Raw genomic sequence first — 72,089 nt, 5'->3', positions numbered from 1 at the left:
GGAATACAGAAAGATGGTACCTACCCTCAATGAGCTTACATTCTGATGGGAGGAGACATCACACAAAAGAAAGCTGAAAAGTGAGGGTGGGAAAAGACAGAAGGAGAGGAATGAGAAAGGGTTGGCTTGGGCACAACTTCTTAAGTGGAAGTTCTGGGACAACCATCCAACCAGATGGAGAGGCTATTTCCAGTGCATGAATTCCAGGGGGGAGTGAAGCTTCAGGATGAAGAGTTAGGCCATGGTAGAGGAATCCAGAAGGTAGCCTGGTGATTGTTTCCCCCCCAGAAATCTGATAGCTGTGGGAAAATAAGTCTTAACTCTTCTGGTTTCACCACGTCATCGTTTAGAGCAAAGAACACTTTATTTTTATATTAGCTTATAGATAGTTTGAAAAGATCATGAGTATGGTTCCAAGAAGGAATACAAGTACTCAAAGAATTGTGGCTTGGACATACAGTGAGTTGTAATTCTTTCCCTTATATCTGATTGTTGTTGGGACAATACATAGGGACTAAGTGGAAGCAGGACCTTGGAGACAGTGGCTCAGTGGGTGGTCTGGACTACAGGTCTCCCTTTATTGATGTCCTCTTATTGACTCTCCATTATTGACCACAAGGACATTGTGGTTTGAAAGGTTTGCTAACTTTGCTGGTCTGGATTAGACAAGGTCGTTAAAATGAATATGATCAGTAGAATCTTGCATTTCTTCTCTAAAGGTAGATGGTTCAACCAGTACTGGGTGCATGGAAATTTCCTGGTACATAACTGGGTCAATTTTATTACATTTTGAGAAATTATCTAAGGGACTGATTCAGAGAATCTTGATAGAGTAGGGATTTGGTCCGTGTCTAGACAACTTAATGTCCTCATTCTCTTAGAAGATTCTGGACTCTGGCTTCAGGGAGAATAGAGGACAGCAGCATGCATGAACATTTTTTATTGACCTACCATGTAATTGGGAGCAGTTTTTTCCCATTGACTACATGGCTAGAAGTCTTTACAATAGTCTTACTCAGTGGTGGTGGGGGCTTTGTGGCACCCATGTCTCAGGTGCTGATTCTTGCTGTATCTTTGAAGTAAATATCTCACTGTAAAAGTTAATCCAATTTCAAGTGATTAAATAAAACCGGGGTGCTAAACACTGGGCTCTGAGAATGAGGATTAAACTGTCAGTGGAGTCTTGAGATGATGACATAGGAGAGAGATTGTGCAATTTCCTCAGTCTTAGAGAACCCTGAGGGAGAGTAACATTTTAACAGGCTTGGTCATGATAGAAATGGGGCTACTTATGAGAAAATTTGTATTGAGACCACAAGAGGGCAGTGTAGCCCACAGGTTTGCAGTCTCACATAGCACCAGCACCCCACTTCTATCTCTCTCTGGGGTGACCAAATGACCTTTAACCTATACTCACATTGATAGGTCTGGGCGTGTGTGTGTGTGTGTGTGTGTGTGTGTGTGTGTGTGTATGTGTGTGTTCTGGGGTATAGGTGGTAGCCATGGCCCAACCAAACATCTGTGATGCAAATTATCCCAGGGTAACCCTGGTATATTGGGGAGTGTATTTTTGTTACTTGCCTCTGTAGTTCCTTACAATTTATACAAAATCAGTCAGTAGTAACACCATTGATTCTTAAACATAAAAGACTTACTAAACACTGAAGACAGAAATAATAAACATACAATTTACTCAATAGAATGAATGAATGAAAAAGCATTTATCAAGAATTTATTGTGTGTAATGCACCATTCCAGTTACAGATGCTGGGGATACAAATAGAAAAGCAACACTATCTCTGCTCTAAGAGGCTTGTCATTCTAGTAGGGAGAGATAACACTTAGGAGGTTTCTGGTTATAAATCAGATGAAAAGGGTCCATGATCTTTGGGGTTTAAGTGGCTGAACAGATGGTTATGTACCTTCTTGAATGTTTTTTCCTATTAATAAAACCATACTGAATCTTATGTTGAACCATTTGACAATGCCAAGGATATTGGGAAAAAAATTTTTTTCTTTCTCTCCCCCTTCCCCAAGTTTTTAGTGTTTGTGGCTGTTGAGGGGATAGGGGCTGCGTTCAGCTGCCGAGAAGGTTCCAGATCACATTTCCACAAGGGTTTTCTTCCATGCTGAAAGCAGGGCTGTTAGAATGGCAGTAGCTGCTAAGCAAAACTACTAGTCTTCTGCTCTCAAGCTGAGAAAGCAAGGACAAGCTCTTATATATTACAGCCACTCTTGACAGGGTGATGAGAAAGTTATGGTCTTCTAGCACATAATTTATCAACATTCCATTTATTCAATGACATGTTGAGTTCCCTCAAGCCAAAGAACCGAAAGGCTCTTCAGGTTGGCTCTCTGGACAATGTAGAAAAGCCCAGATAACTCTTCATTCAATAAATATAGCTCATAGCAAAGCAGATGTGAAATCTGTCTTTCTCCCTCTATTTCTCCCTCTTAAACCAAAGAGGAAAAAAGAGAGCAACCAGACACCCTCGAAAAGTCCCCTCTCTTTTGGGCACCAGAGAACATCAAACTCAGGCAACTCTACCTAGTAACAGAGTTCAGCTCTACTCATCATTGCAGATAAAGAACTTACTCAACTGAACCAACCTTTCTCTATACTAGAAACCTGCAAAGCAATACATTTCTTCCAATGGGCAACTTCCCTGTAAATCAGTTGAAGAGCCTGCTGGTCAGCAGTCAGCTCTCTCAGCTGGAAATAGCTTCTCTTATTACCTCCTGTTTTTTCTCTCTGGTTTCTTGTGACTCCTCCAAGCTTACCTGACTGCTGCTGCTGCTGTTTCCATCTGTCTCTTTCCGTAACTTCTTTGGCTCCTAATGCTTCACATCAGTGTCTCCTCATAAGAAGTGACTCATCTTTCACTTGGGAAAAAATTTCACCTCTCTGTCATATGGTGAGTCCTTATGTAACTGTCCTATAGTTTCCAATTATTTGATGTATGCTTTCTCAATTATAAACTTCAAAATGTTAAAAAACAAACAAAAAACAGTCACATACCAATGAGCTGATGGACTCAAATTCCCTAGTATCATCCCGTCATTGCTTTGCATTCAAAAAAGACCTCTCATTGCTTTCAGTTCTCTATCTGGTCCTCCAAAGAGAATATTTCTTTTCACATTTCATTTGAAAGGGTCTGTTCTTTTACATATGAAAGGGGCTGTTATGGGCTGGTCTTGATTCAGGCCAGTCTTCTGATAATTTAAGTTTGATGGAAGTTCAGGTTGGAAGGAAATAAGACAGTTAACAAAGGAGATTTATTTAGCATTGGGAAGATATTCAACAAGGGCAGGCATTGAGGACATTGCAAATTGATTCATCTTAATGAAACCCTTCTGTCTCTGAGTTATTCATTGAAATCCACCAGTCAAGCTTCAGAGTGAGGCTGGAGCTCTTTGAAATTATGCGACCAGGAAGTCATGTTAGTCTCTTGAGTCAATCAAATCTCAAGGATATTCGTAACATCTTTTCAGGAAAACCTAACTTAACTTGCATGGGGGGAGGGGTTAGAATTTTACTTCTATCACATCATCTATAACTCTTCTTCCTTTCTCAGTCAAATCTTAAGGGAACCCCCCCCCCCCAAACTATACATATTTGTTTCCTCTCTCTCATTCTTTTCTTTACCCTTTGCAATCTGACTTCCAGCTTCTTCACACCACTGAAACTGTCCTCTCTAATCTCATGAATGATCTCTTAATTACCAAATATTATGACTCTTCATCCTTTTAGACCTCTCTGTAGGATTTAACCCTAATGACTACCTTCTCTTCCTGGATACTCTCTCCACTCTGAGTTCTTGGTAGACAACTCTCAACTGGTTCTCCTACTAGCCTTCTGCCCGATCTCCTTTGCCCTCTGACAATGAGGTCCCCTTACCCGCAAGATTGTCCTGTTCTCTGTCTATGCTCTTTTTTCTCCCAGGGACCTGATAAGTTTCCATGGGTTTAATTATCATTGTTACGTTGACAGCTCCCACATTTATATTTCCAGACCTCTCTTCCTCACCTCGAGTCCCAACCTTGTATTGTCAACTGCCCAACTGGGGATTTTGATCTATATAGGTCCCTGACATTTCAAATTAATATGTCCAAAACTAAGCTCACCATCTTTTTTTCCCAAACTCATTCCTGTTGCAAATTTCCCTGTTAAAGGTACACACCATCCTTCTCGTTACCCAAGTTAGTAATCTAAGTGTCATTTTTGCCTCCTCATTCCATTTAATTGACAATCTGATTTTCCATTTTTCTACTTTCTTTTTAAAAGTAATATTTTATTTTCCCTAGCACATGTGTGAAGGGAATTATGATTTCTATAACAATCAATATGATATGTGTAATGAAAATACTATTAGATTTTTCAGAATTGCCTCTCTTGTGAGTCAGACTTGCAATGTGGCTTAAAATGATCAATCAAACTTTGACAAGGCTCACAATCACTGCCTGGGTACCTGAAGTGAAGCGAACCAAAGACTGTAGAACCTCTTTCTGTCACAGAATTCTGATCCTGTGACCCACTAAGTAGTGACCCCTAAAGACTTGAACAATGCTGTTCCTTCAGAACTTCAGGACACGGTACCTTAGTGATCTTGGGATTTGTGAACTGGTCATGGAAAACCTCTCTGGCTCTAGAAACAATTGTTTGTAACTCACCCTCCCCCATCCCTTCCCAATAGTGATTTATGTATATAATCTCTGTCTTCACTTCAGCAAGGTGGAATTCTGATTGGGAGAATTTCCCATTTGTAAATCTGCTTCTTATTATGAAACTAATTAATGGCTACCTGATTACTGGCACTTTGTCTCTGGCTTGTTATTTCATCATTCCCGGGTTAGAGACTGGCTCAGTAAAATCCTGTTAACACATGTAAAGACAATTTTTAACATTCATTTAAAAAAATTGAGTTCCATTTCTCCCTCCCTCTCTCACCTTCCCCCTCCCTGGCATGCTAAGAAATTTGATATAGGTTATACATGTTCAATCATGCAAAACATTTCTACCAATATGATTTTCCTAAGCATAAGTCTGATCATGTTATTTCCCTACTCAATATACGATTGTGACTCCAAATTACCACGAGAATCATCTATATCTTCCATCTGATATTTTAAACCCTTCCCTGCCTGACACGAACTGATCTTTTCAGCCTTTTTATACATTATTGATGTTCAGCAGTGTTTGACGCTATGTGAGTTTTCTTGGTCAAGATACTGGAGTGGTTTGACATTTCTTTCTTCAGTTTGTCCCCATTTTACAGAGGAGGAGCTGAGACAAAGAAGGGTGAAGAGACTTGCCTGGGGTCACACAGTAAGTGTCTGAGGCCAGATTTGAACTCAGGTCCTCCTGACTCCAGGCCCAGTGTTCTATCCGTTGCACCACCCAGCTGTCCAAGTATTATACACGATTTCCCTTCATACACCCCCCCATGCACACGCACACACACACACGCACACACCACACACACATGCACACATGCACATGCACACATACTGCACACACACGCACACGCACACACACATGCTATAGGCTAGCCAAATAGTCTCCTTATCGTTGCTTGCATATTATATTCCACTGCCCTCCACCCTATCTTTGACCCTGCTGTCCATCATCCCTATAATGCACCCTCTCTTCACCTCTGTTTCTCAAAATTCCCTGATTTCCTTCAAGGCATAAATCAAATGCTACTTTTTTATGAGGCTTATAATTTTCCATCCAACTCGTAGCGTTTTCTCCTCAAAATCACCTTGTATCTGATTTATGTATATTTTGCATATATATTTATGAGTGTAACTGGGTTTTGTGCATTCCCAGTTTACCTACAATGGGGGCATCCATGTGGGAGAGGGCAGGATCTGCTTTTGAGGGGAAGACATCTTATGTTCTCCTGCCACAAGAGTGTGAACAGTCTTTCCTTTAGCTCTGTAACTGGACCAGGCTGTGTCTTTAAAACTGCCAGACTGGCCAAGCCTTGCTCTCTCTTTCCAGCAGTGTCCAGGGGTAAAGGTTCTGTTCTCCCAAGCACAGATGGTATGAACTAAGCTGGGTGGGAAGAGAATGGCTACTCACTCTCCCTTCCCTTTCCCTCTCCCCCTAGTTTTGGGTCCTGTGGTTCTGAGAAACAGGCTCTGGATTTTGGGTAGCTTCATGTGTCATTTTCATTTTTAGCCACTGGCCGTGAAGTCTTTGGACCTGGGAGCTCATGCTGTGATGATGTTGGCAGCAGGATTCCAGGTTGTATGATGCAGCCAATCTAGTAGGGATGCCCTAACAAGTCAGGGTGCCAGGACACAATCCCAGGGAGGGTTTAGACTTGATGGGACTGTACAATATAGGAACATACTTAAACTGTGAACTAAATCCACACCTGATGGAGGCAGTGAAAGGGGAAATTATGCCCCCTTTCTTGTTGGGGGAGGGGGAATTTTTGTTCTTGCTATACCTTTAAACTGGGGTGTATGAAACCCCTAAATTGGAGCAACACAATTGTTGGGAGCTTAAGCCAATGAAAGATAAACTGGACGTCTTCTAAACTCTTTAAGAGTACTGGAAACTCTGGAGGTACGTGCGTGTGAAATGTAACATAACCTGGTCTTCATGCAATGGGGGCTAGGGTAGTTACTCTTTGCTACATATATTTGTATGTGTTTGGACACACACACATGTACATATGTATATACTCATAGATATATACACCTATATACACATATACATACGTACACACAATATACACAAGCACACACATACATACACACACATACAATGATGTGCGGCCCTGCTGAGTTGATGCTTATCAGGGACTCTGTGGAACTATGGACCTTCCCCAGATTCTGTCCTTTTTCTAGTCATTATGATTTGCTACATTCATAAGAAACCATAATGTCAACTTAGGGGAAGTAAATTTCCCATTCTGATACTCACTGGCTCATTAAAAGCCCATCCTGGCAGCTGGTGTCATAGCAGATAGAACGCTGGGTCTGGAGTCAGGAAGGCCTGATTTCAAACCTGGTCTCAGTCACTTCCTAGCTGTGTAACTCTGGACAAATCATTTCATCTCTGTTTGCCTCAGTTTTCTCAACTGTACAATGGGAATAATAGTGCCCACCTCTTATCATTGTTGTGAGAATCTACAAAGACGTAGGAGTTGCTATTTAAATGCTTCTTTTCCTTCCCATCCTGGGACTAATGATCATTATAGTAAAAGTTATAACTCATATGTGAGTCTCCCCACAGAGGAAAGTAAGAAATACCAAATTCACCATATAAATCAAGTATGACACAGGGCATTTACTTGCTTAGAAAGTAGCACTGAACTTAGAAGTATCAGTTCACACTAACAGAACAATTTTTTAAAGGCAATCTAGGTTAAGTGACTTGCCCAGGGTCACTCAGCTAGTAAGCATCAGAGGTCAGATTTGAACATAAGCCCTCCTGACTCCAGGGCTAGTGCTTTATTTATGTTATCACCTAGCTGTCCCTTAACAGAACAATTTGAACAAAATTCAGTAACTTAACTTCTAATTATGGTCACACTTGGTTGGGAGGCTAATATTTTAAGTCTCATCAAAAAATAAAATAATTGTGTACTACTGCTAATTAAGCATTTCCCATTTCATTTCCTCACTAGGCATAGTCTAGTTAAGCAATCAAGCCAGATCTTTGTAGTAACTTTTGCCTCTGTTCTAGTCTCATCCCCCAGATGTCAGCCTGTCCCTGCTTCTGCTTCACCCCCCACCTTGTTGCCACCAATGCCGCTCACACCTCCCATTCCTTCTTTAACTTTTGGAATTTACCACGTTGCTGACTGGACTCCTCCATCTCAGGAGGTCATCTGTTTGGTCATCTCTTTGGGGAAGGAAATACAAAAGAGGAAGCCTTGGCTAATCTGAACATGGACTCATGGTTGCCATGTGGCCAGGGAGAGGAATGGGGCCAGCTTCCTGGGGCAGCTCAAAGCAATCATTATGTTTGGAAGGCAAAGAAAAGAGAACCGTGGGGAGTGGGGTGGGGTGTTACTGCTTTTGCATATTCATGGAGTTCCAGCACAGCAGTCAGTTAAAGGACTCTCAGTGATCAATCACACTTGCCTGGAACCACCCCAACCTGTTCCCATTGGAAGAAGGCAGAGTATAGCTGTGTTTGCTTTGTACAGATCCATAACATACTCTTCCCATACTCAGTAAATGGATATAGGAATACCATTCCAGTATTTAAGAAACCAAGTGGGGTGCATTTTTTGCACGTGGGGCCGTGTCCCCTCTATGGGAAAGCTCCCTGGCATTCTGGAAATGTGCAAACATTGTCCTTTCAAGCATCCTCTTGAGCTGGTGTTTTGCATTAAAGAATCTCAGAATGGTCCACATCACATGAATCTTATACAATCTCAAATTAATAAGTGACAGTCACAATTACCTCCCAAATTCAGAGGTTTTGCAAATTTAGCAATCAAAAAAGACTGGTGTTTTTCTTAGTAAGTCTTTTCCTTGGCTCAAGTAAATAGAAATAAAGAGGAAAAGAACTAGAATAAAATAGCAAAAGAGAGAAGAAAATCAGAGCTTCCTATCTCAGAGAAAGGAATATGGGTCTCACTGAGTTCCCAGAACATGTGGGGCTATACTCACAGGGACTTGGGGCTGAGTGAAAGTCATCCCTCCACCCTATTCTCAGGTGAGAAATCAAAATGTCCCCGGAGGAAAATTCATCCCTGAATCCCTTCAGCACAAAGGCTAACTGGGTAAAATCAGATGTAGGTCACATCGACACTTCTCTAGGGACCCACGGACCACTGGAATTCCATACAAAATTACCTCTTGGTCAGTATTCCAAAGGACATCTGGAATTTCTCCAAAGGATCCCTGCAATAGCGCAATGCAGTCTAAATGGAGTTGGAAGCTCACCCTGCTACAGGGCAGGCAGACGCTGTTTAAAAACAAACTCCCACTCCCCTCAAAAACCAGGATCAGACAGCCCTGAAAAGGTGCCAGCCTCCTGAAGGGGAACCAAGCAGTCATAGTTCATTGAAATTGGCCCCTCAGAGCCCTATGTAAACTAAGATTATAGAGAGGTAGCCATAGCTATAGAGAAAAATAGGTTTTTCTCTCCCAGCCAGTAAGCAATTTGAGGGTGGAGCTGTTTTTCATTTTTCTTTTGTGTTTCTGAATTTGGTGCCTGACACCTAGCAGGCATATCATAAGTGCTTGTTGAGTGACTGATATGAGTTTAAGTACTGGTTTCAGACTATGACAATACCTAAGACACTGAACATGAGTCTCAGTTTCTTTACCTTTAAAATAGAAATAATAGTTATCTCACGGAATTATTGTGAGGAGACTACTTATAAACAATGAGTGATAATAACTAGTGCCTATGTGCCAGGTACTGCTTACAATTATTATGTCATTTAATCCTCCCAACAAACCTGAGAGGTAGGTGTTATTATTAATATCTCTATTTTATAGATGGAGAAACTGAGGCAAGTGACTTGCCCAGGGTCACCCAGCTAATATGTGTCTGAAACTCAGATCTTCTTGACTCCGGACTTGGTTCTCTATTCATTGTACTGCATAGTGTGCACACCAGGCTCAAAGTGAGGAAGGAAGACTTGGGTTTAATTTCTGCCTCTAACAAATCACAACTGTGTGACCCTGGACAAGTCACTTAACTTCTCATTACTGTGAGGCAATTACACAATGTATGTGTATATATGTATGTACACCTACATATATAGTATGTAATGTACACACGTGTGTGTGTGTGTGTGTGTGTGTGTGTGTGTCCTAACTGGCCTGGAGTTAGGAAGACTCATTCTCATGAGTTCAAATCTGGCCTCAGACACTTGCTAGCTGTGAGATTCTGGGCAAGTCACTTCATCCTGTTTGCCTCAGTTTTCTCATTTCTTAAATGAGCTGGAGAAGGAAATAGCAAACCACTCTAGTATCTTCGCTAAGAAAACCTCAAGTAGGGTTATGAAGAGTCAGATATGACTGACAGTAATTAAACAATATATGTATGTATTTATATGTTATATGTTTACAAATATATATATAAACACACATATGTAATTATGCAGAGCACGTTCACTGTAGAACAATTGCTTAATCTACTTTGGTAGAGTGACTTTCTTTGCTGGGAGTTCCCAATCCCAGTGAAGTAATAGATTCAGACTCTTTGCCACCTTTCTCCTTCTCTCAAGAGTATGGTATGCAAATATGAGCTATTTTTAGATTAGAGATTCATGTAAATTAGTTTGGAGAGAGGTGTTTCTAAGGATTTGATGCATTGTACAGGGAGTGTGGCTCAAAAGAAAATGAATGTGAGCTCAAGTGAAGAATATATTATATTCGATGAGAAATCCATGGAACCGAGTTGTCCTAGCCCTGCCCTCTCATAACATTCTGAATTATGATGCTGCCATTCGGATATGCGTTATTACCTCTCTTTACTATCAAAGATGCTGTGCACAGTGTTTAATTCAGAAGTTGTTTTTCTCCTTCTGCATGTTTTTAGGAGTCAAGGAATGGACTACAAACTCCATGCCCCTGAGGAATAAACCATCTCAGTCCAAGATCTTTTTTCTCTTCTGATGTGGAAATTACTGGGAGGAGTGACTGGTGCCTCCTCTAGTTCTCTCAACCAAGGAAATCTGACATAGTGGGTATTTTTGTTGCATAGCATGTGACCCTTTTGTCCTTCCAGACCCCCAGTAGATGTAATTATCTCTTCTCCTGTATTAAGATTGATTGCATTCCTAGCATGCCCCAGATAAGCTGGAGAGGAGGATGTCAAAGAGTCTGAGATTGGCAGAGTGTGAGCACTGCTTTATCATAGATCTCAGATATGTCCTCAAGCACATTTCACATCTCTTTTTGACTGACATGAGAGATTAGACCAAAATTCCTATGAAAAACTCTGATACATTAACTCGAGTGGGGCTGGGGTTCCTTATGGAAGGAAGAGAGGAGTACAGAATGTAATTTAGAGTAAATTATCATTTTCTCAGTATCTCAGGGAAAAAATATGCAGATTCCCCAAGAATAACCCCTTTAAAAGAATCTCTTTTTTTTTTGAACAGCTTTCTAAGACCATGAACTGTAGAGTAGATGCCAATCTGTATTGGTAGAGGAGGTGTTCCTTATGCCAATAAAATCACAGGTCCCGTTCTAGGTAGATATAGATAAATAGAATTACACACGGATAGATGATTAATAATTGATAGAATCACACATAGATGATAGAATCATACAGACTGAAAGGATCAGATAGATAGGTAGATGAATGGATAGATGGATGGGTAGATAGATAGAATAATTGGAGTCAAGAGTTCTGTACCTGAATCTCAGATCCTACATAGGATAACAGGTAACATTTATATATCACTTTACAGTTTGCAAAGTGCTTTATAAATATTATTTCATTTTATCCTCACAACAACTCTGTAAGGTAGGTACTATTTTTGCCCCTATCTTATTGATGAGAAAACTGAGGCAGACAATGGTTAAGTGACTTGCCTAGGGTTGCATAGCATCTTCCTAACTCCATCCAGATCAAGAACTTTAATCACTGTGCACCCTAGTTCTGGGATGTGAAAGACCCCAGAGTCAAGACTCCTTCTGATCCCTAGGTTTGTATTTGTTTGTTTTTTCCCTTGAAAGTACCCAGAAATGCTGCTAGACGTGGTGGAGACCATAGCCAAGTGTCATAGCCACATGCCTAGTTCAGGGGTCCTGCAGAGTGACTCACCCAGTAAACATGCTACATCCCATGAGGAGCTATGTTTGTGAATCACAAGAGGGGACTTATAATGTTGAGAGGGACAACATTCTTTACCATATGTACTTTCTACATCTGTGCCTCCTGATGTGGGAACTCTATGGATCGCTGCTTCACCCTCTGACACTGTGTATTTGTGAAGGGATTTTGTAAGCTATAGCTTTAGAAATCCAGATCCACAGAGTGCCTTGAATTTGAGGGAGTGGTTCCCTTGAGGACCCAACCTGTGAATACAAGTCAGAGGAAGGGGGTGGAAGGTAGCACCAAACAAACACTACATCATTATTTATTGATGTGTCCTATCCCGTTAGTAGACTCTGAACTACTAGCTGCAACTACTACTGCAGGGGTCTGTAACAGGAGAAAAGCATCAGATGTTTTACTATCATGTATTTTGTACTTTTTGTTGAATTTATGACAAAAGTGTTAATTATAGTTATGCATGTTTGTTTGTTTCTGTGGGAATTAACTGTCATGCCAGAAGATCATAGGACTAGAGCTTAGTGTAACAAGACAAGTTCAGGGTAGAGGTGGAGGGGTTTGCTAGAGATGAAGGGGCTCAAGAGCTGAATCTAATTTGGTGAATCTATAAATACTTCATGACACAGAACAGTTCTCAATATAATGAGGTTATGCTGCCTTTCAGAGAGAGAGAGAGAGAGAGAGAGAGAGAGAGAGAGAGAGAGAGAGAGAGAGAGAGAGAGAGAGAGAGAGAGAGAAAGACAGAGAGAGAGAGATAGAAAGAGAGAGAGAGAGAGAGAGAGAGATAGAGAGAGAGAGAGAGAGAGAGAGAGAGAGAGAGAGAGAGAGAGAGAGAGAGAGAGAGAGAGAGCAAAGCTGAGGGACAGAATGTTGCTCAATCTCTGAAAACCAGAGAGATTGGTGCTTCCAAACAGCAGGTTGGAGAGCACATGCATGAAGAACATGTCTCAATGTCTGGAGACTTCCTTTTAAATAATTAGTTGCCTGTAACACCATCAGATGGCCAAGTAGTATAAGATTCAAGTTATTCTTCTTCTTGTTCCATCTCTGGTCTGCCATTTTTTCCCAATCACACCACTTACTTTTATAATTCTTTTTCACTTCTAATACAATATTCGTCAATTTTATTGATTATGCAGTCCACTCATGCCCCAGATGTGTCTTTCCATTGTCCTTTGTAATAGCTACAATTTTGAGATTGCCCTTTGTAACATCTACAATCTTGATTCTTTTGAAATTATAGTGTTCCATGATTTGAAACCTAATAGCCTCATGGGAAATATTATCCCTGAATGACATGAGTAGAAGAATTCATTTTTTTTTCCTTCCATCTCCCCACTACCTCTCCCCCCACTCCCAGCCTACTCCTTTTCTAAACTTCCCCTTTCTCTTGAGGAAAGCATTATTCTTCTAGTCACTCAGGTTCTCAACCTCAGAGTCATTTTCAACTCCATACTCTCATCCCATATATCCAGCCAGCTGACAAACCTTGTTTTCATCTCCACAAACAGCTTTGGTATACTTTCCCTTCTCTCCACTCTTGTAGTCATCACCCCAGTTCAGGCTCTCAACCCCTCTTGTCTGGTCTATTGCAATAACTTCCTAATTGGTGGCAATGCCTCAAGTCTCTCCCTTTTTCAATTCTTATCCATACTGCTAGCCCAGTTATGTTCTTATGTATCACAAGACTGATCACATCATGCCCCCTGTTCAAAAAAAGCTTCAGTGCCTCCCTGTGGTGTTGAGGATAAAAATACATACTCCCCTGGCACTCAAAGGGCTTCCCATGCTGGCTCTGGCTTCCCCTTCTCAGCTTATTATACAATACTCCTCTGTGTACCTTTTGTTCCACTTGGGCTGTCCTACTTACAAATCTTTATAACGAACATTAGATCTATCTTTATGCCTTTCACAGGCTGCTTCCCATGCTTCACCCAAGAGGTGGAGACCTCTTCGAATACCTGTCTCCCTTCAAAGCTCAGATCCTACATGAGGCTTTTTCTTTTCTCCCCAGCGACCAGTGTCTCTGGAAATTACCTGGTATTTCATTTGTATATCCTTTCTGTTTGTTTATATATGTATATGCTTCCCTACATGATAAACTGTAAACTCGCTGAGGGCAAGAACTGATTAATTTTTTGTCTCTATCCCCAGCCTCTCACAGTACCTGGAACCCTCTAGATCCTTAATCAATGCTTTGTTGCTTAATTAATTGATTGAAAAAACTAAGAGGACAATTGTGTCTGAAAAAAGAGACAGAAAGGAGGAAGAAAAAAACACTTATAATGGGTTAAACTATATTTTCACTAGATGTTAATGCCTATTTTTCCTACCACAATTCTTATATTTATTATTGCTTTCTTACCCTTATATTATTTCCCATATATTTTACCTATACTTCAGTATCTGTATAGTCTCCCCCAATAAAGTATAATCTTCTTGAGGACAGAAACTGTTTTGTTTTTGTATGACCAGAATTTAGAATAGTGCCAGACACACACTAAGACCTTTATAAAATGCTTATTATTGGCTGATAGACCCCCCTGACCAATAGTTGCTTATTTAAGTCAATATGAGAAAACAAAAATCATCTGAATATTATTAGATTTAAAAATATCTCTAATAAGTAATCCTACCCTTTTGAGTACACAATATCATTTGATTTTTAAACTAGCCTGTGAGATATGTAGGGTGAATATTATTATTTCTAGTCTAAGGGTTCAGAAACCAAGTCTCAGAAAAATTAAATGGCTTGCCCAAAGAATCAAGGAGTCTATCACTGAATATTTTATCTGAAAGGAATATTAGAATTTATCTAGATCACTCTCCCTACTGTATAGATTAGTGAAATGAATAAAAGAGAAGGGATTACCAAAGATATAAAAAAAGGGGGGAAAGGACCTATTTGTACAAAAATATTTATAGCAACTCTTTTTGTAGTAAGAATTGGAAATCAAAGGGATGCCCATCAATCGGGGAATTGGCTAAACAAACTGTGTCATATAATTTTGATGGTATGTAATTCTGCTATAAGAAATGATAAGAAGGTGATTTCAGAAAAACCTGGAAAGACTTACCTGAACTGATGCAAAGTGAAGTGAACATTGTACATAGTAACAGCAATCTTGTATGATGAAGAATTGTGAATGGCTTAGTTCTTCTCAGCAATACAATGATCTAAGAAAATCCCAAAGGACTAATGATGAAGCACACGATCTGCCTCCAGAGAAAGAACTGATATTGTTTGAATACAGACTGAAGCATGCTATTTTTCACTTTCTTCCATTTTTTATTTTATTCTAGTCTTCTTATAAAAATGACGAATATGGAAATGTTTTATGTAATTGCACATGTATAACACTTCTGAGTGCTAACTGTCTCAGAGGAAAAGGAGGGAGGAACAGAATTTGGAACTCAAAACTAAAAAAAAACCCCAATGTTAAAAATTGTTTTAACATGTAATTGGGGGAAAATAAAATGTATTTTAAAAAGAGGAGGGATTAGAATCTAGATCTTGGGATTCCATTTTGGTGTTCTTTCCTTGCTTCCTGTCATTAGAATTATATTTTTATATTCAGGGAATCGAAATATACCTGACACATTGTGACTGAGGTTATTGGCTATGTCTTGTATATGTGAACAGGGCCTCTCCTTGAGGAAGAGAATGGAAACCTTCCTTTTCTAGGGAAGAGCCACGATGAAGTGGAAGGGTGGAGACTTGGGGAGATGTTGGAGCATGAAGATGGTCTATAGCTGGTACCACCGTGGCTTTGATTGGCTGCAGTTGCTGAGCTTCAAAACTGCCTTAGCCAGTCTCCCTCCCACTATTCCCTTGGTGGATGTCTGATCTTGGTTTGACTACTTCGCAAAGAAGTTCCAACGAGAGATAATGTTGTAAGAGGTTTTTGGTCTCTCCTCTGAGGCAGCAAGTGGCCCCATGAAAGTGAACCTCAGTCCTTTGTCTTGCTTCTTGTTTTAGGTGATGGAGATTTAATCTAGAAGCTCCAACCTTGTGAGTTTCCAAAGACCAGAAGTGTGAGCCTCCAGGAATTTAAGATTATAGGAGTCTGGCTTTGTGGGTTTTTTTGTTGTGTTCTTGGTTTTTTACAACTAGCCTTACATTGATGTCCCAAGCAACCAGAAGTTCTCCTATGAGTGACATTTGGAACCCAGCCCAGTGGTAGCTGAGATACGAATTCATTTAGCAGCAGTGCTGCTTTTGGATCTAAACCTGGTGAGACAGATGCTGTCGAACCCATTTTCCTCGGAGACCAAAGTGGTGTAGGGGAGAGTATGCCTTGGAGGTTGTTGAGTTGGGGGGAGGGAGAAAATGTTTAGATTTTGTAATTACATATCTTTGAAATAACAATCCCTTTGTATATGCTAATTGATGTTAGGTTATTAAATGGAACTGTACACTATTCAGTTATTGACAACTAATGGTGAGGGCAACATAACTGTTGGGGTCTCGAATTGATAGGTTTAGTGACAGGAAACCCCAGACCCCTCAGGGGTACTCCTAGGACCCTTAGATATAGCAGCACTCAGTCTGGGAGAGCGAAGCCAGGGCATACTCTCTCTAGCTAGTTATGCCTGACAGCTTTTTATGTCCAGTCAAAAAGTCAACAAGTATTTATTAAGCACTTACTGTATTCCAGACTTGGTGTTAAAGGTACCTCTGTAAAACCTTCTCTTTTAGAAGATTATAGTCTACAAAAGTTTTGCTCCCCCCAAAACAGTCATACAAATTATAGTGGCCCTAATGTTTAATTCAGCTAGGACAGTTAAAAACCAGTGGAGCTATCTCATAGCCAAAGACTGTAACTTCCCCATAGCCTCTTGAATCACCTGTTTGAGTTTGACTTGGAGGAATCTATTGCTGGGTCTTTCTTTACTAGGCTTAAAGAAATGACTCAGGACTCTGCATTTCTGGAATAGTCAACATACTTTCTTACTTTAAATTATTTTTCTTTTTTTCGACGGAAAAATGGGGTTGGGCATGTGCAAAAGCAGTCTCATAGCCATGTTCTTCATTTGAGGAAGCTGAGGAAGGCTGACCAATTTAGTCTCACAATAGGATTGAGAAAATGAAGGACAAATTGAGGGTGATGCTGAAATGAATGACAAATAGGGAGGTGTGTGTAATAAAATGGTGAGAAATGAAAGTACAAAATTTGGAGCCTGAGAAGGTACAGCTAGTTGTGTTCATGGTTAAGGTGTGATTGGAATATTGATACACACATGTATATGTATATATATATAATGTACACAAATATGTATATATATATTTGCCATTGTTGAAGAAATGACTCACTACATTACATTTTTTGGCTTAGCCAACACACTTTATTCTTCTACAAATGGGAGAACAGGGTATTGTACATACATATAAACACATACATGTATATACCTACACACATAGATACATAATATGTATGTATATATGTCTGTATAGACACACAAACATACACATATACATCTATGCCCATTCACACTTCTGGTGTACTTGGGGTAGAGTGTACCCCAAGTTTATGAATGAATTTTTTTCTCCTTTTATTTATATATTATTTCATTAAATGTCCTTTATTGAATTAATCATGACCTCTGGTTGACACATATTGGCAGGGTTCTGTGAACTATGTTTTTCAATAGATATGTTGTTGTGGTTCAGTCATTTCAGTCATGACTTACCCCATTTGGGGTTTTATTGACACAGATACTAGAGTGGTTTGCCATTAACTTCTCCACCTCATTTTACATATGAGAAACTGAGGCAAACAAGGTTAAGTGACTTGGCCAGGATCACACAGCTAGTAAGTATCTGACTCCTGATTTGAACTCGGGAATATGAGTCTTCCTGACTCCAGGCCCAGCACTCTATCTGATCCACTTAGCTCCTGCAGCATACATAGTAAATGTTTAATAAATGTTTGTTAAAGTGAATTTGTGCATTTGATTACACTGAAAAGTGTATTTTAAAACTGCTTTCAGTTCAATATAGAACATATTTCTCTTTGTCAATAAAATAGTAAACCTCCCTGAAAAGCTTCCCTGGTCTTTTTTCCCTTTCCTTTATTTCGGCAAAGGGTAGGTGTTTTGTGCCCACACAAGAATGATCTGTTTTCTCATCACTTTTTTCTCTTGGGCTTAGGTAGCCAAGCCTGCCTCCCCTCTCTTACATGACCTAACAAGGCTCATCACCCAAATGGTGTCAGCACCACTGTCCTAACAGTCTCCACAATCTCCTACTCACTTTAATTATTTGTTTTTTTTCTTCCAGATTTAGTCTCCTGACTGTTCAACAAAGTGATGCATTAAGATCTTATATAGCAGGGATTCTTCATTTGTGGTACACATACAGATTTAAGGAGTTCTATGAACTTGAATTCGAAAAAAATTACATCTTTACTTCTTTTTTTATAATGTATAATTTATTTTTATTTTTATCACAACAAAAATGATTTTTATTTTTGTCATATATTAATTTTCTCATTTTCTCATTAAATATCTTTTTTTGGTGGTAACCCTATGTATTCCATTTTATCAACTTAAAAACATGCTTCTGAGAAAGAATCCATAGACTTTACCAGATTGTGGAAGGGTTCATGATACCAAAAAAAAAAAAAAAAAGAAACTTTCATATAGCTTCTATTTTTGTGATTTAAAAAAATGTCATGTGAATGACTACAGTGAACCACTTGGACAGAAAGATCCTGCTTTTTCAAGTGCCTTTGTTTGTTCCTTGTGCTAATTCCAAAAGCTTATCCTGTGATCATTTTTTAGCAACTACCCACATCCCTGAGGACAGATAAGGCAAAGACAATTGTCCTTCTCTTAATGGGTTTCCTTCAAGTCTTTGGCTTCCTGTAACTGTTTCTGTCATTCACCATGGAGGAGTTTTAGGCTAAACAGAATTAACAAAATGAATACTGGGTTGGTTCTCCCCCAAAACCCTCATGTTATCATTTCTTTGTGACAAGTCTCCATTTCTGTGGATGAAATACCTCCCTCAGAGAAGTGTTTGCCATGTCTTTGCCTCTGTTGGGTGGTACCAGTTCAAACTCAGTGCTTGATGGGGACTTGGAAACATCTTGGCTGCAAGAACTCTATTTGAGACGCACAGCTGGGGGACGGGGGAAGGGCAGAGCTGAGCCAAGATAGTGTAGTAAAGTGAGCATTTTTGCTGAGCACTCCCCAAATTCCCCTTAAAAACTTTAGAAAGTATGTCAAATTAAATTCTAAATAGGATAACCAACAAAAGGTTGCAGTAAATCATTTTACTACCCCAGGACACCTTAGGAGGACAGAGAGGTCTGTGGACATTGTGATGGGGGATGATTGGGAGCACAGCATGACAGAAGTGACACCAGCTGTGGGCTTTGGAGGTGGCCATGGCGGCAGTAGCAGTAACAAACACTGGGAAGTGCTCAATACCCAGAGATGGTAAGGAGATTGAACATCTGGTCAGAAAGAGATTATAGGAGACAACTATACTAGAACAGGGTTCAGGACTCCATGGTCTATTACCCAGTTCTAAGCCACGATTCCAGGGCAGAGAAGAGTGCTTATGGTTGCAAAGGAATAGGGACTCCACACTGGTATGGGGCAGAGTTCCACAGTGGTCCAAGGAGCAGTAGCTCTACCTGGGTAATGACTAGAGCACAGACCAGGAGAACAGTGACCAGATCCTTCCCCAGATCATAGCACCTTAGAGGCACCGAAAACTTACAGGTCCCTAGTTATAGCCATGAAAACAGCGACCATGCTTAGGACAGTCACAATCCCCTAGTCTCAGAGGTAATCAGAGTTAAACTCTAATATCAAGCCCAAAGTCAAGAAACAGGCTGGGAAAAGGAGCAAGCAATAAAAAAGAACCTGACCATAAAGAGCTATTATGGTGACAGAAAAGCTTAAGACAAACTCAAAAGAAGAAAATTATTTGAAAGCATCTATAAGCAAAATCTCAAAGAAAAAATGCATATTGGATACAAGCCCAATAAGAATTTCCAGAAGACATAAAGAGATTAAAAAAGAAAAAAAATAACAAATCAAATAATAGTGGCAGAGGAAAAATTGGGAAAAAATTGAGAGGAATGCAAGAAAATTATGAAAATTTGGCAAAAGAGGTGCAAGATATACTGAAGAAAATAACTCTTTAAAAATTAGAATTGAGAAAATGGTAAAAGAGGCACAAAACTTCCTGAAGAAAATAATTCTTTGAAAATTAGAATTTGGCTAGTGGAAGCTAATGACTCCACGAAACAAGAAACAATAACACAAAGTAAAAATTGTGAAAAAAAATAGAAGAAAATGTAAAATATCTCATTGGAAAAACAACTGACCTGGGAAATAGATCGAGGGAAGATAATTGAAGAATTATTGGACCACCTGAAAGGCACAATTTAAAAAAGAGTGTAGACATTGTAATATAAAGAAAAACTTTCCAGATATTTTAGAATTAGAAGGCAAAATAGAAGTGGAAAGAACCCATTGATACCCTCCTGGAAGAGATTCCCTAATTGAAAACTCCCAGGAATATTATAATCAAATCCAGATCAAGAGGAAAATATTGCAAGCAGCCAGAAAAAACCATTTAAATATTGTAGAACCACAATCAGGATCACACAGGATTTACTAACTTCCATATTAAAGGAGAGAAGAACTTGGAATATGATATTCCAGAAAGCAAAGGAGCTAGGGTTACAATGAAGAATAATCTACGCAGAAAAACTGAGTATAATCTTAAAGCTGAAAAAAAAGGATATTTAATGAAATAGTGCACTTCCAAACATTTATGATGAAAAGACCAGAGCCGAAAAGAAAATTTGACATTCAAACACAAGACTTGAGAAAATCATAAAAAGTAAATCATGTAAAGACTTCCTCCCAAGTGGAATGGGCAGATGAGAACAATTTGTTCCAACAACCATGAAAGCTTCTGAAGCAGGCACTGTGGAGCTCTTAGAGCTTGGTCAAGCATCAAAGATGCCAAGGTCATCTGCTGTATCCCAGGCCACTGCCTGACTTTTATCTTCCACTGGACTTCAATGACTCTGGAAGAGAGAGTGAGGCTGAGAACTTTGTGCAACTCTGCCTCCCTTAAATCCAATTCATTCACAAGTGGACACCATCCATTCATAATGTCATTGGTTTTCTTCATAAAAGGATGAACAACCACCACCATCACCACCACCACAACATAGTAACAGAAATATTGTAATGATAATCAACTGTGAAAGACTCAGCTACTTTGATCAATACAATGATGCATGACAGTTCCAAAGGACTCATGATGAAAAATGCTATCCACATCCAGGGAGAGAATTGATTACTCAGTGCAGATTGAAGCATTTTTTCCACTTCATTTTTCTTGTGTTTTTTTTCCTTTTGCAACATGACTAATATGGAAAAACGTTTTGCATGACTTCATATATATAATGGGCATTATATTTCTTGCTTTCTCAGTGGTTGAGGGAGAGGTGGAGGGAGGGAAAGAATTTGGAATTGAATTGGATCTAATTGAAATTGAAAATAAAAATTAAAAAAGTTTTAAATGTTTCCTTCCTTCCTTCCTTCCTTCCTTCCTTCCTTCCTTCCTTCTTTCTTTCCTTCCTTCCTTCCTTCCTTCCTCCCTTCCTTCCTTCATCTATATATCTAGTCAGAGACTCCTGAGCTCCAGCCTATCACTACTTTGCTTTTGGACATTTTGAACTGGATGTGCAATAGGTATTTCAAACTCAGCATGTCCTGTGAGCTAAATTACCCCCAGGGTCCCTTCTAAGCTACTGACTGTCCACCAGTGGTGGCACCTGCGACAGCACAGTAGCCATTTGCAGCATCATTTGGGTGCTGAGACACACTAGAACCTGCTGCCAATGCAGCCGCTGGGTCTCACTGAACCAATGCCTGAACTGAGCCTCTTGGAGCCTCATCCACCTACTGGCATCCACCCACCCAGGAATCTGCTCATAGTATTTAGGAACCTACTCATCCCATTAAGTCCCCTCCCATGCACCAGCGTCACCCCACTTCCAGTCATTTGGAAGGCAGCTCTCAAAGCCCCAATGTCACTGAAAGTCACTTGGAGCCTTGTCCATCTGCCTGTGTTGATGTCATCTCCAGTTTAGATGTAGCTTTGACCTTAGCATGGAACCCAGTCCACACAGTGTGGCTAAGACAGGACATCTCTAGGTACCCTAGCCACCCTGGGTCTTTGGGCTTGGACCCTAGAGAAAGTCCCCAGTAACTGCCTCTATCTATTTCCTTCTGCCACCTTTGCTGGGCCCCAAGGAAACTTAGAGGGTGTGGACTCTGCAGCTGCCCTAACCTGTGTCTTCTAGGATGGACAGAAGTGGAAAAAGATTCCTTCCTAGAAAAGACTAGGCTTGAATTTAGGAATCCTTCCTGGACTGCTGGATGTCTCACAGAATTCCCCTACAATAGAGTTAGGGGCTCTCCTTTTCCTCCTTGGACAGGAATTAGTTTTCACTAAAAGGAGACAAAGCTATCTCTAGGAATAGATAAGCATTATCTTCCCTGATGCAATTTTTTGGCCACCTAAAGACATAAAAAGTCCAAGTCAAGTGACTTCTAGACCTCTTTAACTCGGTGGCTACCTGAGACCATGTGAATCACTCACTATACCTTGCTGATCTGCTGGTCAGACATGTTTCCATCAGAAGGTAAGGGAACTGCAACTAAGAGTCATTGTATCCTTGTGGCATATCCTTGGTGTGTTGGGGCAAAATCAACCTACTTTTTAACTGATCAGTGAGTTACTTGGGCTTCATTTTGTTCAGAAACTGAATTTGAACCAAAAGAGTATTGAAAATGGGCCAACTTCTAACATTTGGAATAGTCAGCAAATTGGGAAGAGATGGTTTCATGGCTTACAACAAATTTGGATGGTGGAGTTACTGGACATTCAGACACCTCCAGGTGGTGCCAAGTGCTCGAGCTTTTTTGGTCATGTATGAGAAATATTGACTTCCATTAATACAAAGCAGTAGGTCTAGTGAGTGCTAGAGGAGGCTGACAGAGAGGATATTGGGTGTTAGGTCAAGTAGACCCTGACCATCCTGCAGGTCTGCAGTCTGTTGGACTGCCAGTGAAACTAGAGAGTGTGTACTGAGTAAGTAGAGATGAATTTCAGTTTTTAAAGCTTTTAAAGACCGTAACCCAGGGATAATCAATAGAGCTGGTGAAGGAAGCTCTCTTGAAGGAGGTAGGGACTAACAATTTGCAGTCAGAAACAGAAACACAGTACCAGGGATGGAATAAGATCTCTGACTCAGGGATCTCATAGCATCCTGCCAAAAGCAGAAACAGCACAGGAGAATGACAGTAAGAATGAGGAAGACTTGGGGACTATGACCCCAGAGAAGACAGCTCGCTCTTTCCTTCTTACTATACCCCAGAGTATGATTTCCTCCACTGGGTGGTGGGGTATGTATGGAGCAACTTTTAGTACAATGGAAATTTCTAGAGTTGGGAAAGAAGGGGAAGATTCCATTGAAGATCATGGCAGAGACAACATGGAATAGAACTAGTGCCTACCAGTGTTTCCCCATGATGGGTTAGGCCTAGGCTTCCCTGTGAAGACTGGGAAAACCAAACAGCCCCCGGCATCCCTTTGACTCATGTGTCTCTTGATCCTGACCAGACGAGTTTTCTGTACAAAAAGGATATATCTACCAAAGCTGCAGCTAAAGGCGCCTGTATCCTTGGTGCACAGGACACAGTCAACCTGCTTTCTATTAACTGTTCAGTGACAATGATTTTGTCCTCAAACTGAACTTGAACAAGAGTGGGGCATTAGGCCAACCTCTTACACATGTGAACATCATGTGTTGATCATGCACATATCCCACTGCCTGATCACATGTACATCATGTCAATGTATCACAAATGTATAATCTATTGATGCTGCACATGTTACATGTTGATTATGTGCATATTACCATTAAAATAACCAAGAAAAATGATGTAATAGGTATTTTGGATGTATTGGATACTCCAGGTGAATTTTTTGAAAAAGTTAAATTGTTTGAACTTACATAGGAAAAGAAATAGCTGTCATGGAAAATTATGATTAATAAAAGACTATTAAAGAAGTAATGGTAGAACACAGTGGTGATTTATAAACAGCTCAGAAGAAAATAAAACTACCTTCTAGCACATAAAATAGTCCAGCTTCAAATGATAGATTTCTAGTGGCCATCTTCCCTGCCACAGTATTAAACTTCATTATTTTAAATAATTTATATTAGTAAAAATGAGTTTGCTAACCAGCAGCCAACTCAATACCTTATGGGATGGGGAAAACCCATAAAAACACACCATATCATACACCGAACTGAAACAAGCTCCGTAGACAGCATTGGACCAGTCTTTCTCCATCAATACTGATTAAGCCAAGCTTCTTGTATCATTGAGCGTGGTCTTCTAGCTGGAGAACTCGTCCTTCCTTTTTTTCTTTCTTAAGTGAACAACTTTCTATGAGTCAGTGTTGAGTTGTCATGTTCCATTAGCAGCAAATCTTCAATCCAAATTACGCAAAACGGTACATATAGACATAGACTCTCTCTCTCTCTCTCTCTCTCTCTCTCTCTCTCTCTCTCTCTCTCTCTCTCTCTCTCTCTCTCTCTCTCTCTCTCTCTCTCTCTCTCTCTCTCTCTCTCTCCAGGTACAGAGTGACTCATTCCCACGGAGAGTCCAAGAAAGATGATTCACATGGCAATTTCAATACCTTTAAGGATTCTGTCAAAGCTGCCTTTAGTCAGTGTCTGAGTCTCACACATGGTGGGAAGTTCATTTTCCCTTTGTTCTCAAATAAATTTGCTTTCTTGATTCATATAAGTCCTCCTTCTGTCTGCTGGGTTCGGGTACCCATCACTTTTCTGCCACTACATGCTGAAAACAATGATGACGTGATGTATTCCCTAAGGAGGCAATACACAGCAGTGATGGTGTTAGCTACAGCAGGAGATGTCGGCATCTCTCATGTTAAGCTCTGCCTAAGAAGCTGGACCTGAAAAAGAAAGAAATCCATCCATGAGAGAATATCACAGATCATGGCGGCAAGCCTGATGGACCCTTGTTCTGTAGCTTGTTTTTGTATACTTAGATGCAGAAAGGAAAGGAAAGAAAAGTCCCCAGGTCAGACTTCGGTTTTTGATAAGCACTACTGGGAATGTTTGCAAGTAGTCTTCTAGAACACACTCTTCCCTATCTAACCAGACAGGAATTACATGGATCTGTGCTTTTCTTCCTTAGTCAAGTAAAAGTCCTGAACATGACAATGAATAGACTGACAACATTCACTGACTGGATGTGACACACATACACACTCATTCTGTGGAGGAACTGAATCTATTCTGGACATCTGAAGTTGCTTTCCTTCATGGGTTGAAAGGCAAATGAATTTAAATGAAGAAGAATTGGAAGGGGTATCATTAAGCTAGTCTTCAAGAGAGGCTATTCTGGGCAATTTCACGTCAGAAACTGAACAGGGAAAGAACTGTTCTATGATCTAAGGGGAAATAATTATGGGGAGATAGATGGCACCTACCAATTGAAGATAGATTAGAGAATTATGAGCTCCTCGATTATTTGTCACCTAGCTTTTGACTCTGAAAATCTGAGACAATAATCAATAGAATGATTTTTTTTAAACACAGTGTCTATTAGGGAAGAATTATAAGCTAAATGGGATTGTTTGAACCTGCCTGGATTTCATAGGTAAGTTGTTGATCATTTCCTATTGACTTGCTTATCTGATTAGCACAAAAAATGGGATCAGGAGAGGAAAATAGTCAAGCTCATTTAAGGACCAGGTGATATTGCAAAAGAGTTTATTCAGTGGTTTTCTGGTTCCCATTGATGTCCCTATGTCCTTCCCTGTTTTTACATACTTAGATGCAAAAAGAAAAGGAAAGAAAAGACCCTAGGTCAGATTTCAATTTTTGATGAGCATTCCTGAGAATGTTTGCAAGTGGTCTCCTAGAATACACTCTTCTCTAATCAGAGAATTTCAATATCTCTCTTTCTGAACTTTTCTTTTAACTCCACTCCCACCTCAACCCTGTGCCTTTAAATCTTTCTAGTCAATAAGGAAACTAAGATTAAGTCACTTTTAGTGTGAATTAGTTAAACGAATACCTTTCTGAAGAGTTTGTATTTTTTCAGGGAAAAGAACGTTGAAATTTCATATACTGAGGCACCAGGGAAGGGGAGAGTTTTTGGCGAAAAGTTGAAGCAGATGCCACTTAATTCAATGCTGCTTAAATCACGTCATATAGGCAACTGTCTAATAACAACTGATTATATTAATATGGTACTTTAATTTTTGCAAAGTGTTTTATTTTTCTTATTTAAAATTCAACCTGTGCACAAGGTCAGCTTGGTGGCACTGAGTACTTGGTTGGAACCTGGCTTGGTGGCAACAAGCTCTTAGTTGGAGTTTGGCTTGGTGGCAATGAATTCTTAGTTGGAGTCCCCTTTTAAGGCTAGATGATCAATTACTGTCATGCGATGTTACGGTGGAGATTCTCTTAAGGTATTGGCTGGACTAATATGGCTACTAAAGTCCTTTCCAACACTCATACTCTATGGTTTTAAAACACTGGACACACTCTTCTCTAGAACTTTCTCTGGACTCACTTTATCATGTCCCAATTCACTCCAGTCTTGAAATTCACACATCTGAAATATCCTCCTCCACTCTGGTCTCAGGACTCTGAGTAGCTGGCTCCTTCCAAAGCTCCATTTCTCGAGGGTGCCCTTGTCTCATTCCTTGGACACTTGGAACTTTTTTACTTTCCTATGGGTGCCCTATGGCGGATACCTTTGTTTCCATCCCTCTCCCCTTTCACATATTGTCTTCTTCCACTAGAATATAAACTCTTTGAGAACTTTTCTATTTGTGTTTATATCCCACTGCTTAGCATAGTGCCTGGCACATAGTAAGTACTTAACAATGCATGTTGACTTGGATTGAGTCTGAAAACTTTGCTTAGATTTTCTGATAGTTACTTATTAGCTGTGTGGCCTTGGGCAGGTCACTTAATAAGATGGATAGCCCTCAGTAGCTTCATCTGTAAGATGGAAAAATAATAGTTGTACCATCTATCTCACATGGTCATTGTGCTGATCAAGTGAGAATGTGCCCAACTACCATCTTTGTCATCTGGCGAGACTACTCGGAGGAACCACAGTCAGACTTTTAAGAAGACAAACAGTTGGAGAATGTCAATACTTCTTCTTAGGAAAGAAATCAGAACCTAAAGTTTTTAGAAGCAACCAGGAGGCAAAACCAGGAAAGATGCTAGTTCTGTCTTTTGTATCTTTTCCTTATTACATTCATTAGAATGGGCAGTTACACTGAATTTAAAGTATACTCCGATTCCTAAGACATTGTACAATTGCAGCATTTTACATATTGAAAGAAACATTAGTAGATATTTCTCTACCAATATTGGATTCCTACTGCACACCAGGCTAGTTACACTCCCATAATTCCAGGCTAGTGGCCAGAGTTTCTTAGATATGTAACTGCAGAGAGAGAGAGATCATGAGTGATTGGGTACTGGGTGAGCAGTGGCTAGAATGTTAGCACTGGGGAAAAGGGCCCAAAAAATGGGAGGCTAGTGCTAATGCTTCTGTTTCCTCCTGTAATTGGAAAATTAATGATTAAAAAAAATTCTCCAGAATTCTCATTGTATTTTCCAGTAAGGTGAAGGATAATTCTATTATTTTTTTCATCTTCCCAAACCCATAACATGCATATTGAATTTTTAGCACTTTTCGGTGGAAAATTTTGGCAAATTCAGACGAGAGCCATCTTTTACCCTGGTTCATTCCTAACTACACATCTAACTTGAAATAGGTTTTATTAATGGTCTCCCCAAAATAGCTAGATGGAGGAAGGAAGACAAGTCCCAGGGTCTCTAAAATCTGAAGAAAAATATCCTAATGCAAAGATGAAAGATTCCTGCATAGTTTTGTGCTGAGAATGCAACCAGAAACAGGCTTGAGTTTAGCATCTCTTGAGTTATAGCATCTCTTGAACTACCAATTTATTAGTTTTACTCTGAAAAAACCTCCTATCTTGACTTTGCTTGAGAAAACATTCTTACACAAATAACATGAGCACAGAATTTTAGAGCTAGAACCACCTTTGGAGATGAACTAGTCCAAAATCCTCCTTTCATTTCTACATGAAGAAATTGAAGTCTAGAGGACTGTAAGTGGACCAAGATTATGGATGTAGCTTAGCAGAGGGATAGGGGGAAATGGAGGTGCGGTAGAACTATAACTAGAACCCGTGTCCCTGCTTCCTTGTCCAAAGTCTATTCCACTATACCATGGGTTAAGAAGAATTCATTTCAGAAGATGAAAAAAGTGAGAAGAAAAAATAAAAACTCAGAAAGATATTTATTTACCTGTCATTTTTAAAAAGAAAAAATATAAAGTGATAGAGGGATACTAACATCCTGAACAAGACAGAATCTACATGTGTCTTCCATTTACTGTGGGGAAGAGGGCTTCATTCAAAGGGGAGTAATATAAAGGCGAGTTTTGGTCACACGGAAAATTTCAGATTTGACAGAACCATATATAGTGATTGGAACACTTATATGCTCATAACCCCTTGATGGCTGAGCCCATTTCATTTTGTCTTTGATTGAGGGACTGTAGTGAGACCACCATTTCACTCAGGCTGATAAGCAACAACCTTTGGAATATACCTTAGAGACTTCCATCTGTCCTTTTCTGTGTTATTTTCTGGGCCTTCGCTTTCATAGGAAGCCAGGTAAAGAGCTGAAATTAGAAAGAAAAGGGATATTAGCAAGGTAGGCTGTGTTCATTGTTGACGTTCAATTATCCAGCTGCCCCATCATGAATATAGGTATCACTCCCTTCTGATTATGTAATGACCAAGTGTAGCAAAAAACTCTTTCAGAACAGAGTTCATTAAAATGCTTAGGAGAGAATTTATGCTTCATGCATATGCAAAGACATCAAAGAATCTGGGTAGAGGGAGAGAGAAGCATCATTTCTTGATATGCCAATTTTTTTAAACTAATAGACAAGTAACATTACTGGATTGATTTTTCAATCTTGTAGATTTCTTCATTCATTCCTCACTCTACATTGTCCAGACATCTCTTTTAGAGACAAGTCAAAAGCACCAGCTGACCTGAATAACACCAATTCCAAAGCTGCTGCTCACTGAACAGAAAAGCTAAACTAGAATAAACTCTTGGTCATCCTGGAGATGACAGATGGAACAGATAATCAGAGGGTAGGAGGAAGGAACAAACAAGTGCTGCCATTTTGATAATTCCAAGAGGAATGCCAAAGAGATTTTCAACTGAACATGATGCTCACCATCCTCACTGAAGACTGGAACAGTGAGCAGATACTGCAACGTCTTCCGCTCTCTCTCAAAAGGACATTCTACTTGTTTCCATATCATAAATTCACTCACTTGTTTGGCCAGCTCCCAGAATTTCTGAAAGGGAAAGGAAGAAACAAATCAAATGTGAAAGGACTTCACTAATCTAAACAAGGGGGAAAGAATTCCTAGCTAAAGTACTTTATCAGTGTGTTACCATTCTTTCTTCACTTCAGAATTGTGTTGTGAGGTCTCCCATTGACTGCTATGCATCACCATAAAAGTTCTATCTTTACCCATCAAGAATTCTGTAAGAATTAAGTTGCTGAATGGTAGGACATTCATTATATTGATTTTATCACTTTGTGCTTCTACAGTGCTTGACTTTCCTTCCCATCTCCTTCAAGACAAACCCTCATTATTTATGTAGTCCTACAGAAAAAGTCTAATCTCTCTTGTGATAGACCTTCCCATATTTGGGAAAAGCTGTAATACACACTGTATATACACAAACACATCTTCAAAGTGTTGAGATAAAATGAAGTAGTCAACAACAAATGTATATCAAAGAAAAGTTAGCCTTCCTTTTTATGACTCAGAAGGCATGGAAAGAGCCTTGGTGTTATTATTTCTTGGGGCATCATTGTGAACATGGATATGACTTTATAGGAGAGACACATAAGTGAAGGCTGATAGGGTGGTACATTACCCTGCTTTTTAGTAAATTATTTTTTGTATTACTAGGTAGCAAGGTGATGTCATGGATTAAGCACTTTATACTTAGTGGTAACTCAATTAGGAGCATGAAATTAAACAAAAAAAAAAACCACTTAGGGAGGTAGTTGGATTGCTGGAGACAGTGATGGACCTAGATTTAGGAAGACCTGAGTTCAAATCCTATCTGAGACTCTTACTAGCTGAGCGACCCTGAGCAAGTCATTGAACTTCTGTCTCAAGTTTCTCCTCTGTAAAATGGGGATAATAATAGTACCTATCTCCCAGATATGTTATGTTATGAGAATAAAATGAGAGAATATTTGTAAAGTGCTTTGTAAACCTTGAAGTGTTATATAATTACTATTTGTAATAATAAATGAATATTTAATCCACTCACCTCAAAATTAATATGACCATTTGGAAGGCGATTTGCACAGCCCTCATTGAGGAAGTAGATATCTTTGATAAAGAGACTGAAGAAAGGGATGACAATCTAAAGGAAACACAAGGTTCTGGTTTTTCTTATGCAAAGAAAAGTGTCCAATGATGAAAAGAGACCAAAGGTCTGAATGAAGAGTGATTATGGAACAATATTAACAATTAAGCGATGTCACAGGCTATTAACGGATAGAGACTTTCATTCAGCTGAGGCAGTTTCCTTCTTGAAGGACCCCAATAGATTTGTAGTGAAAGAGACACGTCAGTAATTCCATTTTCCAATTAAGAGCTACCAAGGAATCTCTAAGCAAAGTGATTGGGAACTTTGGGGGTGGGAATAGACTGGGGTCAAGGGAGAAATGATTGAAACATTCTATTGGGAATAAAAAAGAAACATCTGATGGATTTATTCCCAACTCTATAGATGAAACATAGAACAAAATCTCACACAAATCTAGCTATGTTTCACCTTCTTTATTATGCATCGTAATTTAATTGTTTTTAATTTAATGTTATCAGTTTTTAATTTAATTTTTAAATTTTAATTAATTTTAATTTTATTTAATTGTTTTCAGTTCTGGGTCCAGGAGACACACTGTTTTAACATGAGCAAGTTATGGAAACTCTATCTTCCTCCATCTCCAAAAGCCTTTGCCCACTGAAAAGGTAAAACACTGGAATACCCCAGAATTCCCAGAGCCAGCTGCTGCTTTCTAGTGAGAAAATGTGATATTCATCTCACAAGTCTGGCACCAGCCTCCTCACATGGGAAATCATACAAGCACCATTGCACGGCAATATGCTGGGAGAAGTATGTGATAGAGGAGAGAGAAGGAACCTTGAGTCTCATGCCCCTTTCCATCGTGGGGGTCTTCTTCCTATACCCCATGTGCCACATGACTAGTGTCTTCCTACTCCCTACGAAGACAGAAAGACATCTGATAATTGATTATACTCTCAAGCAGGGGTCAGCAAACTATAAGCCAAGGGCCACGTCCAGTAACCATTCTGAGCTTTCTGACCATACAAAAACAGACAGCCTGCAGGCCATAGTTTGCTGACCACTTCTCTTATGAGTTAGTTATCTTAAACAGAGGTTGTTGTTCTAAGGATTTTCTTTCTAATTGTGGAATGACATCTCCATCATTAGTAGAAGCCTTTCAGATATCAGAAAGCTGGTGAGGAGTTCAATTACGAATATTCAGATTTGGGATAACTGCCATCATATTTGGAGCTAAAATAATACAATGAGTAAATAATTACTGAATTTTTATTCTATTTGGTCATGAAAAAATCAGGGAGACTTTATTAAGACATATAGACATCGTTTAGAGTGGATAGTGGATAGAGTGGATAGAGTATCAAACCTGGAGTCAGGAAGACTCCTCTTTCCCAGTTCAAATTCAGCCTCAGACACTTACTAGCTCTGTGACCCTGGGGGCAAGTCACTTTACCCTGCTTGCCTCAGTTCCTTGGTCTGTAAAATAAGCCAGAGAAGGAAATGGCAAACCACTCCAGTGTCTCTGCCAAGGAAACCCCAAATGGGTCACAAAGAGTTGGACACGACTGAAATGACTGATCAATACAACAACAAAACTGTTGGTATAAATTCTATTTTAATATGTTATTGCAGACTTTTGGATAACATTTTACTATTCAGTAGACTATATTATAATACTATCATTATAATATTGTACGTATTATAATACTATTACTGTAATACCATATATAACACTATTATAATACTATACACATTAAATACTATTAGTATAATACTGTAAATGACTGTGTTGACTGATCAATAATTCTCTTTTGTTGCTTATTCTTTCCCTGGTTACCTATCAAGACCATATATATTTTTATATATACAGATATATTTGTTTGCATATATTTGCATATATATACACTCATATACACAAATACATATACACATATATTATATATACATATATTTGCATGTATACATATGCATATATATTTATATGCACAAATATACATATTATATACCTATACACATATATTTGTATGTATGTATACATATGCATACATATATAAATACATATATATGCTCCTCTTTTCCTACTATTTTTGTACATGATTTATGTAATCTAGTAATTTTTCTATGAATGTTTGATAGAATTCACTTGTAAGTTCATCTGGTCTTTGGGTTTTATCTTTGAGAGTTCATTTGTGGCTTGCTCAATTAATTTTTCTGAAACTGAGTTATTAAAATAAAAAAGTTAATCTAGATGTTCATCTACTTCAAAGTTTTGTTGGCATATAATTGGGCAAATTAGTTTTTGAGAATTTCCTTTTATTTTGCTGTCTTCTGTTGAAAATTCTTTCTCAATTTAGTTGTCTTTTCTTTCTCTTTTAATCAGACGACATAGTTACCTATTTTATTATTTTTTCAAAACCAGTTTCTAGTTTAATTGATCAATTCAATTTCTTGCTTCCAGTTTTGTCAATCTCTTCTTTGATATTCAGAAAGGTTATTTTAAAATGATTTATTTTTGTTGTGATGTTTCCTAATTTTTTTTGAAGATAATTTGCCTTAACAAGCAACAGTGGCTATATGCTAGGCACTAGGAAATACAATAATACAAAAAGTCTCTCTTTCCAAAGAGAAAGATAAGATTTGGGCTAGCCTCTTCTATGTTCACACATGGTTCTTCTGGGAACTCGGGGAAACAGATGGGTCAAGAAAAGGAGAATGGGGCAGTATATCAAGGACTTTAATGCAGCTGTCAGGCTATGGTTTACCAAGTTAACTATTAACAGAAGAACTTCTGACTCATGATCAATTCATGGTCTTATTTACTGTCCCCTGTCCTCTAATTGCATCTTTCTCTCCTTGGGTATTAAAGGATGAATGGACTAGGGCTCCTCTGGTGTGCCACAAAAGAAAAATGAGAAGCCCCAATAAAAGGATCGAAATTAGTTTTCATTTAGGAATAAAACATGTGGTCTGTTACAGACAAGCCTCTTGGATCAGTCTTTTTTTGCCACCTACCTTCTCTCTGCTGCTGTGAGCAGTCAAAGACCTTTGTGCTGCTGCTCGGAGAGCTGTTCGGTAATTATAAAAATTACTTGAAGGGTCCATCTGATGCTGTCCAAAGAAGAGAAGTAGCATTATTACTCAGCATCTTCTGGCAACAAATATTTTGTCTAGAAATGACAATCATGAAAATAGCAAGCTAATTTCTGTGAAGGCACTCAGATTAGGGGTAGGGTTTATTTTTAATGTAGAGGATAGATAGTAAAGCAAAATTCTTTTCAGATGTATGAAACACATTTTACTATTTGTAGGAATTGAGAATCTTTAATGTCAACTACTCTAAATTCATAGAAAGTTAACATTTGGACCAAAAAAGGGTGGGAAATGGCAATTGTTGGAGGGACTGTGGGAAGCAGGCCAAGTAATGGATTGTTGGTGGAATAATTCTGGTAAAAGTCATTCAGGAAAAGCAATTTGGAACATGCACAAAAAGTCACTAAAATATGTACAGCCCAGCAAAACCAGTACTAGTCCTGTGCTCCCAAAGATCAAAGAAAAAGGTGCAAAAATATTTATAGCAGCTTTTTGTTAATTACTATAAAAACTGGAAATGAAAAGGCTGCCAATTAATTGGAGAATGGTTGAACAAATTATGACACGTGAATGTAATGAATCCTATAGAACTGTAAGAAATTATGAGTTTCAGAGAAACCTGGGAAGATCTGCACAAACTGAAATGGAATTATATGATCAAAAATCAAGGATTTATATGACCAAAACAAAATTATAAAGAAAGTTAACATTTGGAAGTAAATCTATCACTGGTAATTACCTGATTAAAAAACATTAGAGAAATTTACTGACTAATTTTCAACTAAAGCAATGGGTCTTAACTTGGGGTCCATGAACTTAAAAAATATTCATGACTAGTTTGAGATAATCAGTTTCCTTTGTATTCCTAAGTATCTTATTTTGTGCATTACTCTGAGAGGAGGTGCATAGGCTTCATCAGACTGCCAGAGGGGCACAAAAAAGGTTAAGAATCCTTGATCTAAAGGATAATTAGCTTGTGAGGATGGTTAGAGAAATGTAATGATGCCACATTCCGTCAGCTTCTGCAGAGAACCTGCTATTGGCATTTGGTAAAATAAAATTACTAATAAATCATTGAAGCAACAATGAAAGGAGACATAGTAAAGAAAAGGCTTGTAAATATGAAGCAATCACTTAAGTAATTTTAACCATATTTCCTAATCTTGAGGTTTTGGGAATTGACTCATTCATCATCATCTCTTAGAATAATCCCAGGTAGTTTCAGAAAGATGAGAAAATGCCTGGATAAAGAAGCACCTACTTCCTTTGTGTAATTTCATGTGGTTATCAATCCATGAAGGGCAACTGCACCAGAGTGGGTAGAAAACTGCTCTTGGATCCAGGAAGTCCTGGATTCAACTTGTACCATTGGCCCATACTGGCTGTGTGACCTTGGGAAAGACAATGAACCTCTTGGTGTCTGAGCACTAGGGCTATAAATTGAAGAAAAGGTATTGAATCTGCATTGGTAGAAAAGGTTTCCTCACATGAGAATTTCTTATATCATGAAATCCCAGGTCCAATCCCTGGCCCTATCCTTAGCTATTCATAACAAGAACAGCTCCTAGTATTTGAGTAGAGATGGAGTAGGTAAGTGGATGGATTACTGGTGTGCAAGTCAAGAAGGCCTGGGTTCAAGTCCTGCACTGGTCAAGTCTCTTAACATTTTAGTGTTCCTGGACAACTCTCTAATACCTCAAGTAGCAGAGAAGCTGCCAAGGTGCACCAGGAAAGGAGTTTCCCTAAGCTTGGAGCTCCCTGAATCAAATTATAGGTCAGGAGAGAGAGGGAAAGATGGAGAGAACAGAAGAGTGAGAGAAAGATATGGAGAGTCAGAGAAACAGGGAAAGAGATACACAGAGAGAGTCAGAGAGGGAGAGAGAAAGGCAAGGAGAGAGAGAGAGACAGAGAAAGGTAAGGAGAGAGAGAGAAAGAGAGAGCTAGAGAGTGAGAGAGAGTAAGAAAGAGACAGAGAAAGAGAGACAGAGACAGAGAGAGAGGGAGAGAGAGAAAGAGAGAGACACACAGAGAGAAAGGCAAGGAGAGAGAGAGAGAGACAGACAGAGAGAGATAGAGAGAGAGAAAAGTAAGGAGAGAGAGAGAGAAAGAGAGAAAGAGAGAGAGTGAGAGAGTGAGAGACAGAGAAAAAGAGACAGAGACAGAGAGAGGGACAGAGAGATAAAGAGAGAGAAAGGCAAGGAGAGGGAGAGAGAAAGAGAGAGTGAGAGAGACAGAGAGAGAGAGGTACAATATGATATTACTGGAATGAAGCATAGCTCTTGGAGTTCAGAAATTTGGGTTTGAATACCAATTCATCTGTACTTTGCAGATCTTTGGTCAAGACTGCTGAGTTTGTTTCCTATCTATAAAATGTGTATGTGCGTGCGTGTGTGTGTGTGTGTGTGTGTAGGTTTTAAGTGCTATAAAAACCTGATTCATTATTACAGAATACTGCTTTGAGGTTTAATTTATTATTAATAATAATATTGATAATAATAATAATTACTAATACATTTATTGAAAGTTAAGTGACTGCCTTTTTCTTTCAAAGTCCTTCAATCCTGCAAAGTCCCTCTCCTTCTGCTATACCAAGGTTTACACCTATGACTATAATGCTACTGTCAGGGGATGATTAAAGGGAAATCTGCCCATTCATGATCAAGCCATGGCCTTGTTTATGGCTCCCATCTCCTCTAACTGTGACTCTCTTTGCCCTGGGTCTTAAAGGATGATAGTTCTAGGTCTCTTTGGTGGTCCAGAGCTAATCTATCCATGAAGCATGGAGAAGCGATTTCCCTCTGTGGGAGCCAAAGGATGCTGGGATCCCTTTGGAGTATCAAGTATGTTTACCTCAAGAATGTCAAACTTGGCAGTCTTCACTTTGGCCCAGGTTTTCTTTAGCCGGGAGACGGGGCTCATGTTCATGCCAGCTTTCCATGTAAAATTAAAAGAGAAAAAGGTAGATCAAATACAGAAGTCTATTTGAAATTCTGATTCTAAAAATGTGCTTGTTATCAACAATGTTTCTGCAAATGCTTATAGACTGTAAACTCTAGTTTACATGCCATGCCTTCGATTCCTCAAAAATCCCCACCTTCTGCCTACTTTATTCTGTGCATAACAGGAGTTCAATCTTGTCTTAATAAATTAAATGCAAATGTCTTTAGAATTAAACAGGAAAATTGCTCCCAATGGCTCAAATGATTTCAGGCCTCGGATAGTCATACTTTAAGAAAGAGAGACAGGTTCTCTGGTACCATGCTAGGTGGTGCAGGCTGAGCCTGGAGTCAGGAAGACCTGAGTACTAATACGGCCTCAGACACTTCTGAGCTATGTGACCCTGGGTGCTTCAGTTTGCTTGTCTGTAAAGTGGCAATAATAATAGAAGGGTTGTTGTGAGAATCAAGTGAGATCTTATTTGTAAAGCATTTAGCACAGTGCTTGGCTTAGGCCTTCTATCCCCTATAGGGCAACTGTGGAACTCTAACATTTTCTTCCTCTAAGTTAGGGGCTCTTAAGCTGGGGTCTGTGAACTTGGGATTTTGTCATATTTTAATAATGTTTCAATTATTCAAATGATATTTCAATGTAACTGACTTATTTTATAATCCTATATATTTTATTTCACACATTTGAAAACATTATTCTGGGTAGGGGTCCATAGGTTTTACCAGACTGGCATGCAAAAAAAGTTTAAATGTGACTTGGAGTGATTGTACAGCTCATTTCCATTTAAATGTCCAGACAAAGTGGCAAGGAAATTTGTCAGGATTTTTTGTTACTACATATCAGAGACTTTTTTAAGTGGGGGAGGGGAGGAGAAAGAAAAGGTCCAAATTATAGACATATTTCCATTTTATCAGTCTTCTAGTCTCATTTATCTAGGTCAGTCCAGTCTATACATCTTCAAAAATGATTTGTACTCTGTTTCAGTCCCATACCCTCTACCTGATACACAGTCTTTCCAAACCCTTGGTAAGAAGTGGTTTCACTGCCTTTAATTATGCAAAATCAGTCAGTTGGTACGGGAAGAGGGAAGGAAGAAAAAGAAAAAGAAATCTACACAATAGCTTTATTACATATTTAAAAAGAATAGCAAGCTGTTCATAATGTGCAGTTTCATGTGCAATCATCTTTTTATTATACTATGTTATGAAAGTGCTTGTTTTATTCTGTAAATGAAAAATAAATTATTATTTTTTTTAAAAGTCAGTCAACAAGCATCTATTAAGCATCTACTGTGTGACAGATGTCTTGAGCACACAAAGAAAGGTCAGTACAATCTGCTCTCAAGGAGCCCAAAGGCTAACAAGGGAGCAAAGCTCTTGCATCAATGGAGCAAGGCTGGTGGGGGATGATGGTAAGAGATCATGCCAAAATATTCTTACAAAAATAATGAGTAAAAACTAATGAGGAACCTTAAAGCAATGCCTTTAGAAGTATGTTGCCTCCTTCCTCTTTCCTTCCCAATCACACTGCCAGCAACCTGCGGACTGCTGAGTCCCAAGACCGGCCAACACTGATTAGGTGCCCCAGGTGTCTTGCAAATAAACCTGCCTCTACGTGAATTTAAATGATGTTTTATAGATACCTTCTCTTGAGGATTCCATTCTGGAACATAAAATAAGCTGCTAGATTTAGAAAACCCTCATCTTTTGCTCATTTTTTGTTGACAATTGTTTTCCATCAGTCCCATCATGAGGGAAATGGCAAGATCCCTCCTGGACATACTCACATATTATTGCCATTAAGGAGTTAAAGTTGCCAATGTTGAAACACTCTCGGGCTACATCAATGAAATATTCAATCATTCTTGCTCGGTGCTTCTTTTTCACAGGCTGAAAAACAATGGCAGTAGAATGAGACCTACCAGAGGAAACCAAGACAACAACTGCAGAAAAGACCTGCCAGAGGATGGATGGAGAGCCAACATAAAGACTACTGAGCAGGTCTAACAGAGCATGGATGGAAAGCCAACACAAGGACTACTGAGCAAGTCTATCAGAGCATGGATGGAAAGCCAACACAAAGACTACTGAGCAGGTCTACCAGAGGATGGATGGAAAACCAACACAAAGACTACTGAGCAGGTCTACCAGAGCATGGATGGAAATCCAACACAAGGACTACTGAGCAGGTCTACCAGAGCATGGATGGAAAGCCAACACAAAGACTACTGAGCAGGTCTACCAGAGGATGGATGGAAAGCCAACACAAGGACTACTGAGCAGGTCTACCAGAGCATGGATGGAAAGCCAACACAAAGACTACTGAGCAGGTCTACCAGAGGATGGATGGAAAGCCAACACAAGGGCTACTGAGCAGGTCTACCAGAGGATGGATGGAAAGCCAACACAAAGACTACTGAGCAGGTCTACCAGAGGATGGATGGAAAGCCAACACAAGGACTACTGAGCAGGTCTACCAGAGGATGGATGGAATGCCAACACAAAGGCTACTGAGCAGGTCTACCAGAGGATGGATGGAAAGCCAACACAAGGACTACTGAGAAGGTCAGTGAGACTAGCATCTAGAGTACAAGACAGAATCTATTCTCTCACCATGCAGATTTCAGTGGCAACCAAGTAGCTGAGTCGATTAAACCACTCCACATAAGCTTCAAGGTTTCTCGTCTTTTTTGGCTCATCATAACAACTCTGAAGAAACCCAAGAAAAAGAACAGAAGTTATTACAACTAATTATCAGACAAAAGAAAAGACTAAAATCAGAAAACTCGGAGGAAGTCATACAATAGCATGTTGCCTCTGCTCAAGGGTGTGCTGGTAAAAGTTTAACAACTGGATCTCTAGGTGAGAAAGAAAAGCATACATGACACTTTTTGAGTTTAATCTACATCATTAAGGTTTTCCCCACCATTTTCTTATGTCTAGACCATTAACAAAACAATAAGTCCGTCTTGATTTGTAATGTTTGGTGATTTCTAAGTCATAAATGCTTGCCATAAAAACTTAACAATCGACTCTGCTCTTGCAAGGGTACATCTTTGCTTCTGCCTCAGGGATCACTTAAGATCCTATGTCATAAGGGTTGCTAGAGGTCTTGATCTATTTGCTTACTCCAGTGTATTCATTCAGGTGCCCTTTCTCCCAGATCCCAGACTGAGTGACTTGGGGCTAGACAGAGTCATTCTTTCATTGAAGTCTTAAGCCTTAAACTTAAGGAGTTAGAGCCAATGTGTTCTAGCATGATCCTGATCTTCAGAGGGAAGACAACAAAATGGCAACACCACAATGAGGGGGGTTGAAAAGACTAGAATGCTGTCTCCTAAAATTAAGCATCAAAATGGCAGCTTATGTAAGTTCAAATCCCACCAAGCATTTAGTATCTATGTGAGTAAATGACTTAACTTTTCTCATTTGTAAAATGAGAATAAGATCTGTAGTATCATCCTTGCAGGCTTGGGTCACTCCTACCTATTCCTAATCTCCACCATTTTGGAAGTCAGGTGAAGTCAATGGATGTCTCAGACTAACGTTGCTGACTAATTGAAGGAAATGCTCAATTTTAATTAGAAGTTAGCCAATAAAAAGATGTAATTATTTTTCCCATCCAAGTTCATGAATTCTTCAAGAAACCCCATTCTAGGGTCTCTTCTAGTTCTGAATATATGATCATATCAATCCAAAGATAATCAATAAACACTTATTGTACCCCTCAGTACCTAGCACAATGATAAAGCACAAAACCAGTCCCTGTTGTGAGTCAAAGACTCGCATTCAAATGGGGGAAAATAAAATGCAAATGGAAAATCAAATCCAAGAATCTCTGCCCAGGCCCTCCCCAGTTGTTAGTATTCTCACCCACCTTAAATTTGCTTATCTGTGTAGATGTTGTTATATCTTCCTGAGGGCAATGAGCATTTCATTTTTAATCTGTTTCCCCAGTACCTAATATAATGTTTAGCAAACAGCAGGCTCTCAATAGATTCTTGCAGACTGTCTTTGGGTTCATCAGCTCATGTAGTAGAGAATTCAAAGAAGCCTGAGAGGCCATCTAATCCGACCTTCTTATTTTACGCAGAAAGAAACTAAGGCTCCCAGATGTTAAATGACTTTGCCCAAGGTGAGAAGGCCAGTGGGTGATCCAGGTTGTCTGCCTCCAAAACACATGCTCTTTTCCACTGTCCCATGATGCTTCTCACTGTCATCACTATGAAAATCTCAACATCCTCTCCATCCCTGGCACTCAATCAAAAGTGAAGCAGCTTCTTATATACCCAGTGCCTTGAATATGGGAGACGATGAATACATGGGGTGTCCCAAAAGTTTTAATGCAGTTTTAATGGCTTAAAGTTATTAAAGGGGGTGGAGGTGGTTGTCCATATTTTATACTATTAAACTTTAATAGATTAAGCCTGCACTATGACTTTTGGGACATCCTGTGTAAAATGTTACTGAATTGAGCACATGGCAAGCTGGGTGGGTGTGAGGGAGACATGAAGATATGGAATTTGTGATCTCTAAGTTGTAAAAAAAAAAGCCTTCACCAAATAATCATTAGAGACCACACTGCACTTAGCTCAAAAGCAAAATTCCAAATCAGGTTAATTTGTTTTCTCTTTGACAAGTCCTCTGTTAGATTTTCATTGAAGAATTTGATCTTTAGCTTCTACACTGAGGGGAATCTTCAGGACGGGAAACAGCTGCTGTTCCTGCTCCCACAGGACACTGATTTCTAGGAGAGTGCAAAATGTCCACACTATCTGAAGGGCAAAAATGTGTCTTGTAGATATCCAATGGGGTTACTTTTAGAGTGAGAGGTATTTGAAAGTATATGTCTGCTGACTTCACCCTGATAAGAAAGAGACCTTTTATCAAGGAGAACTAACCGCATCTTAGGGGGAGAAAAAAATTCCTTTTCAACCAGGTGAATGTTCCTATCCTATCCCTTTAACTGGATCAAAAGGGGATCATCTGTTTTCTAACAATAGCTGCTAAAACCATGACATTCACCTCCATCAAAATCAAGTACCAAAATCTAAAGTTCTAATCCCCAAAGTTTCTCAGGAAGCAGAAAGAGACAAAAAGACAAAAACAAAAAGAAAAACAAACAAAAAACAAAATGAAAAAACCATGATGGGCCAAGACACTGGGGAGGAGCTCCCACTGCCACAAATTAAAAACAAAGCAAATCTTGTGCATTAAATTTATTCACACAAAACTGTGTTTTGGTAGAAGTTTCTAGAAGTCCCAAGAATTGGCTCCCACTTCTGTTTTATAGGGTTTGGTACAGTAGGTTCACAGATGCAAATTTAGCTTCTAGAAGAGTCATTGAAATGGTCTTTTACCTTGTTATTATCCAAAGGGTCCTTCTGCAAAAATGCCTGGACAAATTCTTCTGGTCCTATATAATTGAGCCTCTCCTGAAAATTTTAAGAACAAAACAAACTATGGTGAATCAGCAATTTGTCCAATTATATAATTAAATAGGAGAGGCAATGTATCTTAGCGGAGAGAGGGCTGGTCTTGGAATCAGGATGACTTGGGGTGAAGGCCTATCGTTGGCACATATGGATGAGCGATTCATTTAGGCCCTCCCTCACATCCTCGTCCCATGCCTTGAACAATTTTCTAAGATCACAGTGTGGGTGGAGATTTAGTTCAGTAGAGAGAGTTTCCTCACTTGGAAGTTCCCTATAACAATACCATGTCTGGTCTAAAAATAAAATCATTGACTTTTGGCAACTATACTGTTTTTCAAGATGCCCTTAGAGAAAAGTTCTTCCTCAATTATTTTTACATATTACTCAGAAAGGAAGCGGTTCTCCTCGGTGAATTCTTTGCCCTAGGCTGAGAGGGAAGCTTTCTAGGTCTAATAGTTTACCATAACACTAGCCTAGGCGACCAGTGACATTTAGGACTAGCAACCAGGACATGCTCATCTTCCTCCCCAAACCAGAGACTTTGCTGATCACAGTAGTTCTGAGGGAGCCAAAAGAAGGCAAGACAAAGAGAAAATGAATTTTTTCTTTCTAGGGAAGCAGTCTACATGGCTGGGATTAGAGCAAGAGGTAGGATTAAAGAAGGAAATGGGATTCCTTTGCAGTTCCTCATGGATTAGGAGTTTAAGTGAAATCTCAGAATGACTTATGTGCTTATTCTTGATCACAAATAGAAAAGTTAAATACAACAGATTTTTTGGCCTGGCTACCCTTTTGGATTATTCACGTCTCAGGTTCTCACCATTGCTACAAATAATCAAAAGTTTGCTGGAAGGCATAATGCTTTAGTAAAAAAAAATCTTGTGGCTGTCCCATTAGACTGTCAGTCCCTCACTTCCTGTGTGGCACGTAGTAGGCACTTAATAATACTTTTTGACTGACTAGATGTAAAGCCAAGTGAAAGCAGCAACCTTACCAGTTCTATGTGAGTCAACTGCTGTGCCAATGTATAAGGATCACTGCAGATGGTAATTATATCTCTTTGTATTGACTGAGGTTTGGACTTGAGAACCGTAAGCCGATCTGTGGACGTTGCATTAATTTTTGCCAGGACCTCCTCATATTGGCCAAGAGTAGTGAGCTTTCGGATCAGACCCTGTATCATTTGCTGAACAGTCTTCCTGTATGTCTGCCATAACACAAAAGAAGAGATGTTACTGTGAAGGGTTTCAGTTTTTTTAAACATCATATAAAATCTACATGGCTGTCTGCAACATCCATAGTACAGGTTTGTTCAAATCATCAGAACCTATTTGGTTCTGCTGTCTGGTGGCCTTAACTCAAATTGAAGGCGCCAGGAACATGGCAGAAGGAACTCAGTCTTATCTATCATCAACCCTGGGCCCTGAGTCTACAATGAGACCTGTCAGGGAATAGTTCAGTGCAGACTCCCTAGGTTATCCCAGGTGTGGAAGACATAACACATGGAACAGGTAAATTCAATTCATTCCTTAGTATGCTCTAGGGAACCAGTAATGTTTGCTAGACCATCTCACCAAATGCTGCTTCTCATCACCTTCTCATCACCGTGACTATCAATAGTTTTACCATAACACTAGCCTAAGGTGACCAGTGACATGTAGGACTAGCAACCAGGACATGCTCATCTTCCTCCCCAAACCAGAGACTTCGCTGATCACAGCAGTTCCGAGGGAGCCAAAAGAAGGCAAGACAAAGAGAAAATGAATTTTTTTTTTTATACCCTAGCCCGAGATGCACAAGACAATTTTCTTCTCAATATGGAAGTAAAATTTGTTTTCACATCAAAAGAACCAATTTAATCTAATAATTTTCACCACTGTTCATTCAAAAAATATTCACTGAGTGTTACCTATGTAAATTATTTTGCAAATGTCTCTGAAGAGTCACTGGCGAGCCCTGCAGTGCTACCATACTTATCTGAGAAAACTTCTCAATTATTAGTATTTGTTTAGAAGTTTCCCTTCAGACAGGGCCTTCTTGGGTCATGGATAGGCTGGGTGTGTTCAAGGGCAATCTCATCTTTTTTCTTGGGGAAGGACAATTGCTAACTTCTTTAGGAGATGATTTCACTCACCACCAGTCCTCTCAAGCCTTCTCTAGCTCCTACTCCAGCCCCTGTTCACATGCAGAAATAGCTTTCTAGGACCACCAGATGGAATGACAATTAGAATCTGGACAACCTGCCCACTGCAACTTCTCAGCAGGTCGTTAGCTGAGCATCCCAGGGGATGGGCAATGATCAGTTCAAAGAAAAGGGCTGGACTCAATTAGGAATAACTCCTACTGCTTCCTTCAGTTCTTATGAATGGTAAACACATCCTAAAAGGAACTCGTAGTATTAGGTACAGGATCTTTCAACTATGTGGAAAGGTTAGGGGGAGAGTAAAGTCAAAGCAGGGTAAAATAAAGATCTAAGATGGAAAAGAATGCTAATGTGCTGCTTAGAGAGAAATAGAATATAAATGAAGAGCATTGTGAAACACATGGAGAAAGTCATCAAAGACCATTCAGAGAACAAAGAATCAGAGAGCATTTATATTTCCATTCCTGAATAATTACTGTTCCTACAGAGCCTAACTCACTGTTAATGTTTTTCTATGTTCATTTTTTAAACTGTCAAACATTTACTTTCCTTTTCCCCAAGATTTTAAATATTGGCAATAGTAATTAACTGGTAAATAAAGTCAGATCACAATATAAAGATAACTTCTATATAGCTCCCAACATTAGATTTAATTCATATTTTGTTTACAAGGTACCTCCTTGAGGGAAGAACACAATAAGCCCAATTATATAGGCTTATCCTAGTAAAATTTGTAGAGCTTGACTTTATTGGAGTTAACCTGGAGATGCTGTCAAAATGCCCCCCATCACTGATGAGCAAAAAGTCCTATCTCAGATCAGACCACCTTCTAATGATTGATACATAGAATGTTAGAGCTGAAAGAGACTGTGAAGCCATCTGGTCACAGCTCTCATTTTATAATGAAGAAAAATGATGTCCTGAGAGTTAAAGGCACATCCTTAGGATCACACAGTTAGTGGCAAGGATAGTACAAGGACAAAGCCAGGCCACTGTTTTTATTTACTTTAAGGTAACACAGAGAGAAAATAATGAGACTATAAAATGATAATTTGATAGAGGCAGGCATTAACAGTCCTCTGCCCAATTCACCTTTGCCCCTACCTATGATCCAGCTCTAATCAATAGTAGACAAGAGCAGTAGAACACTAGAATAAGAATCAGCAAAAACCATCAAACTCAATAATCCAGTTCATGGTGGATAAACCAAAAATAGAAATTCCTCTGTGAAGAATTTTAGTAAAAATTATGTTGCGGTTTGGGGAAAAAATAGGTTTAGATCAGTTTTTTATACCACATACCACAATGGTTTCCAAATGGATACTTAAATTAAATATGAAAATTTGTATGATTTTTAAAAATTGGAGAAAAACAAAAGGAGATATTGACAAAGATGATAAGAAACATATATTGTCAGTGTTAGAGGCACTGTGGGAAGTCAGAAATCAGATGTGATCAAAATGGTTGTTGGTTTTGCTAAAGTTTTTCTTTTTCTTTTTTAATCTGTTACAAATTTTGGGAAATGAAATTCCCTCAATTTCTCTGCCCCCTTTGTTCTATCACTGACCACACCTTGTTCAATCCTGAATCACTCCCAACATTTATCAATTCCACTCCTATTTAAGTTCTGTTGAAGGGAGCTGCACCTTTTACCTTTCTTTGAATCATCAGCACTTAGGCAAGACAGTACTGGCACAAAATAATAAGTACTTAATAAATGGTTTTTTTTATTTTTGTTTTTTTTTGCTGACTGACAGCCTTCTAGTGCTCTAGGATAATATTTAATACTATAAGTTATAAAGAAGATGCCAACTTGTAATGGCAGAAAGAATTTTCTTACTAGGGAGTGCCCTTTGCCAATGAAATCTCAGGTTCAGTCCCCACACCTCAACCAGTCTTCTTCCACTGGATATACAAAGCATAACTCTGACACACTTCAAGTCTTGCTCAAAATAAAGCAAGAACAAACATTCTAGAGCCATAAAGTCTGGACCCAAGGGTGATATAGTAAATATTTAACATCCGGCTAGGGGGTGGGGAATGTATACATTGCACTATTAAATTGCATTGTTAATATTTCTCTATCACTTTCTTAAGTCTACACAATCAAGAAAACAATAAATCAAGCCCTGACTTCTGAGGAGTAAATGCTCCTACTGAAATATTGGCTCCAGCACACCCCGCTTTACACCTTATAGCTCATCTAGTTCACTGTGCTCATTGGGCACAATTTCCCACAGAGTCCTTATGTCTCTGATCTTGCTGGACTAAATGAACAGATTGGGGTCACCAACCTCCTCGCCACTGGCTATTCGATGTGTGAGGTCTTTAAAATTCCTCATCATTCTTTCATCTCGAAAATCATATGGAAATGTCTCAGTCCATTCTGTCAAGAGCTGAAGAATTTTGGGGGCGATTTTTCGAATTTGGCTCTAGAAAGAAAAAAGAAAAACTATATCATTACTGGCTGCCACCAGAGAAGGCTCCCACGGAATAATCGCATAAATATAAAATTCTGTTGACCGGGAACGTAGGTGAGAGGAAGCTAAAATTAGAGGCTGAGTCTATGTTTCCATGGTTCCCTTTGCTATATCACCATCAAATGAGTAATCAAATTAAGGCATACACCAGAAGCAATCTAAGGTATTCTTTTTCTTCTCATGGTCTGTGGTTGATGCGGAGTCATGATAAGGTCCGATGCGGTAGAATGAACACTGGACTTTGAGTTTAAATACCTGAAATGTGTTTTAGATCTGCCATTTAGTAGCTGTAGGACTGGGCAAGACAGCTTTCTCATCTGTGAAACAGGACAAACATTTCACTAGCTACCTCATGAGGTCATTTGCAAAGAAAGTACTTTGCTAATTACATTAGATACTATTTTAATAATTTTAATTAATTAGAGAATCTAGGTGGAGCAGTAGATAGTGCTGGATTTGAAACCAGGAAAATCAGAGTTCAAATCCAGTCTCAGACCCTTACTAGCTGTGTGATCCTGGGTAAATCACGTAACCTCTGTTGACCTCAGTTTCCTCATCTGTAAAATGGGGATAGTAATAGTTACCTACCTCCAAGGGTTGTTGTGAGGATCGAATGAGACAATATTTGCTTTTAGTGGATCCTCTACTTGGCTCAAGAACTATTACCATAAAGTTCAGAAGGGCCAAGCTATGAAATAACAGGATATGGAGACAAAACTAAGTTAATATTTCCAGATTTCATCCTTACCTTGTCCAAGCTGGGATCACTTAACCTCTGGTGCTCAATGCACAAATGGCAAACCTTGGCCATTAGTTCAAATGGATGCATGAACAAACGAGAACTGAGTAGAAAGGTAAATATATATGTTCTCTGTGGGTAAAGAAAAAGGTAAATATAAATGAATATAAATCCTAGGTTCACATTCCTGCCAAAATATGGATCTCTTTCCCCATGATGAATTCATCATCAGCTCAGTATTAATTTTACATAACAATTACATTGTATTTTATAATATAATACATAATATAATTATAACATTATATTGTATTTTAATGTAAATGTATAATATAATAATTATAGTAATAATATAACAAACGTAATATAATAATATATGTATGTATTTTTAACTGTAGAGTCAAAGATGTAATAAGAGGTACTGTGCAGAATGCAATTAAGTCTTCCATTACAGCTAAATTAGCTCTCAACACACCATAAGACCTGTGCTTAAACATTTAATTTTCTTTCCCTAGATATACTTAGGTGAGTTCAGGCTATTGCCCCAATAGGATATGAGCTCCTTGAGAACAAGAACATTTTTTTTTGTCATTGTAGCCCCAGTACTTGGTAAACAGTAGGTGATTAATAAATGCATGATTGACTGCTTCCTCATCATCTTTAAAAAGGAGGGGAAGTTGAGATCCAGCTTGGCTCCTAAGGTTACCCAGCAGATATTTGTACTTGATCTCAAAGATCGGTAAGAATGCGCAAAGTGACTTCTCATCCATTTCTCCAAAGTCACCAAAATTTGTCTCAAAGAAAAATTCAACCCAAGATGTACCAAAACCTTTTTCTATAACCATATGATATGTTAATTCCTCATAAACTTAAGAAAAAACAACACACTTTCAGCACACTGAAAGGAATGTTTGAGCCAGACCATTTAAAAGCAGACATTTCAAGTAATCCATTTGTTTGCTCAAGAACTGAGTTTGATTGAGTATAATATACCACTATATGCTTTACTGTAAACTTTTTGTCTCCTGAGAAGCCAGTAATGAGGCAAGGACTGTTTGTTACAGATTTTTTTCAGAATTTCTGTGAACCAAGAAACCCCACAGAGTTTCACTTTTTCCCCCAAGCAGCTCATAAACAATTAAGGAATTGAACAAGAATTCCCTCTTACTTTTGATTATAAGTAATCATGTGGTATTATTTCTGAAAAGACCTTATAAGAAGTCAGATACATGCATAGCTTTGTAATAGTCATTATGCACACAAAAAAGGAAGACTATTCTTTTCACTGAATCTTTTGTCAGGGATTATCACATTACCACATTATCACAAAGGCATTGAAAATAATCAAGATGTCCAATTGGTGTGGGTGGGTGTTTTTTATGAGAACTTCTCAGCCCTGCCTCTCCTTGGTTAAACACCCCCTCCCACCACACACAAAGAGTTGCTCAGCAAGTCATTTTCCAGGTCATAATTCTAAAAAATGAGAGGACCAGAAGAAAAGCTGGATGATGGTCAAATATCCATTTGATTTCCAATGAGATATGACTTCAGTCTGAACCTTTTAAATGCTAAAACCCGCCATCTTTTCATATGACTCATTCTGCCTCTGTCTCCAAGCGGACACATATCTATTATATTACACACGTAAGTGTTTTAACACTAGGACTTTCTGAACAGAAATGATTAAAGGGTAACAACTAAATGGTAATAATCCAATGGTGATAATCTAATGATTAAAGGACAGTAATCCTATGGAGTCACTGAATGTAGAGGTAAGGAGAGAGAGACAAGCTTGGAATTAAGATCCCACCTATCTCTAACACACATTGGTGGTGCGACCCAGGGGCAAGCCATTTAATTTCTCAGTGTCCTAGGCAGATCTCTAAGATGCTTTGTGCATGGATAGGGCTTTCTAACTTCAGGTTCTCTATAACAATGACATCATAGGTCTAGCCCCCCAAATCCTATGATAGAGAATGTACAAGGACCAATCACATAGGTGCATGGGTCAGGAAAAGCCTACATATGCAAGACAAAAGAACTAACGTTCTTTAATAGGCTTTTTAGTAAGATAACCAAATTAGATATAAAGTGATGTCTGTAGAAATTTTGCTGTATGTTAAAAAAATGAGGAAAAAGACAGCTTCAACGTCATGATAAAACTTGAATGAATTGCTATAGGATGAAAGGAGCAAAACCAGAAAACTTCATGTGATAACATTAATATTATAAAAATTAGCCATCTTGAAAGACTTAAGAATATTATATGATCAGCCATGATTCCAGAGGACTGATAAACAACATTATCCACTTCATAACAGTGAGATAAAGGGAATTAATATGCAGAATAAGACTATATTTTTAGACACGACCCATGGGGGAAATACGTTCTGCTTTATTGTAATTTTGTGAGTCAAGAGTTATTTGTTTCTTTCTTGTAGGTAAAGGGAGGTGAGAGAGATAAAAAGGAATATTTTTGAATAATTAAAAAATGAAATAATAGTAAAATAACTCAGTCTATATATATATATTCCTGCTCATTTTAGCTTCAGTTACTGAATCAGATTATCAGAAGTGAATGTGGGTTCTTAATTGGCATATTCTCAGTCATTAGGATCCAAGTTCTATGACATCTGTGCCCCATCTTCGGGGGAGAGGTGGAAGGGGAAGGTGCATTCAGATACTTACATCAGGATAATAGTCTATACTGGGTACTAAGTGCTGGATGAGGGCTTCCAGAGATCCTGATAGCAAGTTGTTGTCATGGTAATACAATCCTTCACAGCTATCTTCTTTGGACTGATACAGGGGCCGGTTATATCCATTGCTGTCAAACATCCCGGCAAAAGGAGGGGTCTGAGGCATGTTTTCCTGAGGGCAAATAGAGAAAAGAGAGAAAAACAACTGTCAGTAATGTGCAATAAAGGGAAAACAACACTTGCTACTGACTGAATAATAGGAGGGACAGAGAAAGCATTTTCCAAAGATGGATTCTAAGTTTGATAAGGGTTTGGAACAAGGAAGGTAACACATTTTTCTCTAGTTTATTAACAACAAATAAACCTACATATAAATGCACTTGCTAACTTAAGCTCCCTAAATTAAATACTAGAAAATGTTTATTTAATCCAGTGGAACAAATGCCAATCTGAATGTATATTCCCAGCCGTGAAGTTCGATTCTAAAAAAAAAAAAAAAAAATCAATTAAAATGATTCTCTCAGCTTCTATTTGCTTGGGCAAATTAGTTGGTAAAAAAAGGCTAAGTTGAGAAAATGAATTTGTTCGTGCCTGCAGTGGGGCAGATGCTATATGTCTAGCAGCAAAAAGATTTAATGCCTCTGGTCTTCATTGGAAGACCAGATGCTGCTGATTTTCTCTCCTTTGTGTCAAATCCTACTGGGAAGAAACTCTTTTTAAAGCCACAGTCCTCAGTCAACACCGGTCTATGAAGGCATCTTATTTTAGGAACGAGTAGTAATGTGACATCTTTGAGATAAGTAGCTTCTCTCCATCTGTGTGCCTGGAAATTCACAAAGCACTTTTCTGAGTGAGTTCGGGGCGAATTAGGGCTATTAAGTTATTAGTTAGATTCCTAGGACATAATGCCCTGCCCAAACAGAGTACAGACTCCCTGCTCCTGGCAGCAGGCCTGGACAATGGAGACATTCAAAACTGCACAAGACCAGGCGATTGAGTAGGTAAACAATGCCGGGAAAGCTGTCTTCCAGAACTGAGCCAGGCTGGGCCCAGGAGTGTGGAGGGGGGTGGAAAGGAGGTGTGGAAAGAGGGAGTGCTGCTCCAGTGATAATACAACCTGTACTAATGCCTCCTTTCAAGACGCCAAAATATATTTGCATCAAAATGGAGAAAAGTCAAGAGACTTTGTCTGAAAATTCACTCCTTGCATCTGTTCAAGCTGAGTTTGATTCCCCACAGAGAAGAAAATGAGGACTGAGCATAGAATGATGAGACCACGTGCCATAGGAGGGCAAGGCCAGGCAGCAAAGGGAGTCTTTTCTGTGGCCCAACTGGCAGATAACAATGTCCATTAGGATTCTCTTTCACAAAAATAAAGCAAGAGCAAAAAGAGAGACCAAAAATTAAGCTCTTTGTCCTTCTCAACCATCCACCATCTAGGGCTAGGGAGGAACTCAACAGGAGATAATCAGCTACCGACAGGAGGCAAGCCATCGCTGAGAATTTCCCCACATGGAGGAGGCATGGTCTGGGTCATCATTGTTGGGACAGCTGGGGATGATTCTAACAGCTGAAGGATTGGAGACCGTAAGGAATTCAAAGCACACAAATGCCACCCTGAGCGCCGCCCTGAGCCCAAAGGTTCTTAACCTTTTTGTGTGTCAGGAACCTCCCTTTGGCACTCTGGTGAGGCCCATAGGGCCCTTTTCAAAATAATGTTTTAAATGGATAAAATAAAGCACAAAGGATAACAAAGGAAATTCAAGGTTAGGGAAAATAAAGATGCAAATATTTTCCGATTCAAGCGCACAGACTCTGAAATCTACCTCCAGACCCTTTGGAGGGGAGGGGTGGGTGGGTCTGGGGAACCTCACTTAAATGGACTATATGTGTAGTCTCCACTACTACCCACTTAAATAACTTCATTCTGAATAGTATATAATATCAAGAACCAGAATTCTCTTTTCTGTTCAAATTACCAGGTGTATATAGGGGGCTACGGATACTTAGTATTTACTGACGACCGAAGGAGTCTAAATATTTCAGCACATTCTGTGCTTTCAAGGAAAACCAGTTCAGATGAATCAATCTGAAAGCATTTAATAAATACCTATTATACCCCAGACACTATCCTAAGACCTGCACATACAGACAAAAAATGATACAGTCCCAACCTTTAACTTCTGTTGGAGGAGACAATTTGTACACACACACCTTAAAGCAGAGGGGTCAAATATTCAGCCCCCCTGAAACACTCCCTCCCAAATAAGATTAAAATGTAATTGAGAAATAATTAATAAATATGTTTAATTTCATAAATAAATATTTCATGAACAAATTAAACACAACTGAACATATATAATATTATTGTGTGGTTTTCTAGGTCACTATGTAGCTGGCAGGGATCCTTCTGTATGGTTTGGTGGATGCTGTTTCTATCTGAGTTTGAAACCAATGCTATATGCACTATATAAATACTATTATTATCGATATTACCATAAATTACATACGATCACATATGATATAATGCAACATAATATTATATAATTATACAGACTATGCGATCATATATTATTAACACATGCTATTTGTTAATATTACTAGCTATCATTAAAATAAAATATATACAAGATAGTTTCGGTGAAAATTCTGGCAGGTGGGGGCTGGGGCCGGAGTGGGGTGGATCAGGAGATGCCTCATGCGCAAGGAGGTATTTGCCTTGAGCTTTGAAGGAAAGTACAGATTCAAGGAAGCAGAGGTGAGAAGGAGAAAAAGGATAATAACTATGCATTGAATCAAGTGATTGAATCCTGTGGTCCTTTCTGTCCTCTCTTTTAGAAATAATTTGGAAAAAATACTGCCTTTATCCTGAGAAACTCAAAGCCCAGGCAACTGGCTGTATCCTTACTTAGGAAGGGATAACCAGAAGACTTAGGAAAGGTGACAAGAGATCTCAGTTTCTTCCCAACAGTCCCTGGTAGAATCTCCTCTTATCTATATTTGACTTCTGATGATTTTAAGCCTTAAATGTTGTTGAGAATCAGCTGTCTATAGAGGTGGATTACTGAATTGAAGAGATCTTAGTGGCCCTCTAGTCTAACCCATACACAACGTGCTAAGTTGGCCTATGTTCCAAGACTTCCAAGGAGGTCTATTGTCTCTAGGTCATCCTGGGCTTCCCAATATGACTCAGCTGCCTTCTCACCCTGGAATATCCCTCTATTGAGTTGGCCCCCTTCATCCACTGGTGAGTTTCTTCTGGAAGTGTTTCCTGTGTATGCCAGTCCTATGGTCCTGTTTTCTTCCCATCAAGGTCTTTCAAAGTTTTGTATGACTATTTCTTGCACTTAACTGCATTATAGTGTTCTATTACATTAATGTGCCACAGATTATTTCATATTTCTTCTATTGTTGGAGACTTAGGTAGGTTCTAGTCCTTTTACAGGTTTTGGATATTCCCAAAGTTTTAGTGGAGTTTTGTGTGTGTGTGTGTGTGTGTGTGTGTGTGTGTGTGTGTGTGTGTTTGTCCTTCGTTGTTGCCATCAGAGAAATAATGACATGACTTGCACCTGACTTTATTTTGAGTGAGGGAGGGCTGTGCAGGTCACCAGCCTCACTTCTCCTCCAGAGCCATCTGAATCCAGTGATCAAATATTCATCAGGGTGACTGGAGATGACCCAGAATGAGGCAGTTGGGGTTAAGTGATTTGTCCAAGATCACACAGCTAGTGAGTGTCAAGTGTCTGAGGTGAGATTTGAACTCAGGTCCTCCTGACTCCTGCACTGGTGCTCTATCCACTGTGCCACCTAGCTGCCCTTAACTCTTTGGGACCCCATTTGGGGTTTTCTTAGCAGAGACTATGGAGTGGCTTGCGACTTCCTTCTCCAGCTCATTTTATAGATGTAGAAACTGAGGCAAGCAGGGTTAAGTGACTTGTCTAGGGTCACATAGCTAGGAAGTGTCTGAGGCCAGATTTGAACTCATGAAGTTAAGTCTTCTTGACTTTGGGCCTGGCACTCTATCTACTGTACCACCTAGCTGCCCCCTTAAAAGTATAGGTTTAAAAGAAATGACTAGGCATAACGTTGCTTTAACTTACAGTTCATATTAATTTCTGGGTATCAAAATAAATCAAGAACCAAAATTTTCTTTAGTAAAAAGCAAATATAAGAATACACTCATTAAAGATCAATGACTGAAATGTTATTTGGCTCTCTAGCTCTATGGTAAATATATCATTCTTTCCCCTCTTCCCTTATTTTTTGGTGGAGGGAAAGGGATTTGTGATTTCACTGGCATAGAAACTCTCTCAGAGCTTTTATATTTTACATATTTTATATTTTATCAGAACTGTTATGGTGATGTGGTGACAAGAAAGTAAAGATAACTAAGTGAGACCTCTTTATCCTCTAGCAATATTGCCCTGGAGACTCTGGTCTGGTTTCTCCTGTGGTTGTGTGTGTCCCTGGAAAAGTCTTGTATGTTGGCTTGTGTGGTTTAAGCACAAAGAAAATTAGAGGACTGGCAATTAAGACTGTCAAAAGGTCAGCACCTTAAGTACAGATCCTTAAGTACTTTGTGCACTTTGTCTAATCTCCAGGATATGTCCTGGTAACAAGCTCTGATGGTCTAGACTCCTTTCTTTTTTCCATCACTTGTAGCTTGTGGGTCTCTTCATCATCTAAAACTCTTTATCCCCCATTTTTAACTTTTCAACTCCTATCTCTTCCTACCCCATATTCAGTACTACTACTTCTTTTCCTAACTTCTACCTGTGTAAAAATTTATCTAATTCTTTTTTTCCCTACTGGAAAAATCTTACCTCTCAGATTAAATCAGGGATTGTTAACTTTTTTGAGGTCATGAACACCTTTGTTTGTCTGGTGAAGCCCTTCTTAGAATAATGTTTTAAATAAAATAATAGGATTCCAGAGGAAATAATCATATTTAAATATGCTTATCAACATATTAAAAGTCCCAAGTTCATAGAGTTTTCTGAAATCTATTCATGAACCCCCCCAAGGAGTCTGTGGATCCCAGGTTATGAACTTTTGGTCTCGATGACAGGGTCAGAGTATCAAGTTAAATACTCATTTTCCACAATCATTCAACACTCAATCTACTTTACTTGAGTAAGTGAGAATGTACTGTACAAATAACAAAAGATAATCTTTCATTCAGTTTACTTCCAATGTGACTACCCTCAAAGCTAATTCTTGTACATTTAGTCCCCAACTGGCTTGCAAACAAATGGATTGTGTTTCAAAAGTTTGTCAACAACTTAAAACCCAGAGTCCATTTGTAAGTGTTTTTTTAACTTCACAAATCAGTCCACAAAGCCATATGTAATATGTAATTTAGTCAAACTTCAATCTTAATAATACATGATGTCCCAAAAATTTCAGTGTAGTTTTATGCTATTGAAGCCTGGATATAGTTGGTCTTCATTAGGGAAAGAGTGAAAAGAAACAGAAAAACATCTTTTCTCACCTCCCCCCTCCTCCCTCCACCCTAAGTTCAAAGGCAACCCACACTAACAGAAAAAGAACACCCCAAGGGCTCAGAAGGACTCTTGTTTTCTGGGGTTTTGGCAGGAGATAGAACCCCAGCGGAATGGAATACTGACTGTTCACATTTCCAGGGCATTTGTAAGGTGGAATGTTAATAAAGGGAATGTTAATAAATCCACTAAAATCCACGGTACCAAGACACGTCCCTATCCAACAACAAGACATGCAACACTCCTGGTTGAAAGTTTTGCTGAATAGAGTTCAAAAGAGGGGAAACACTGAATTGCTTGTCTTTTAGACAAAAGTATTAAAACTTACACATTTATTTGAATTATATGGAAGCATACCTACTAATATTTTTAAAAAGCTAATATTTCTAATAGAACTTTGAAACAGAGGTGTTGAACAAGGACCCAACATGGGATAAATGGATACTCAGAGCAAAAAGAGAAATAAAAAATTCTCCACCTGTGAATTGTGGATAAGATTTTAGAGGGGCCACAACCTTGGATATGGGGAAAAATTACAGCTTTATCTCAGTATAACTGGTGTCCTTTGTCATCCTATAATGACACGATTCTGAGTAGGGGTCCATAGGTTTCATGAGCCTATCAAAGGGGTCTATGACACCAGAAAGGTTACCAATAGGACTGGAATTAAAGAACAGATAAGAACCAAGCTGTGTCAATGGATATATTTTTGAAACATCTATGAAGCAAAGAAAATAGAGACAAAAGGATGAAGATTTTTATTTTGAAGTAAAATTACAGGGTTTTTATTTCTTTTTTTTTTTTCTTTTTCTTTTCCCCAAACTGACATGCCTGGTTCTTCTACTTTTAAGATTCCGGAGTCCAGTCTTTCAGTAAATCTCTCCTGTCAGTAACTAAAACAATTTTCCTTCTTATTAGTTATATGGTAAGCTTAGTGGAGAATTCCTTGCTTGGTCAGATACAATATCTCAGAAGGCCAACTAATCTAGAGATAATAGATTGTGACCTTCTTGAACCCTGTTTTGCTAGGTTCAGCCTGAATGACTCAGGAGTGATGGAAGCAAACTTCTCGTGGTTCAAAGGACAGATTGAAGTGAAAGGCATGTCTAATGGCTTCAGACAAGCTGAAGAACAAGATGAAAAGCTGTCTTCTTCTAAATCACTGAATAAGATGTTATTTATGATCAAGCAGGTGCAGCAGAGAAAGAAAAGGAGGAGGTTTCAGGTGGCGATTCAAATTGCAAAAGAGAATGAGGAAAACAGAGACACGGGCTGATTCAAAGGATCTCTTAATGGATCCGCACCTTCTTCAGTCATATGGTATTGGTGCTGGAAGGAATACTGGAGAGCATTTATTCTGATGAGATGCTTGCCCAGGGTGGGTTAGCTGCAAGATCCTTGGGACATGGACTCAGAAGATCCATGTTCAAATACCAGTTATAATATTTATTTTTGTTGTTCAGTCATTTCGGTCATGTCCAACTCTTTGTGAGGTTCTTCTTGGCGGTGCTTTGCCATTTCTCTCTCCAGCTCATTTTATAGATGAGGAAACTGAGGAAAACATGGTGAAGTGTCTTGCCCAGGGCCACATAGCTAGTAAGTGTCCGAGGCCATTTTTGAGCTCAGGGAGATGAATCTTCCTGACTCCATGTCCAGTATTTTATCCACTGCACCATCTAGCTGCCCATGACAAATCGCTGGACCACCCCCAAACTGAATTTCCTCCTCTGTAAAAACGTGATACTTGCACCATCTACCTCATAGCAGTATACTGAAGAACGTCCTTGATAAGCCTCAAAGTGTTTCATAACTATGTCCCCTGACTATAATACAATCACAATTTTCTTATCTAGCTCCTTTTGTTTTTAAAAATGTATTTACCTGAAAAGTCTCAGCATGAATAAACTCAAGTCCTCATTTAAAAGAGTTTTTGGTCTTCAATTCCTACTTTTTAAAAAGAGCCTCAAACAAAAATACTTGAAGAGTTTATCAAGATAACTTTTTATAAGAAGATCTTATTGACCAACTAACAGGTAATTCTGGTGGAGATGTCTTATTAGCATTTGGAGATACAGGACTGGAACCCTGTGGAAGTCAAGGTTAAACACAGGGATTTGGAAACTGCACAGAAGGGTCAGGTAATGTAGGAGTAAACCAAATTACCAAGACAGAAAGTTTAGAAGAGTAAAAGGGGAGCCATCAGGAGTCTCTTGGGGGATGCCCACCTTAAGAGATCAGTGAGTTTGTGTAGAGAAAGGACCATGCAGAAGGACAATGAAGGTATCTCGGAAGCCAAGGAAAGAGAGAGTAAAGGAAAGAAAGAGGTAGTCAAGAGAAATACTAACTATATCAAGAATATTCCTGCTGATTAATAAAAAAAAGAATGATTCTTTCTCTTTACTCTCTTTCTCCCATGAGTGTTGAAGAATGTCATATTCACAGTAAGAAACTGAGTCTTCATCAAAAGAGACTATTTGGATTAGATGACTAATACTCATCTTTTTTTCTCATGAAAATCTTGGTCCTTTTCAACTCTGCGGTCTATGGGGCAAGAAGAATGAGATCTCAAAAAGGTTTTGGGTGTGATGAATAGACGATCACTGGTGACCTTTGAGAAAGCATGAATGGAAGGGAAAACATTTATTAAGCACCTACCACAAGCCAAATACTAACATTTCCCCTAGGTAACAGAGAAGGAAATATGATGTCTAAAACAGGTGGCTATGAAGCCTAGTCTGGGTTGGATGGGAGGCATGGTCTGGACCCAGCTAGGTTTAATGTAGGTGAGTTTTTCATCACCCACCAATTAGGACAGCTAGGTTCCAGAGCGGAGTTCTAAAATTGAGTCAATTTTCACCCCTCCCCACTCCCAAGGGGGAAAGCTTGATTTCAAGGAGACATCCATCTGTTCTGGAAATTATATTTCCTGCCCTATTACTTAGGGAGGCTGTTAGTACCTTATGTGTTTTATAAGCATTTTTCCCCATTCATGATTTATCAAAGGTCACCAGTTAGGAAACTGAGGCAGCAAATATAAACAAATTTCTCAAGAATTAAGGCCATGAAGGAGAGGAGAGAAAATGATTATTAGTAGGAAGGCTCATGGGTCAAGGAAAGTTTTTTTTTTTTTAAAGAACTGGATGCCTGAACATTGTAGGCAGATCGGAAGAAACCAGTAGAAAGGGCCATATGGAAGATTCATGAATAAGAGGAGCTGAAACTATTAGTTCAAAGTCCTAGAGAAATAGTAAGGGATTGAGGGCACCTGCAGAAAGAGGTTAGCAAAGAGCAGGCATACCCCTTTCTCTAACACCAAGGTAGGAGAATAGTGATGTCATGAGAAGTGTGGAGAAGGGGGGTTGAAGGACCTTTTTCCAGAAAGCCCTAATCTTCTCAGTAAAAAAGGAGGCTGTTACCAGCTAATAACAATATTAATAACTACTGTTTAAATAGTACTTTAAGATTTACAAAGTACTTTAGACATGTTATCTTTCTTGCTTCTCACAACCCTGTAAGGGAGGGGTTATTTATTATTTAACTAAGGTTGAGAGGAATCATCTAAGGAAGGATGATATTCCTGGTTGAGTCTGGTACTCACTATTCCACAAATCAGCCTCTAAATATAGGGAGGTGGGGAGGAAAAGGTATAGAGATGGAGGAGCTTGCCGGAAGACATTTAGAACCGTCACAATGGTGAAAGGGACAGGGAGTGAACAAAGTTCCAGTGTCATGACTGAATTTTGAAAGCATATTTGTTTTGTGAAAGAAATTTGACCTAACATCCTGGAATTACGAGTTTCTAATTCCCTGGCTAGATTCCAAAAGGACTATGTACCTGGGTGGAGGTGGGGAGGAGAGGAGGGAAGGACATGGTTTAGCAAAGAGTAATGAAGAGGGCTCCTCTTTTATAGCAGTATAGTTATTTGGGCTTTTTTCAGACATCTATCTTGGGTTGATGGTTATCCAAAGGACAAAGGAGAGGTACATGGGAGGTGTGAGAAGTCTGCAATATTTTGAATAGAATTAGCCTAAAAGAGGTCAGAGAGATGTATTACCAGAAAGAGGTGAGCTGGTCATGTGAACAGTCAGGGAAAAGCAGTGGATAACTCTCTGCTCTAGATGTGATGTCAAGAGATCCAAAGTAACCTTCCTGGGCATTGTGGACAGACTGTGAAGACCAGTAGGAGGAGGAAGATAAGACAATAATAGCTGAAAAGGCACAGAGCTACATACCTTCTGCAAGAAATCTTTTCCAGTACTTAATCTTAGTACCTTCCTTCTGAGACTATCCCTAATATTCCTATTTTTATCTTGTTTCTACATGGTTGTTTTCATGTTGCTTCTTAGCATGTTATTTGCTCAGCACATAGTCGGTGCTTGTTGACTTGACATGAATGAGATCACACTCATGCTGAAGTATCAAGACAATTTTGCTGGGTGATTTTCCTCCCAGTTATATTCCCTTTTTGCCTTTGTACATCTAATTAAGGTTATATTGAATGCCACTTTATATCTGCTCATACATTTTCCTCAGGGAAAAATAAAGATGAAAATCTAATTTCTCTTTAGTAGACTGCTACCATTTCATAGGAATTAGTATATGGATGAAGTTGAAAACCCTAATTTTACCCAAGGAAACAGAAACCAAGGGAAAGAAAGCAAGTTTCTCAAGGGCAAGCAGGTGGTAGGTGACAATCCAGTTTGGGGTCCAGTGTTCTGTCCACTACACTATACTCAGTGACTAACATAATTTCAAGGCAGTCCCTCAAACACCTTGTCAGTTCCAAAAGATGATTTTTTCTGATTTCCTTTACCACTACAATCTGAAGCTGGACAGAAATGTAATACCTTGTCATTCTCCTAGGAAAAAAAATGAACCATGGTCGTGGCATAAATAATACTGAGTGGTTAACTTTTAAATCTGACTTTCTGGAAACTCCTTCAAATTGATGAGGGTCTTTTGAAATTTCACACCCATTCCAAGAGAATATTGGCAGTTACCATTGGAGATCAAAAACCTTACTGTCTTTATGAAAAGTCTGATTTCTTTTTTGGTGATTTATGTTAAAAGGTTGTATAATTTTCACCTCTAAGCCATCATGCCAGAAAAAGCCAAACGAACAACCTTGCATTTTATTCAATCAGCTTTAGTGGTTCCCTGTTCCCATTATGGGAAAATAGAAGTTGCTGTTGAGCTTTTAAAACTTTTCACAAGCTGACCTCAATCAGACTTTCTGACTTTAGTGCACATGATTTTCCCTCCCACACCCTGCAATCCAGCTCAGATGACCTCTCTTGCGCAAACACGCTTCACCTTCCACCTCCCCACCCTGGCACTGGTCATCTACAGTGCTTAGAACACACTCCCTTCCTCCCCTCCACCTCACAGTCTCACTCTTTCTTTCAGACACAATTCACGTGACACTTGTATTGGGCCAAGGGATCCGTAGAACCCTGGTCCATGAACCTGATTGGGAAAAAATACATCCTTATTTTTGTTAAACTCTTGCTGACCTTAGAATTCCTTCAGTGATGAATATAGACAGCAAACCATATAGTATGAGTAATACCTGTGCCTTTGCTGCCAATAGCAACCACAGATATTTTCATATTTATACTGTAGTCTTTGCTGATATTTTGAAATAGTATTCACACTTATCATTACCTCAAAATTACTATAGTTGCTAGATCTTTCAATAGTGACAGTCTTACTGTCTACCAACTATATTTCAGCATAATTGGTTTCCTTTGCAATCTTATGTACTTTATTTATGAACTTAAAAACATGTTGAGCAGGGTATGCATCTCTGGTTCACTGGACTGCCATGGCAATGAAAGGCCAAGAACTCCACTTTATACTAAACCTTTCCCAATCCATATAATGGATAGAGCCCTCCTTCCCAACTACCTTGTATTTTACTGTTATTCAGTCTTATCCAACTCTTCATGACCCGGTTTGGGGTTTTCTTGACACAGACATAGAATGGTTTGCCACTTCCTTCTCCAGCCAATTTTATAGATGAGGAAACTGAGGCAAATAGGGTTAAGTGACTTGCCCAGAGTCACACCTAAGAAGTGCCCAAGGACAGATTTGAGTTCAGGTCTTCCTGACTCGAGGCCATGGAGCCTCCTAGCACAAAGCACATAATAGGGCTTTAGTAAGTACTTAATGATTGATTAAGAGTTGACCAAATATGTAGAAGGGGCAAAACTCGAACCCAGGACTCTGCCTCAAAGTAAGTGTTCTTTCTGCTGTTAAAATCAATCTAAGAAAGAGTAAATCCTCTATTTCAGCTCAGCTAACAAACCCTAGGAGAGGATTAAAATCTCTCAGGCAATTTCAAATTCACTGCAGTAACCAGGCTCCTTCACTAGGTGGATCCTTGGCTCCTCATTGGTTCAAAATGTTGAGTTTCACTATTGTACCAGGCTGATTACAAAAGCCACAATAAGCCATCATATCTCTCCATGAAACGTTCTGGAAATTGCCATCTGTGCCCTTAAGGAGTATTTATGAAAGGATAAAGTCACATGATATATTATTTGGAAAGTACAGTGGGTGAGGACAGTCACTACCCTTTGTTCTCACTGAATATCCATCTTTTGTAAAAGTGGAATATTCCATTTTCTTAGCAGAATAGCTTATCTTCCGATTTTTAAAAATGGAACCAAGTACTTGAGACAACAGCAGTCAAAGCCAGTAAAAGGTTCAAGCCAGAGTAGTTATGTGGAAAAAAATAAACACAATGATGACCCCCTTTGATAAAACAAATTCTTCTCTAAAGACTATTCATTGCACCAGGAAAACAAAATTCAGTAATGGCTCTTGGTGGCAGGTGGAATTTTCTATTTCCACTGCATTATGTAACATTTACTAAAGTTACAGAACATGGAGAAACCTGTTCAAAATCAATCCTCCAAACAAGTCTTGAATTAAAGATTCATATTCCTTGTTTACTCTCTCTTAAATTTTATGCTCTCACACATTCTATAAAATTTTACAAACATCACACATTTTTCATTTCCTAAGGAACACTGCAAAGGGATGCTTTGCCAAATGAATTCTGATTCTAAGACAGTTTTAAAATAATCTAATGTTTAAAAAGTCCCTCTACATGAAACAGTTGAATAGCATCCAAATATTGGAGCTATATGAAGTATATTACCAACATTAGGCTTCGTATTTAAATTTAACAACAGTAATCACTGAATAAGGAATTTAGATTAGTTCTCTGAAGGACACCTCAAAATAAAGCTTCCTGCATGCTATAAACCAAAATAAAATTGGGTTCCGAAGCACCTTCCTCTTGATATGCTCTTTAAATGTATTTGCAGAATGAAAAATGGGAGTGCAGGAGGAGGGAAGGCAACTAAGAAGAGGGCATGTTTCCAAAGATTTATATATTATTGATATATTTGACTCTCACATTCAAAGGCTTTTCTCTGTTCTCTTCTACTCATTTAAAACCAAAACAAATCATGAATCTACAAGGTTATTGCACAACTATGCTTTCTAGTTCTTACTGCTTCCTCTCCATCCCCAGAACAAATTAGGGTTCCCTAAGTTCCCCCTCCCCCCCAGTGCCTATCTCATATTCCTCTAAATGGAAAATGGACCCTAAGATCATAAAGCCAGAGGGTCTATCTAATTTAGTCCAACAACTTTCATTTTATAAAGGGGTTAAAAAAAGAGAGAAGTGATTTGCACTCAAATTCACAAGGTTTTGTTGTTGTTGTACAGTCATTCACTCACACAACTAGTGAGTGGCAAATGTTTCTGGATGGCTTACTTGATTGACCAGGCTCCAAAGTCAGGTGGCCTGTTTCTCAGTCAGTAGGGTGCCCCCACCTTCTCTCTCTGTCTGTCTGTCTCTCTCTGTGTCTCCATCTCTCTCTGTCTGTCTCTGTCGCTCTCTCTGTCTCTGTCTCCCTCCCTCCCTTTCTGTCATTCCTATCATCATCAATATTTTATCTCATTTTGAGAATATCAAAACTGAGGAATATTAATCCTTTAAATACTTGGGGGGGGGCTGCAGAAAGAAGGAGAAGTATCTTGAACTCAACATTAATTATATGAAAGGTCATGGATTTAAAATAAATAAAAAAGACAGGGCTCATTTAACCTAAAACCCTATCAAAAACTAACCAACCAACCAACTCTTTTACAATGATTTCCCATTCATTACACTCTGGATCAAGTTACACACTGGCCCCCTCTCCCTTCCACACCATTCAGACTTTCCACTCTAGTGGCAAGAGCACTAGATTAAGAACCAGACCTGGGTCAAAGCAGCTCTGACACTTAGCAGCTTGGCCACTTGTGAGTCTTGTGATCACACATATCCCATGTAGTCCTTCGGGGCTTTAGTGTCCTCAACTGTAAAATGGGATCTACCCACCTCCTCAAAGTGTTATGGTGAAGACAGTTCCTTGTAAAATGTAAAACTAGACAAAAGTTGAGTCACTAGAATGATTAATTTCTTCTCTGCTTCCAAATACCCTTTATAAGCAAGGCACAATGCCCTCTTCTACCAACACTTTCCTTTTCCAGTCATTCAAATCCCATTTTCTGTGAGAAATGTCAATAGATCAGTTTCCTCCTCCCTTCCCCACCCCGCTCTGCCCCATCCTACCTGGCAAGAGATTCCCTCGAATGCCAGGTACATCACCCTGCACTATTTTTCCTGCTGTCAAATATTAAATATTTTGTATTTTTAAGTTATGTGATTTTCTCCCTTTCTTGTCACATTAATGTATTTTGCTTATTGTCCCAAGCAGCACAGACTCTTAGATAAGATCTTGTGTCTTTGTGACCTTCTTCCAAGTTACACATACTACCTGTCCCTCCAATAAAGTCGAATAAATGCCTTTTATCATTATGATGAGAATATGCGCATCATGACATTCTAATGGGATCAATGGTTAAAACAGGAAAGGACATAGAGAAAAAGATGGCAGAAGGTAAATGCCAAGAAGTTAATAATATTAGTCCTGAATTAACAGAAATCCAAGGACGCTACAAAATTTACCAACCAGAAATGTCACCAAATCCAAGGGAAATAAGAGAATAGGAAGTGTGCTGCTCAATGACCACTTTCCTGATCTTTGCTTTATAACCTAAAGTAAAGGTTATAAGACCATTCAAGGAAACATTTGCTTAACTCAATTAAAAAACATTTCTTCACTGCCTACAACCAGTACTTGCTAAAAATAGAGTGAGAAATGAAGCTTAAATAGAAGGTTCCAGCCTTCACAGAACTCACAGAGCTCTGGAACTCAAGCTTGCTCTGGACCTCTTTGCTTGGCCCCAATCATCAAAAGGAGACCGACCACCCTATAATAATGTCCTCCAAAATGTCCACATCTGCCAGATTCAACTTCTTTTATGATACAAATTGTTGCAGCAAGTACATCTGAAACTCAAATGCATTGGAGAAGTACTTTGAAACAGAACTTTCTAGTGATGAATAGGCTGACTCTGAGGTAGGGGCTCAGAGGCTAGAACAGGGGTGGGGAACCTAGCCTCTGGGTGGGTTCAAGATATCTAGGGAATTTACATGCAATGTAGTGAGTTGGATTGGGGCCCTCTGGGCTCTGTTCCAACTCTATGATTCCATGAACTTGTAAATCACATTTTTACTTGTCATTTTCCTCCCAAATCATGACAATCATTTTCTCCAATATTTTTATGTCGGTTGAGAATATTTCCTGTTTCTCAGCGCACAAATAGCAGCACAGCCTAACTTCCCCTAGCTTCTGAACTGGTGTGTGATCATCACATGCTCAGCTCTAAGCACTATTTTTGTGGAGGTAGGAAAAATTACTTGTTGAAAATATATCTGACGCCACATATCACCATCCAAAGGTGAACACAATAGCCTTCCCTCACTCCTTTCCTTGTAATCACCCTGGTCACACACACTTTACACCCCCATCCTGTACTAAATCTCTACGTACACACCCAGTGGAGATAAGGTCCTTGGAAACTAGGACTCCACAGAACAGACATACAGAGCAGGTATGTAGTAAGTACACGTGTACACTTTATTTTGTGCGGGCGCCAGTGGAGTTCATGGAGATGGGTATGTGTACACATAAGGCATAGTAAGTGCATGACTCAGCTCCCTGCCCTCTCTCGTATCTCTGGACCTGCTTCCAGCACTTCAGACCATCCGGTTGCTATCTCTTCTTTTCTAAGACGGGCAGATTTTCAGTTCTTACAGTCCGGAAGGACTCCCCGTGTGTCTCCGGGCCCCATTCCTTTTCTCAGCCTGGCACCAGTCATTGTTGACATTGTTTGCACAATTAAGATCGATTTCTACCGGCACTCCGGGCTCTCTTTACCGGGCACATGGGAGTTGGTGTGACTGGGCGGTCAGTTCTAGCTTTGGAGTTAAAAACGAATGACCTTGGTTCCAATTCCACCTCGTTTGTTTACTACCTGGGTGACCTTGGGCGAGGAATTTAGTTACCTTAGTTTCCTCAAGCGTAAAATGTGGGGAGTGTGTGCGAGCGAGCGCGCGTGTGTTTGTGTGTGAGGGGAGGGAGGTATTGGGGGAAGGGGTAAGAACTAGCTGATCTCTGAATTCTTAGCAGCTCCAGAACTGTGAGGTATGCCCATCTTAGGGGCTCATGACAACTCAAATGACCAGATCGGTAAGAAAGATGTTCTGGGTCATAGAGATGGACCCCCTATGCTGGTTGCCCCACTCAAAATTCGTAAATAAAAACCACCAATCGACAGGATAAATAGTTAATTCTTGGGAAAAACACTAAGTAGAAAGGAAGCTCCCCCCGCACCCCAACTCCTACCTCACTCCTCTACCTATCCATTTCCACTGTTGGCACTTTGGCACTTTGCTCACCTGCAACCAAACCAAAACAACCACCCACTGAGAAGAAAGAAAGGAGGAAGGCAGGCAGCTGCGCTGAGGGTGGGAAGGGAGGAGAGGAGAGGGAGATCGTGCTAAAAACAAAAACAGTGCACATGTCACGGAGATCCGAAGAGGGAGATTCTCTCAAAGTGGGGGAGGGCGGGAAGATGCGAGTGCTAAACCCCAGAAAACTGCTTTCTGCCTAGTTCAGGTGGAGACCACCAGCGCTTGGCACCTGTTGGGATGGGAAATAACGAAGATGTAGTTGAACCAACCTTGAACAGCAGGTAAGGCAGATGACTCAGTCTTTCCCACCAGCAGCAGCCCACTCCACAGTCTGCGCGCTAGCTTACTCGAGTGTTCGCTCCTTTTGGAGGGGATTTTCTTACCGGGAGGGTGTCCGACGTTCTTCCCCAGTGAGATACCAATGTCCTTGTTCGTTCCACCTTTCCCGATCTGCTGCAACTCCTTCTCAGTCCCAGGGAGCTTAATCTCAGGAATCGGGCTTCCAAAGCCCCTCCATCCGCACCAGCCCCTGGGGCGCAGTGAGCAGCTAGGACGATCGGCACAGGCGGCGCTTTCTCTCGCTTGTCTCCCGAGGGAAAGAGGAACCTCCACAGATCTGGAGTCTCGGGGCACCTGGCTAGGGCGAGCCGCCGGCCCTCGGAGCCACTGCTCCTGAGAACAATGCACCGAGGAGGACGCGCCGAGAGCTTCCACAAGCCCTGGATGGCACACTGTCCACTAAACCCCGCGGAGTCCAGGCGCGCTAACACTCCCCCTTTCCCGTAGGTCCGCAGCTCACTCCGCCTCTCCACCCCCCTCGACAGAGCCGAACCAATGGAGGCAGCCTTCCGCCAACACAAACACCGCCCCCCCCAAACCTGCCTCCTGCTGCCCTGCCCCGGCCTTGGAGCGGGCGGAGAGACGGCTGCATCCGGGCGCTGAGGGCTGGGCTGGTCAGCTGCTGCACCCCGAAAGCACCTCCTCTTCTCCTTCGTTTGCTAGTGAAGGTGTGCATTTCCTCATCCAAGTACCTGCCTCGGGTTGTTTTTGCTGGCCTGGGTGTACCCGAAAAGAAGTATAGACTCTCTGAGCTGACCTGTTCGACTAGTATGGCAGTATCTATTACCACAGCTTAGGCACCGAAGGGCTGCTTTGCCCCTTTTCCTTTTGTTAGTTTATTTTTTACATGTAACAAATTTGTAAAAACACATCTGTCTTTTGTAATATTCCCCTCTCCCCAAACCCGAACCCTCCCCCCAAAAAACACCCAACAATATGTATTCGCATCGTCTGACAAAGCAATTTTCCACATTAGCCATGTCCGAAAATGTATGACCTTTTCTGCATTTTTTAAGTTCATCACCTCTCTGTCAGGAGGGGAGTGGCGCGTGTCATTGTCACGGGTTTGCCTTGGTCAATTGTCTAAAATGTCTCAAAGTTGTTTTCTCACCAATGCTGTTAGCACGGTATAAATTGCTTTGGTTTGGCTCACTTCTCTCTGCATCGTTTCATAAAAGCCTTCCCAGTTTCCTCTGAAATTGTCTGCATCATCATTTCTTATGATTCAGTGACATTACATTACCGGTATTTTCCCAAACAAACAAACAAAAAGAATCCATTTGGACCTTAAACTGGGGGAGACGGATCTAGTTCCTCTTTTAATGGCTAATGCTTTGATCCTAAAAGCTTGGAAAGATTGGATTGGGCAAACCATTAAGAACTAAAGCAAAAGTCAGAGTTGTAAAAAGACCCGACACTCTCCCTGTTCTAAATTAGAACGAACGCAAAAGAAGCAGATTAGCATCTGATTGTTCGCAAATGACCATTGGGAAGAGAGTCTTTGTGCTACACTCCCTTCCTACCTAGGTCTCACTTTCCCCATTCGCTTTTATTTCGTCTTTGTACTCTCAGAATCTATCCCAGTTCCTGGTGGCTAAATGGCCTGAAATGCTTCTGATTGATTTGCAACATGAGAAGGGTGGAGTAGGTGGTCTTTAAGGTCCATCTCAACTCTAAAAGTTATCTTAAAATGAAGAACAGATGGAGGGAAAATGGGACAGAGAAATGAACTCCCTAAATTTTTTTTGACCTCACCTGTGACGTCATTGCTATAAGAGGTTGCCGATAAGGAAACAACCATCGTAGGTTGGCACCTGCTCTGCAGGTAATAGTCTAAGATTTACCTGGCACACACAGGCAGAGGCCAGCTTTGAAAGCAAGTCTTCTCAATTGCAAGGTCAGCTTTCTATACAGTATACACATTTTGTATTTATTTTTTAGTGTATAAAATTGTCTCTTCTCTGAGGACCTATTCCATCTGTATCTCCAGAGCCTTGCACTTAGTAAGTGCTTAATCAATTCTTGTTTGACCTGTTGTTTAGACAAGGGGACTTTAGATCTTGCCCAGTCTTAGTGTGCCCCTAAATCTAGCTATTTAAGCTTCTTATCTTTGCCTATTTTTCATCTTTATTTCTTGACTTCTCTCCCTCTTTTTTCCTTTTTTTTCTTCCCTCCCTTTTTTTGGGGGGGGGGGAGGGAAGGCTGTGGCTTCTATTGAATCACTAAGTCAATAAATAAATGTCACTTAAATCAATATCACAATTTAAGCCAGGACCAATCTATGGGAGGGTTCAATTGCTATTCAGACACACATGTTTCTCCAAGCCCAGATAACCTGGAAAGCAGCAGGATGGGAGGTAGAAGTATCTTAGAAAGAGGACTGGAGTGAGTCAGAAGGCCTGGCTTCTATGTTTGGTCTCACTACTAAAATAAACTTGAATAAGGAATGTAACCGTGTAGAAAGGGAAGAGATGGGCAGGGACAAGGCTAAGTATTTATTAAACACCTACTATGTGCCAGGCACTGTGCCAAAGCTTTACAAATATTTTCTCATTTGATCCTCCAAACAATCCTGTGAGGTAGGTGAGGAAATGGCCACTTTTGAAGTCAAGGGGTCAGTGTTCAAATCCTAGCTCCTCCCTTTAATACGTGTGTGACCTTGGGCAAATCATTTCATTGCTTTGGGACTCAATTTCCTCATCTGCAAAGTGGAGTTGAGGGCAGCTAGGTGGCCCAGTAGGTAGAGTGCCAGGCCTGGAATTAGGAAGACTCATCTTCCTGAGTTCAAATTTGGCCTTAGACAGAGTAGCTCTAAGTCACTTGACCCTGTTGTCTCAGTTTCCTCATGTATAAAATGAGCTGGAGAAGGAAATGGCAAACCACTCTAGTATCTTTGCCAAGAAAACCCCAAAAGTGATCCCAAAGAGTAGGACATGAATGAGAAACAAGTGAACAACAAAAAAAAGGAACTGAGCGCATTAGCCCTCAAATGTTCTTTTCAGCTGCAAATCTGTGATTCTCTAATCCTAAATTATTTAACCTTGATGGCAAGAATTCAGATACTGGGCAAGTTTTACCTGCCTGGTCGGTGGGCTTGTGCACTTTGATTGGAAAAAAAAAATTACGTATTTATTTTCTTTGACCTTACCTGAAATTTAGCATTTCCATCAACAATTTAAAAACCCTTTTTTTTTCTAAGAAGGGGTCCATAGGATTGACCAGATTGCCAAAGGGGTCCATGATACAGAAAAGGTTTTGTTGTTGTGGTTTGCCATGAACCTCTCCGGCTCATTTTACAGATGAGGAAACTGAGGCAAACAGGGTGAAGTGACTTTTGAAGGATCATAAGGCTAGTTAGTATCTAAGGCTTGATTTGAACTCAGATTTTCCTGACTCCGGGCCTGGCACTCTATTCACATGCCACCTAGCTGCCGCCCCCAAATCTTAGTCTCAATTTTTATTAAACAAAAGGGTAATACTCCATGATAATTCAATGTTTGTTCTCTTTTATATTGCACAGTGCTTGGCATTGTGTAGACGCTTAATTAACATTTATTGTCTGACAAGGATCTCATCATCATGGTTTATGACTTCATTTAAAATAACTTGCTCTTCTATATTTCTCTAAAGCCTGTGTTTTAAAAGTAGATCTATTATAGGTCATTGAATTCATATAGGAATTCTTCCTGAAAAACTCAGGGGAGAATTAACTGATATGACCTTGTTTTCCCTATAGATGGAAATGTTGATAAATTGGCTAAGTAATAACGAGAGCCAGCATTTTATGACTCATTGGATGCTCACAACAGCTCTGTGAGGTAGATGCTACCATCAGCACACTCCTTTTGAAGATTAAAGTAACCGAACCTAACAATTCGGCCAAGGTCATATAATAAATAAGTGTCCAAGTTGAGATTGGAATTCAGATTCTTCAAATTGCAGGTCCAGACCTTTATGCACTACGGCACTTAGCTGGCTGCCTTTGTAGTTCCAAGCATGGGGACATTTGTTCTTTCATTTGTTTTTTTATAATATTGCTGTGAGGCAGATAGGATAGAAAAAAGGAAGATATATTTTTATCTCTGTCTGATGAAGAGAGAACCCTACCCATGGGGTATAAAGTGGGTCAATCCAGGCTGAAACCTGAGTCTTCTGACTTTTACTCGTTCCAACCTCACACCAGATCATTACTTTATAACTAATGCTATAAAACCATACCTCTCACATTTCTTTAAGATGGCAGAGTATCTTTTAAAACAAAAACATAGCGTGTTTTCTAACTTTTGAAGGTGAATGTGACAATGTGATTGAATGTTACGAAAGTTTTGTAATGGAAATGTAAAGGAAAGTTATGGGTTATAGAGTCTCTTAATTTTCTGCGTATTATTGTGGAATAGTCTTTACTTAACTGCACATCATCCTGCAAGTGGTCTCCCAGAAATTCATTCATTCATAGTCAATAAACATTGATTAAGCGCCTACTATGTTCCAGGTTCTGTGTTAAGTGTTGGGGATACAAAAAGAGGTAAAAAAAGAGTCCCTGTCCTCAAGAACCATATAGTCTAATGGGTGAGATAACATGCAAACAAATACATACGAAACAATCCATATACAAGATACACAGGGAATAATTAAGAGGAAAAACCCTAGAATTAAGAGGAGTTAGGAAAGGATTCCTGTAGAAGGTGGGAACTCCTTTTCCAAACTCCTTTGCAGGTGCATACACACACACATTTTGTATCTATACTATACTGAGAACAGTTTAAAACAACCTCTCAGACACAGATTAGCTCATGACTATATACCTATTTTGTTACAGAGATAGCTAAAAGGTATAGTAAATAAAGGAAGACCAGAGTTCAAATCTCACCTAAGATATTAGCAGGGTGACCCTAGGCAAGTCACTTAACTTCTGTCTACCTCAGTTTCCTCAACTGTAAAATAGCGCCTATCTCCCAGGATTGTGGTAAGGATCCAATGAGACAACATTTGTAAAGCATTTAGGATGTACCGCACACATAGTATGCACTTAGTAAATGCTTGTTCCCTCCTTAAGTATTTATAATAAATGCCTGTTTTCTTCCTGAAAATACACAATTTAAAATGCATAGGGATTGTTTTACTCAGACTGTAGAACTGTGTTTCAGTTGAGCATGTTTCTTTTAAGATGACCTGTGAGGCTTAGTATGAAGTTGCAGAGTTATAATTTAAAGGAATTAAGATTGCACATTTCTTTCCCCAAGCTTTTAAAATCCTTTCCATCATTCAAAGCTCAGGTGAAGTCCTTCTTTATCCCCCAAACCCCAGACAGAAGTAATCCCTTCCTCTGCTGAACCCTTGTAACAACTTGTACCCTTTCTATGAATTTACAATATCCTAACTTGTATTAGACTTTGGCCTTTTTAAAAAAAAAATTCTTTTTCACAAGTGAATGAGAATACGCAATTGTCGTATTTATCTTTAGTCCCAGAACCTACTTAGCATTGAACCTGGCATTGAATTTGCTCACTTGAATGA

At 39.5% G+C, this 72,089-nt stretch overlaps 1 protein-coding gene across 2 annotated transcripts; it reads right to left on the bottom strand.

The window, feature by feature from the left end:
* Positions 1 to 23,881: 23,881 nt before the first annotated feature.
* Positions 23,882 to 66,989, bottom strand: RASGEF1B (RasGEF domain family member 1B). 2 transcript variants are annotated; one of them, XM_072623928.1, is made up of 14 exons: positions 66,503 to 66,989; positions 49,842 to 50,024; positions 47,166 to 47,288; positions 46,232 to 46,369; positions 42,789 to 43,001; positions 41,720 to 41,794; positions 38,973 to 39,068; positions 38,147 to 38,249; positions 36,262 to 36,341; positions 33,334 to 33,429; positions 30,280 to 30,375; positions 29,159 to 29,282; positions 28,516 to 28,588; positions 23,882 to 24,797 (listed from the first exon to the last, which is right to left on the bottom strand). In XM_072623928.1, exons 2-14 carry the CDS (start codon positions 50,016 to 50,018, stop codon positions 24,773 to 24,775), a joined length of 1,419 nt encoding a protein of 472 aa, XP_072480029.1. In that variant the 5' UTR covers positions 50,019 to 50,024; positions 66,503 to 66,989; the 3' UTR covers positions 23,882 to 24,772. The 2 variants fall into 2 exon arrangements, with proteins under 2 accessions (XP_072480029.1, XP_072480028.1); XM_072623927.1 differs by lacking the exon at positions 23,882 to 24,797 and having other exon boundaries at positions 28,344 to 28,588; positions 66,503 to 66,940.
* Between the last annotated feature and the right edge of the window lie 5,100 nt (positions 66,990 to 72,089).

Source organism: Notamacropus eugenii, chromosome 7 (genome assembly GCF_028372415.1).
Source record: "Notamacropus eugenii isolate mMacEug1 chromosome 7, mMacEug1.pri_v2, whole genome shotgun sequence".
Taxonomy (NCBI): Eukaryota; Metazoa; Chordata; class Mammalia; order Diprotodontia; family Macropodidae; genus Notamacropus; species Notamacropus eugenii.
The sequence above is the reverse complement of the archived record's forward strand: the minus strand, read 5'-3'. Positions and strand labels throughout refer to the sequence as shown.

Bases quoted from the DNA above. Each gene is read 5' to 3' on its own strand.
- RASGEF1B (XM_072623927.1), bottom strand. From the start codon at position 50,018: ATGCCTCAGACCCCTCCTTTTGCCGGGATGTTTGACAGCAATGGATAT. The intron at 47,289-49,841 runs GTAAGTATCTGA...CTTTACCCACAG, and splicing joins GTATAGACTATTATCCTGAT to AGAACATATATATTTACCTT. The intron at 30,376-33,333 runs GTAGGTGGCAAA...TGTTTCCTTTAG, and splicing joins CTCACAGCAGCAGAGAGAAG to ATTGTCATCCCTTTCTTCAG.